The sequence below is a fragment of the Quercus lobata genome, chromosome 4, assembly GCF_001633185.2.
Source record: "Quercus lobata isolate SW786 chromosome 4, ValleyOak3.0 Primary Assembly, whole genome shotgun sequence".
Lineage (NCBI taxonomy): Eukaryota > Viridiplantae > Streptophyta > Magnoliopsida > Fagales > Fagaceae > Quercus > Quercus lobata.
In genome coordinates this window covers 91,826,287-91,898,375 of record NC_044907.1, presented here as the reverse complement: position 1 = coordinate 91,898,375, position 72,089 = coordinate 91,826,287, and the positions used below count along the sequence as shown (strand labels likewise).

The following is a 72,089-nucleotide window of genomic DNA, read 5'->3' as shown; positions in this document are numbered from 1 at the left end:
TAACCGCTTGTTGTGATAATAGTAGAGTTTCAGGAGTGGTGACCTGAAAATCACCTGATGAGGTTTTTGCCGTAAGGTTTTCCCCATTCGTAAACAAATCACCTTGTCATTTATTTTCTGCTGCATAATTAGTTTATTGGTGATTTGTTTGTGCTACCACGTATTTGCATGTTAATTAATTTAATTAATTCACTTGGTTAAATTAATTGGTTAATTTATCACAAGGGGTTAATACATTTTTGGCCTATCAATTGGTAACAGAGCAGGCACACTCTGATTAAGTTTTAATCTTTGCTGTATCAATCCATTGACCCCTTTTGTCATGGCTGTAACCGGCTTAAAGAGATCTTTGTTTTCAAATACATCTTATTTTTCTAATCTCTATTTGTTTGAGTGTCTCAAAAAATACAAGTCTAAAAGTTATTTGAATTCTTTTATGATGACTATTAAAAAAGATCTCAGTTTGGCTAAGAAGAAACTAGACTGTCTCAGAATAAAAATGTGCAAAGGAGTTCGTCTGAGAAGAGTGAAATTTAAAGGCTTAGCTCGAAAAAGGCAGATGAGAGAAAGCACCATTCCCACTAATTTTTCATCTTAACATGAAGTGTGTTTTATGATGAAGTCCGCATTTAATGTTATGGACACATGTTTGTAGTACCTCAACAACAGTTACTCAAGACACATGACTAGAGACCGATCTCTCTTCAAGGTTTTTGAGTCTAAGAAAGGTGGCAATGTCACTTTTGGTGATGGGAGCAAATCACAGATCAAAGGGAAAAAAATAATCTCTTTACCTGGACTGCCAAACATTGCAAATGTTCTTTATGTAGAAGGTTTAAGGGTGAACCTGTAAAGCATAAGTCAGATATGTGATCAAGACTTCATGGTACTATTCTCAAAGGGAAAGTGTCTTGTAATGGATGAGTCCGGAAAGAAATTCATAAGTGGTGTTCGCACTTTAGACAACTGTTATGGATTGGTTCCTAATGCTGATATTGTGTGCAATAGCATTCGTTTGCCAAATGAAGATCTATGGCATTAACGGATGGGACATGCTAGTTACAAACATCTTTCTATTGTATCTAAGCATGAATTAGTCTTGGGGATACCAAAGCTTAGTAGAATGAGCAATGTGTTGTGTGGACCATGTTAGCTTGGGAAACAGACGAAAGCTAAGCATCCAAGCACTTAGACATCCGCTACATCTAGGCCATTGGAGCTTCTACATCTGGATCTTATGGGTCCAACTAGAACTGAGTCTCTTGGTGGTAAGAGATATATTATGGTTGTGGTAGACGACTTCACTAGGTACACTTGGGTCATTCTCCTACAATCCAAGTCTGATGCTCTTGAGCACATTGAAGCTTTGTGCGCAAGATTGCAGAATGAGAAGAGCCTGAAGATTGATTGAATTTGAAGTGACCATGGTAAAGAATTCGAGAACTCAAATATGGAGTCCTTTTGCACAAGATCAGGTATATCTCAAGAATTCTCCGCTTCTATTACTCCTTAGCAGAATGGTATAGTAGAAAGGAAGAATATGATTATTTAGGAGATGGCCAAAACCATGTTATACAACAACGATGTGGCTAGAAATTTGTGGGGAGAAGCCGTTAACACTGTCTGTCATACAGTTAATAGGGTGTACTTTGAACCCAGTACCAAGAAGACTCTATATGAGTTATGGAAAGGAAGGAAGCTAAATGTAAAGTACTTCAGACTCTTTGGAAGAACTTGTTTCATCCTCAAGGATAGAGAGAATGTGGGAAAATTTGACTCTCGGAGCAATGAAGGTATATTTTTGGGCTACTCCTCCACAAGCAAGGCTTATCGGGTATACAACAAAAGAACTATGAAGGTAATGGAGACAATGAATGTTGTCATTGATGAGTCTTCAGATTCCAGTTTTAAGAAAGGCATTGAGGAGTTACCCAAAGAAATTCTTTCTCTTGAGCCTAAGGAAGTTCAAGAACTTATTGAACAAGAACCTGCATCTCCAAGTACCTCCAAGTACCCTCGGTACTCCCAGTGTTCTAGAAGATTCTACAAATATACCCACTTCACCAGATTCTAAATCTCATGAAGAGAAAGGACCTTCATCCAGGGTTAAATTAAATCATCCTCCAGAAGTTATTGTGGGAAATATGAATGAACTCACATTAACGAAACAGACTGTTGACAAATGTATTGCTAACTTTGTGTCTTATTCTTGTTATCTGTCACAGATTGAACCCACAAAAGTTGAGGAAGCTCTTTAGGATGAAAGTTGGGTCGAAGCAATGCATGATGAACTCCTTCAGTTTCAGAGCAATGATATCTGGACCTTAGCACCTAGACTGGAGGGCGAGCACATCATCGACACAAATTGGATATTCCGCAATAAGACTGATGAGGAGGGCAATGTGATTTGCAACAAAGCTTGGCTTGTAACTCAAGGATACTCACAAATGGAAGGAGTAGACTATAATGAGACATTTTCCCCAGTTGCTTGTATGGAGTCCATCAAAATTCTCCTTGCTTTGGCTTGCTAATTGAAGTTCAAGCTTTATCAGATGGATGTAAAGATTGCCCTTTTAAATGGGCTGCTCAAAGAAGATGTCTATGTGGCTCAACCAAAGGGACTCATTGATCCACACTTTTCGAATCATGTACTGTACCTCAAAAAGGCACTTTATGGGTTAAAGCAAGCCCTCAGAGCTTGGTGTGATCGGCTTACACAATACTTGGTGTCACATAGGTTCATAAGAGGAAAGGCTAATCAGACTCTCTTCATCAAAAGAGAAGATGGCGAACTGATAGTTGCTCAAATCTATGTTGACGACATCATCTTTGGATCGACTAAGGATGAACTTGCTCATGGTTTCTCAAAATTCATGCAAGCCGAGTTCGAGATGAGCATGATTAGAGAGCTGACTAACTTTCTTAGGTTGCAAATTTGTCAAAAGATTCAGGTATATTCCTATCTCAATCAAATATGCTAAGAATCTTGTGAAAAATTTTGGTTTAGAATCTGCTAGTTCTGTCAGAACCCCTATGAGCCCAAATGCTAAACTCACTGTTGACTTGTTAGGTAAAAGTATTGATCCATCTCTATATAGAAGCATGATAGGGAGTTTTCTTTATCTTACTGCTAGTAGACCTGACATTAGTTACAGTGTTGGAGTGTGTGCTAGATATCAAGCTAATCCCAAAGAGTCTCATATGACTACTTTAAAAAGAATCATAAAGTATGTCAAAACCACTGCTGTGTTTGGTGTGTGGTACAGCAAGGACACAAGTGATGTCTTAGTTGGGTACTCTGACGCTGATTGGGCTGGGAATGCTGATGATAGAAATAGCACTTTAGGGGGTTGTTTCTATGTGGGTAATAATCTTGTCTCTTGGATGAGTAAATAGCAGAACTCCATCTCATTATCCACTGTAGAAGCTAAATACATTGCTGCCGATAGCTATTGCACCCAACTCCTATGGATGCAAAAACTCCTCCATGATTATGGTATTTGTCAAGAGCATCTCACTATCTATTATGACAATACTAGTGCCATTAACATCTCTAAGAATTTGGTTCAATATTCTAGAACCGAACACATAGAGATTCGACACCACTTCATTAGGGAACTTGTCGAAGATGGTACTTTTACTCTTGAGTTTATTCACACCGATGATTAGAAGGCTGACCTGTTTACCAAACCTCTTAACAGTAAACGCTTCTAATTCCTTCGTCAAAGCATTGGTGTTATCTCCATAGGATGATCTTCTTCTCTTTTCTTCCTTCCTCATGCATTGCATCTAGTTTTTATGCTTTGCTTTGTTTAACATGTTTTTGTTTGGTTATTTTTCAATTGTGCTTTGTTTTGTTTTTCATATAAAAAAAATTGAAAAATCAGAAAAATACAAAAATAGTGTGTGTTTTGTGTACATTGGTACATATGTACCATGGATGGCCATTGAAACAAAGTTTTCTAAACTTTGTATCTCTTGTAGTTTAGATGAGCATCTCTATGCATAATTAAGTAAGTGAGCTTCGTGGCTCATGTTTGTGATAAGTAAGATTAAGTTATTTCTTGTACTTAACACTCGTATCACTCTTTTTGACAGGAATGACTAAAAAACCCTAAGAGAAAGGTATAAATAACCATCTCACCACCGTTGCCCGCCAATCATAATATGACACTTGTATGCTTCAGCATAGCAAAAGTGCAGTGTCAATGACATTTATGTGTTTCGGCATAGCAAAATTGGAATATCAAATACTTACCATCATTGGGTATTTCTTTTCTATCTCTAATATGCCCATGCATGATTTGCTTAAAAGAAAAATATGCAAAGAAATTAAAAAGCAAAAGGATCAAAAATGTTTTAAATATGATTGCAAGCATGTATTCTAGGAAATGTGGGAGTTATAGGATGTACCTCGAAAGTGATAGTCCCCATCAAGCAGTTATGATTGTGTGTAAGTTAAAGTGATTTTCTCATATTTCAAATCGTCCTAACATGTATACACTTATGCAATCTTGCGATGTTTTTCACACACAACATGCAATATTCTTTGCTACTCTTGATACATGTGCAGGTACAATGTGATTTGGCCATCACAAGGTTTTACATGTGTTAATGTACGCTTACTAAACTGTCTTGACTTGTTTTTGAAAAATAAAATCGGTTAGACTTGTTTAGTGTGTGTGTGTGTGTGTGTGTTTTTGGGATCCATGTACTTAAAATTGCTGTTGAAAGATGATTTTGAGAGGTTTATATGGTGTTTGGATCATTGGTTAAGTTGCATGTTGGATTGCATTCATGACTGTGTTTTTCACTTCTCGAAAAACTACTTTTAAAAGCTAGCTCGACACCTTCTCGATACCTTGCTATCTGTCGAGCTTCTCTAGCTTTTTCTTATCGCAATCTCGACAGCTTCTCGACACCTGGTGGATCAATCGAGAAAGTTCCTACCTCCTCGATAGCTTCTCAACAACTGGTGGATCAATCAAGCTTTTATTCTTGTATCTGATGGCTTGTTCCTTGACACCTCCTCGATACCTGTATCTATCGAAGACCAATTTCTCGACACCTCATCTGTCGAGATTTACTGAGGGTCTTTTTATACTTCCTCGTGCGATCCGACCCTCATTTCGTTCAATCTCTCTCTCAATAGCTCTCTCTTTTCTCTCCCAAACAATCTCATCTCACTCCAATCTTGATCCTCAAGGTTTCTTCAAGCTTTTTTCAAGATTTTCTTCACTTGGTAAGCTTCTTATCTCTCATTCTTCATGCATTTCATGTTTTGAAACCTAGGTTTTGGTGTTTTTGAAAAATTTTGGGGATTTTCAAAATTGATGAGTTATTGTTGAAATTTTGGGATGGGTTTTCACTTAAATGAGTTTAAAATCTCATGCATTGCATCACATCAGCATTATAATAGTATTGTCATGTATTTAGATGTGTGCAAACTGTTTGTGTGCTGATAAGTTTGGATTAGGTTGAGCCCATGATGCAATTTCTTTTGCATGTCACATATTCATGCATTTCTCATGCATACGTACTCTCTTTTCAATATACTTGTTATATTTGAATTGTTTGGGACTTTTCTGATTATCTTTCTTTCTTCCCCCTCTCTATCTGTTTACGTTAGTCATGTCTATGGCACCTAAGCATAAATCTACTCCAACTCAGAACCCTCTTCGTTCTAGAGCTTCTTCATCTTCTAATTCTGCTCCTCTCTTTCTTTGGTTCCATGATGATGATGCCCACAAGGCATTCTCGGAGAACTTTTCTAGACAAGGTGTTCATTCGGAACGCCAAGTCATTCTGGCAGACTTCACCGACATTGATCTTCCTACTGTCATTCACAGTCAAGAATGGGAGTCATTGTGTGACGTCCCAGTCACTTGTCCTCTCGTACTTATCCAGGAGTTTTGCTCTAACATGCACAGGATTGACCATTTACTACCTCTTTTCTTCACTCGCGTTTGAGGTACGCACATTCTTGTCACATCACAACTTGTTGTGGATGTGCTTCGGGTTCCTAGGATAGAGTTTCCTGACTATCCTAGTTGTGAGCGTCTACAGACTGTGTCCAAGGATGAACTCATGGCTGCTTTCTAAGAGCGTCCTTCTCATTAGGGTGATCATCAGTTTACACCATGTAGGCCTTTTGCTAAAGGTCCTAGATTCATAAATATGGTGATGACTTTTGTATTCCATCCACTCTCTCACTACAACTCCATCACAGAGCCTTGTGCTCGGTTTTTGTTTTCTCTTCTTGAGCATCTTACTATAGACTTCCCTTCTCACTTCATTCTTTCTATTATAGATGTTCTTCTAGATTCGGCATCCTATGATAAGCCCATCTTTCCTTCCGCTATCACGAGGATCTTACGCCACTTTTCTGTTCCATTTCCCTATTTCGACCATTTTTCTATCATGTGTGCCATAGATTACGCTACCGTTAAACGTAGCAAGGCGCAGTTTAGGTCGCAACAGTCGGATTCAGTAGCTCCTTCCTCCCGTTCAGCTCCATCCCATTCTGCTCCATCCACATCCGCTCCCTCCTCTTCTTCGGGCAATGTGACTTTAAGAGACATCATGGCACAACTGTAGCGCATAAATGCTCGCCTAGATACACTCTCTACAGAGTTGTATCAGGTGAACGTTCATGTCGATCGTATTGTACGATGGCAGGCGATCATAGGCGGATTTGCTCCCGAGGGTACTCCTTCAGCACCTTCTGTTGATTCTGATTCTGATGATGATGACGATAATGCTTCTGAGGATGATGATGATAGAAATGCTAGCTCCACCAATGAGATGTCTATTCGACACTCTTACCCTTTGTCACTCATGACAAAAAGAGAGAGTAGTTTTGTTATGAGAGTAGTCATTCTTAGAGGGAAAGTTAGTATAGGACCATTTTGTTAGAGGAAGTGTTGATATGTTTTGAGGGATGTAGTGAGGATATTATGTACCTTTTCTTCTCTTTCTTTTATAGATACATTGTTCTTGTACATTAGGTCTTGTGACCATTTATACACATACATTGTACTTATTCTCTTTATATGTAGATGTATGTTTCTTTCACCCTTACATGTGTTGTTTCTTTTCTATCTTTATGCACTTGCTTCTTATCACTTGTATGCAATCTATTATTTCTGTTTCACACAAAGATGCCTTGATGAGTTTTGTTTAAAGTGTTTCAGAAATACAGGTTGTCAAATTCTACTTGCCATAAGCTCTCTTCTTGCAAAGTTTTTCAAGAGTTTGTGTTAGGATAGATTTTATTGTTTTCAACAAGTGAATATGAGTTGACTGATTTACGATTTCTCTCATATGTTCATTTGTTTGTTGCGGTTTTGTCACGGATTGCTAAAAGGGCAGATTGTTAGGACATATGCATTTCACATGTTAAGAACATATATCATGATTTTATGTAATTGGCTAATCCTTTGACAAAACGCACTTTACTAGTATTTGGGTAGATTTAGTATGTGTTTAAATACTTCAAGAAACCATGTTTCAAGATCAAGTATTGAAGCCTTCAAGTCTGTCCAAGAAAACAAGCTGAAAGTGCAGAGTTACTAAAGCTCGACAGCTAACTCGATAGCTAGCATGTGTCGAGGTTTAAGGACGCTATTCAGCCCGTGTGCTCGACACCTACTCGACACCTCCTATCTATCAAGGTTTAAGAATTTATATGATTTTCTTGGAATCCATGAATGTGTTTTTGGGCCTTCTTTTCTCCTAACCCTAGACATATAAAAGGATTGTTTTAAGGGCTGTCAAACAGTTCACAAGTTACACAAGCATTGAGCAAACTCTGTTCAAGCAAATTGTGACCGGAGACGAAGTTATTGCCTTAGTTCATCTCTTTCTGTTGAAAAAGTTGTTGTGTATGTGCACCGTAGGGTTTTGTGACCAAGCATCTTCTTGATCTTCATTGTGTGGATGAACTGAAGAATTTTGCAGCCAACAACCATCTTAGTGGGTGATTGAAGTCTCGTACTGGGATCCACGCAATTGGTTAGTGACGTACTTGGGAGCCGTGCATCAAAAAGGGAAACTGTCACTACAAAATAAGTCCAATTGGGTATTGGGGTAAGGGTTTAACTGTAGGTTGGTGTTGTGAAATTTTAAAATACTCGCAAGTGTACAAACCGTACTGAAGTATTGTTGGACAAGAACGAGGTCGAACCCACAAGGACTTGTATGAACGGAGGAAAATTAATTAAACCTTAACCAAATTAATCCTAATCTAGTTTAATAAAAATTGGTTTTTTTGCAATTAAATATACTAAACAAATAATAAAATTAAGCAAATAGTTAAACTAAGCAAAAGATATAAAGCAATAAAAAGATGTAAACAATCAAGAGAAAGGAATTAAGGTTTTGGAATCCGCCTTGTAAGTCATATTAGCATATATTTATGATCATTAATTTTTCCCAACTACTACATGATAATCTAGAAATCAATCTTGCTATCATGAAAATATCATCATTAAAATCCTTATTTTAAAAATTAAAAGCATGTTCTTCTTCGCTTCTTAAGTATAAAATCAAATCATCAATTGTATCTGTAGCCAAACAAATCACAAGATATATCCAATTCTAAAAATCAAATCATAAATTGTATTCATTGACAAACAAATCACAAGCGATATCCGATTTTATAATCAAGAATTAATAAACCAAGCATTCAATTAATTAACAAAAATCCTAAATCATGAGAAAAACATGATTAAACTCATATCTAGAATCCCATCTTTGTCAATTGATATGAAGCAAGAACAATTTAAATCATTAAAGAACAATTATTGTGGGAAAAATCAAATCACATAAATATTACTAATAATCCTTAACAAGGTTTCATCCTCAACCCTAATTATAAATTTAGCTACTCATAGTAATTGAACTAAGACACAAAAATAAAATACTAAACATTAAACTAGACAAATAAAATAAAACTAACTGTCATGGAAGAAAACCAAAGAAGTAGCCGCACTCTCTATGTACAGCCCCCAGCCCTAGCACTAGCCTCAACCCCCTTGAATTTTGCCCTAAAGAGCCTTTAAATAGGTCAAGGAATCCTATTACAAGTTGAATTCCCTTTTGGAGAAAATCCTAGATTTTTAGGCTTCACCTAACTGACTATTTTGGCCCACTTAACTTCAGAATTATGACTTTTGCTAAACCACAAAGTTGTAGCCCTTTAAGTTAACTTTTCAGCCCAACTTGAATCATCTCGATTGGACAGCTGAGCCAAAAGTTATGTCAAAAATACTAACTGATGTGCAGTCTGGAATCCTAATCCGAATTGGACTTGGATTTGGTGCAAATTTCCTTTGATTCCTTGCTCCAATTGGACTTAAATTTAATTGGGTTGGTCTTTTCTTGAATTCATTCCTGGCTGGATATAAGTTGGCTTAATTCAATTGGCCTAGCCCTACTTTGCATGTAAAGCCCTTGTTACCTACAACACAAAGATATTATATAATCAGTCAAAAAATAATATAAAAGTAAGGCTAAAAATGTAGATATATGAGTACTTTATTGTGTATATTTCATGCACATCAGTTGGTAAGGTACTTGGGATTCCTTTACTTGTAACCGCTTGTTATGATAATAGTGGAGTTTTGAGAGTGATGACCTGAAAATCACCCGGTGAGGTTTTTGCCGTTAGGTTTTCCCCTTTCGTAAATAAATCACCGTGTCATTTATTTTCCGCTGCATAATTAGTTTATTGGTGATTTGTTTGTGCTACCACGTATTTGCATGTTAATTAACTTAATTAATTCACTTTGTTAAATTAAATAGTTAATTTATCACAAGGGGTCAATACGTTTTTGGCCTATCAGCGAAATAACTATCAGGCCAAACTATTCTTTTTGTCATATAGTGCTCCAGCTGTCATGGCCCTTCAGCTTCCTGTATGCTTCACTTGTGTGGCATTTTGGCGAGTCACCAATCGCGAGTCACTCACGAGATCCAATCGCAAGAACCTCTCTAAATGCTCACACATTTGAATTCTTCACACTCTCTCACACACAACTTTTACATGATTCACACCTAAATACAGGGTATCTAATTGCTGAAATACAAGCAAATTTGGTACGGAATAAAGCCTACACATGGTTGAATAAATTCAACCTTACAATGTATAAACACGTTCCTCTTCTGAACCAATGGATCAAATAACAAGTGTGGAATCCTTGCAACTTGATTTCGGCACTATCAGAGCAGTATCAGATAACTTTTCAGATGCAAATAAACTTGGGAAAGGTAGATTTGGGGAAGTTCATAAGGTAGGAAAACATTATGATATGAGATGAATTATTTAATTCCTTGGAGTTTAGTTAAATTATTTTATTTCTACATTATTCTCAACTTCTTGTACATACGTGTATATATGGACATGCATGCATGGTAGGCTATTTAATGGACAAGAAATAGCCGTGAAAAGACTTTCAAAGAATTCTGGACAAGGCAATCTAGAATTTAAGAATGAAGTCCTATTAATCTAGGGGCGGAGCTAGGAATTTATGTTTGGAGGGGGAGGTAAAACTATCATATTAATTTGTAATACAAGAAAAATTCAAACTACAATATACATAAGCATCTTTATGCTTTTTTTTTTTTTTTGTTAGTGTAATTCTTATTAGTAGTTAAAATTTCAAGCTAAACGATAAAGTGGAAGGGTATATGTGGGTTCCAATTATTTCAATTGACAAAGTTTTTTGACGTTAAATAAGAAATCTGGAGTTTGATCGCCTACACCCAAAAAAAAAAAAAAAATCCAATTGGTATTTTGATCTGATAATAAAGAGTTATGATCAGGAGTTGACGCTGTAGATTGAAACTATTTCTCAAAATTGGAAGGTCATGTTGTAGAGCTTTAGGAAAGAGAAAAACTTAAGTATGGTACATTTTTAAGTGTAGTATATTATATTTCCTAATGAAATTCAACCACCTATTTAGCATGACCAATAAAACACAAACATTATTTTCATTTTCAAGAACAATTGTGTTTAATATAGTTGAGTTTAATTGGGGAATTCAATATACTATATGCAAGTTTTATCTTTTTAGAAAAAAAGAATGAAACCTTTTTTTTTTTTTAGAAAAAAATGATTGAATCTTCTAAATGAAACTAAAACTAAAAGTTAGAAGAAGTTAACAAACATATATAAGATATGGCTAAAGTGTTAAGAGAAGGAATGGAAAAGGAAAAATGGTGAAAAATTAGGATTTTGGGGATCCAAATTTGGTTGATGTGTTGGAGAGGGGGGGGGGGGGGGGTGAGGTTTATTACTGTGGGGGGTAGCAATTAAAAAAATGGGGTGAAATATAAATTTACCAGCTATTAGAAGGCTTCTAAAAAAATTTGGGGGGGCCAACCCATAATGTACCTCCACCCCTATATTAGTCGCCAAGCTCTAACACCAAAATTTAGATAGGCTCCTTGGATTTTGCTTAGAAGGAAGTGAAAGACTTCTTATCGATGAGTTTGTACCTAATATTGATGTAGGACATGGTTTCTCTAATTTTTGTAAATATTTAATTTTAGTTTTTTTATATAATTTTTGTTATTTTAGGTTTAGGTTATTTATTTCCTTCTTTTTAGGTGCTTTTAATGTTGTTTAGTCAAATTTGGGTTTAATATGCTTTTGTAGCCACCTTAGGGTTTCTAGTTGCCCTAGGTTTTGTTTTTACTATTTAAACGCATTGTAACCTCTAAAGGCAATTCAATTTTCCGAATAATTAAAATTCAGACTTTGTCTATTGTTTTTCTCTGGTGGATTCCAATTTTTCTCCTTGTGGATTCAAGGAATCCCTCATGGATTCGAGGTTTAATACCTAGAAACTAATAGTTTATTTTCTGTCTATCAAAAAGAGTATCATGTGTGCTTTCTTTAGTCTTCCACGACATCAGTTGATATCAAAGTCTTGACATACCCTAGTTCAGCACAACAACGATCCCTTGTTCACAAGCAATTAAAGCTCTTCAGCACTTGGGGCAAGATGCGAATACATATATTGACCCATGTTATAGTTTGAACAACGCCATTCACACCTACTCACATGCATTTGTGGTGCCAAAGTCCTTACTTTTGTGATAGACGACCAGCAGAGCCAACCCAGAAAGTTGTTAATCCAACTCAGACAAGAGATTGAAATTAATTTCTATATGAAAGCAAAAAAAAATATTCATATACCACCTATATTAAAAATTACATAACAAAACCCAGAAACTCTACTCAATACCACCATCAACAAGTACCAAAATAATTCAGACAATCAATTGAAACTGAGAATTTTGCTCATACCAATTTCTTTCTTCTTAAAAAAGCATACCATTCCAAATTTTCTTCCTATAAAGAAAATGGATATAACAGTATCAATGCTAGTACCTATTTACTGGTAAGCATAACTTGTGCATAGTCATACTCAATTCAAATCACAAAAGTATATAATAATAATATTAATAATAATAAACATTTTATAAAAATAAAAATCCAAAAACCCATTACTCTCAACTCAATTCACATTACACCCAAAAAAAAAAAAAAAACATAAGAAACAGAAAATAAGCAAAACCAACAACAACCCATTTCTCTAGAACACAAAGACAATCCAAACAATCAATCATACAATGATATAAAACCCAAAAACCACATAGAAGAGATCAAATGAGAATGATACCCTACGGTTGTTGGGACGGCGACGGCGACGGAGCAGAGGGGCGATGGCATTGGAGTGGAGGGGCGATGGCGACGGAGCAGAGGGGCATCGGCGACGGAGCTGCAGGAGAGGGAATGAGAGTGAGAGACACGGATGACGACGAAGCGGGAATGAGAGTGAGATACCGGAGTTGAGACTGAGACGGAGCAAGATGGAATGGAGTGAGAGTGAGAGAGAGACTGAGAGTGGGAGGGAATGAGAGAGACTGAGGTTTTTGAGTTCTGACTGTGAGTTTTTTGAGAGACACATTTTGAAAGTTTGTGATTTGCAGGACACGTGGCCAAAAAGAAATCGAGTCCAATGGACTCAATTTCAATCTATAAAAACCGAGTCCATAGGACTCGATTTATATGTAAAAAACCAAGTCCAATAGACTCGGTTTTTGTAAATAGAAACCGAGTTCAATGAACTCGATTTCTGTGCATACGTGGACACTTTGTCCACCTCAGCTACTGGCCAAAAAGAAACTCAAGTACAATATACTCGATTTTATAACCCAAAAATCGAATCCTCTGAACTCGAATGGTTAGAAACCAAATTAGTTTGAAACGTTTCCTAACTAATGATATTGTTTGGATTTTATAGTTATTTTCTAAAAAAAAAAACCAGTTTGAGTTGTCTAACAACGGAAGACTCTGTCTCTCTGCAGCGCATTTCTTTTGAACCAACAATTACATGATAGGAGCTTCACGGACACCACTACATTTCTCCATAATCTGTAAGTTTTCACTTGTCACTTCTCAATCCTTCAAATCTAATTGAATGAAATTTTTGAACAATATCATTAATTTTGTATTGTGTGATTCAACTTTCAAGGTTTACTTGTAAGCTTAGATTGATTGGCATTCATGGATACAAGAAATTAGTGAAAATATCATGTCTTTCTAAGTTTTAGAGGTGAGGATACTCACAAGAGTTTTATAGACCATTTATTCGCTACTTTGAAGCAGAAGGGTGTCTTCACTTTCAGAGATGATAAAAAACTAGAGAAAGGAAAACCTATTTCACCTGAGCTTTCAAAAGCAATACAAGAATCATTGTTTGCTATTCTAAAACTATGCATCCTCGACATGGTGTTTGGATGAACTTGTGAAAATCATGGAATGTAGTAAAAAGATGGGGTTAATAGTTCTACCTATTTTTTACGATGTGGATCCATCTGTGGTACGGAAACAGACTAGAACTTATGCACAAGCATTTGATAAACATGAAATACGTTTTCAAGAAAAATGTAGAGAAAGTTCACACGTGGAGAGTTGCTTTGAAAGACGTTGCCAATCTCTCTGGATGGTCCTTAAAAGATAGGTAATTCCTGTTAACAACATAATTTCGATTGAATATGTTAAATAATCATCTGTATGGACATATATGGGATTTATTTTGTATATAGTAGTTAGGATGTGATGATTCTAATGCATTTAGCATGACAAATGCATCCATTTATGTTTGTGTAGTTGTCCTTTGACAGTGTTATCTCCATAAAACTTAATGGCTGACATGATCATTTTAAAAATTATTCTTTTGTAGAAATTATTGTGTTTACTTACAGGATGAGGATATATTGGATGTTAACACTGCTTAACTGTCTTTCTTATTTGTAGGCCTGACTAAGAATTTATCCAAGATACTGTGAAAATGATATCATATAAATTGAGTTATGCATTTCCAAGAGATACCAAAGGCTTAGTGGGAGTAGATTCTCAAGTGAAGGAATTGATGTTGCTTTTAGCTATAGGATCAAATGATGTTCACATTATTGGGGTTTGGGGGATGGAAGGAATTGGTTAGACAACTCTTGTTAAAGAAGTTTATTGGAAAGTTTTTAGTGAATTTGAAGGTGGTTGTTTTATCACTACTATTAAAGACGTATATGATAAATGTGGTTTACTTCCATTACAACAAAAACTTATTTGTGATATTTTGATGGAGGAAAATGTGAATATAAGAGATGTTGATGATGGAGTTCTTATGATCAAGAATAGTTTATGTCATAAAAGGGTTCTTCTTGTTCTTGATGATGTAAATCAATTCAAACAGTTAGAAAAGTTAGCTGAGGAGCCAAATTGGTTTGGTCGAGGTAGTAGAGTTATCATTACAACAAGAGAGGAGCATTTGTTGATAAGACATAAAGTATATGAAATATGTAAGGCTCGAAAATTGGATGATGATGACGCTCTTCACCTTTTTTGTTTGATGGCTTTTAATAAAGATCATCCTGTCAAAGATTATCTAGAGATGTCCAAGCATTTTGTAAATTATGCTAAAGGTCTTCCTTTAGCTATTGATGTTTTGGGTTCTCTTTTGTACAATAGAAGAAAGGTGGAATGGGAAAGTGTATTAGATAGGCTCAAAACATTTCCTGAAAAAGATATTATGAAAATACTTCAAATAAGTTTTGATGGACTTGGGGAAACTGAGAAAGAAATATTTCTTCATATAGCATGTTTCTTGAATATGAAGGAAAAAGATTATGTAGTAGAAGTACTAGATTGTCTTGGTCTTTGTCCTAAAATTGGATTAAAGGTTCTTATTGAAAAGTCTCTCTTAAAACATTATGAAAACACATTTTGGATGCATGAGTTACTACAAATAATGGGTCAAGACATAGTTCGTCAAGAACCTCAAAAATGGAGAAAATTGTGGCTATATAAAGACATTCACGATATGTTGAAGAAAAATATGGTAAGAGAACATTCAAAGAACTTGAACATATACCTTATCTTGACAAAGTTAATATCTAAACAACTCTAAAAATCATATATATTGTGACTTACTGATTCCTTTTTCTTTATTGTTAGGAATGTGAAGCAATTGAAGGACTTGTCCTTGAATTGGGTAACCAACATATATCCAAAGAGGCACAATGGAATCTTTGAAGCCTTTTCAAGTATGCCCAATCTTAAATTGCTTATAATTCATGATGTTCCCTTTCTGCACGGTCCCAGACACCTTTCTAATGACTTAAGATATCTTGACTGAAGTGAATATCCTTCAAAATCTTTGCCATCAAGTTTCCAACCAGATGAGCTTGTTAAACTTCTTATGTGCAACAGCAAAATTGAATTACTTTGGGAAGCATTAAAGGTAAGACCGTAATATTGTTATTTAAGTACTTCTACACAATTTTTTTTTCTTAAAAAAAATACTAAAAAATTCTTAAAGTTTGTGCATCCTAATCTACTTTCTCTTACTTATTTATTAATTAAATTATTGCATTTTTTTTGGCTTCTACCGGCATTTTGACAACTTGAAGTCCATCAAATTGAACGATTCTATAAATCTCATTGCAACCCCTGATTTTAGTGGAGTCCCAAATCTTGAGAAATTGATGCTTAAAGGTTGTATAAATCTACTTAAGGTTCACCCATCTATTGCAGTTCATAAAAAGCTCACTCTTCTTAATTTAAAAAGTTGCAAAAACCTTAATTGCCTTCCAAGAAAGATTGAAATGGAGTCTCTTGAGATCTTATTCTTTCAGGTTGTTCAAAAATTAAGAGAATTCCAGAATTTATGGGAAATATAGAAAGGTTATAGATTCTTCGCTTAGATGGTACTTCTATTATAGAACTTCCCTCTTCAATTAAACATTTGATAAACTTTTATTCAGTGAATTTAAGTGATTGCAAAAATCTTGTGTATATTCCTGGCAACAATTTTAGCTTCATGTGGCTTGAAGATCTAATGTAGCTAGCAGTTTGAAAATTGACAGACAGTCAAAGAACTTTTTAAGCTTATACCTTTCAAATCCAAATTCAATAGAATCCCTGCTTAGAGATATGCGCTTTTTAAAGATATGGATTCCAACAGGGTATCGGCTTTCCAAAAGCCTAAATTCTATTCTTGTCTGGGCTCCAAATCTAGACCATTTAAAGGTATTGGATCTGAGAGACTGCAATCTTCAATCAATCCCTAGTAGTTTCCGTTGCTTATCCTCTTTATATACTTTAAATCTAAGTGGAAATAAATTTGAGTGCCTTCCTGAGAGCATCATTCAATTATCTAAATTGAAGACTATTGATTTGAACGATTGCATGAGGCTTCGTTCATTGCCACCGCTTCCATCTAGCACTTCGCTTGTTGGTGTAGCAGGTTGTAACTCATTGGAAACATTACCAAATAGATTAATATTAGACAAATTACGCCAGCCACCTCTTTATCTATTCAATTGCTTCAAATTGGCTGGCAATCAAGGCTGGAGTGACATGTTTTTAAGAATGCTATCTGGAGATACTCAGGTCTCTCTCTCTCTCTCTCTCTATACATTTTTATCTTGCTAAACTCTAAACATCATTATTTGTTTATGTGTAGGGAATCTATGAGGAACCCGAAATACATTCTGTGGCGACCCTTAGTATTGTTATTCCTGGAAGTGAAATTCCGAGATGGTTTAAACATCAGAATGTATGGAGGATGGTGATTGCATAGGTTATTCATCCTAAAGAAAATGTGAATATACCAGTGCCTTCTCATATGTGTAACAAGTGGATGGGAATGGCTGTGTGTGCTGTTTTTTCTTGCCACTTTCCTTGTTCAAGAAAAAATTGTTCCATGGAATTATGTTTTCTTCGTTGCCATATTGAAGTCAATAAACATGTAAGTGTACAGAATCGGCAATCTTTAGCTATAAGTTTGCTCGGATTGGATCACATCACCTTTGGCTGCTCTATTTTCACCTTGAATGTTTTGATGAGAATCCTAGAGCAGTATTGAGTCAAATTGAAGAGAATAAGATCATTCAGATGGAAGTTAGATTTGAAGATTGTGACAACCCATGCTTAGAGGTTAAGAAATGTGGATTTCGAATGGTATACGAGCAAGACATTGAAGATATCAGAGAAATGATGGCTCCCCACAGCAAAAGCTGCAGCATCAGTCCTTACGAGGGTTTAGATGCTCAACATGATTTTGACAATTCAATGGTGGTAAAAGAAGGTAGCAAAATTAAGCGAAGCCATGATAACTACAATGGGGCTGGGCCTAGTGGTGAAGGTAGCTCAATGATGTACCACACTCAAAGAGGATTCAAAGATAAAAGGATATTTGGCTCATTGTAGGTCTGGGAGTTTACCAATTATTTTGCTCCAAGGTACATGTAATCATCATCTCTCTTTCTTACAAGTCTTTTGTTTTCAATTTTGCCTTCAAAATTTACTTTAGTGCAGCCCTTTATATATAGGCTGACAGCTTCTACACTCTAAATATATCTTCCTTTTGTTTTCACATATGGGCTTCCAGGATTGGTACAAAGTTGGGAACGAGCTTAGAAATGGTCTCTCACAGTGCTACTAAAAGCTTAGTTGATGGGTGTTAACTTCCTATTGGGCTTGTGGTAACCTTAATTTCTTTGGTCACAGAAAGTAGGCCCTGATGCAAATGAATCTTCCATTCTTCCTTGTCCACAAGATTGATTATAGGACACCAATGATATGGTGAGTTTTTTTGACTCAATACTGCTCTAGTTAAACATATTCTAACAATACAGGATTGGAATTGATAGGCTTAAATCACGCAATTTTGTTTTTGACAGATTGCCTACAACGTGCTTATGAAGATGTTTCAGTATAAATTGTTTTAATGAAGTTTGGCTTTTTACTTGAGCTTTCTCTGTTCAGTCTACTTTCTACTTTTTTTGAAATGGTATGTTCTTTTTTGATTTTTTTTTTTTTTTTTTTGCTTTACTTGGGAGTGAGTCAATTTGGAAAGAGACCCATTTTCTTCAGCTTTTGTTTTTGCTATGAATATTTATTGTGTTTCTTCAGCTTTTATGTTTATTTTTGGATTTTTATCCATGATATATCATCTTTGGTTTTGTTGGATTTCAATTTTTTTTTTTACTTTTTTAATTGTTGAAGTACTTTGCTTAGTTTGGGTTAGTTTGAAAACTTGGCTTTCAAAAACAAAGGTCCTGCTGCAATTTGAATCCTAAAGTGTAATTGCCCTGCTAAATTTTATGTCTATTTATCATAACAATCATTAAACAGATAAATAAATTAGAAACTCAGACTCCTATTCAGATTATGGCCGGTTCATGCATGTTGAAGGCATGCTAGAGGCTTTCACATTATTTGTTTTTTTTATGTTATAGTAGTTTCTAAGTTCTAAATGTCAAAAAATATGATGCAATTTGATACTTGCAGCTTTTGTTGGACAGCTTTCGAGGATTGAAAGATAGAGAATGTATAGCTCATGGTAAGTTGGTAACTCTTATTGCAAGGATTCTAATGATGGTGGCCTGGGATTGGTAAGTCATCGTCATTCTTTCTATTACAGGTCATGTTTGTTGTTATATATATATTCATTACTTTGGCATACGTATACTTCTTTTTTTCAATTTAAACTTTATAGTTTACATTAAGTGCAACCCATAATACATAGACTCTGTAGTTTCCTATTAGGCCTGTGGTAACCTTGATTTATTTATTTTTGGTCTGAGAAGTTAGCCCATAATACAAATGAATCTTCCCTGTCCACAAGATTGTTTACAGGACAGCCACAGTTTTTTTTTTTTTGGTCAAAATGTCATTGTTGTTACTAGATTCTTAAACGTGCAAGTGTGGAAGCTTACTATGCCATTTTCATTTTGCCACCTTGTACAAATTTTAGTTAAGCACTTTTGATAAACTTATATTGGGAACAAGGTCAAAGGAAATTTAATGCAAATCAACCATATATACATCATTTGCTTGTTTGATTGTAATTTTTTTTTGTTATTTGTGCCAAATTCTTGTTAACTTTCTATTTGTTTTGGCAGAAAGTTAATGCAAATCAACCATTGTATTTTTTTTGTTGAGTATATCGGCCTCATTCCCTTCATACATGCACTCACCAGTCGCCAACGGTTTCTCACTCTTCAATCTCTCATTCATGGTCAGTGGCTCCTCACATGGTCGCTAGCAGTGTTGTCTCTACCTAAATCAAAACATAAGAGCAGTGGCAGAACCACTGTCCTTTAAAGGTGTTTTTTTTTTTTTTTTTTTTGGTCTCATAGCCCAATGCATCATCGTTATCCCTTTTGTTTTTCTTGGGATTTCTTTTCATTGAATGATATTTCTGTGTTTGATGTAATGAGGTGAAGACATATATGTTAGAATACAATTTGGCAATATCATAAATAGAGTAGATCATAATTCTGTAGATTACTGTAATTTTGCAATACCACTAGCTACCATGATTTTAAGGTGTTCAAAATGGACGTAATGTATTCCTATTTATACCGTTTGTTGGATTCTTTGTAAACTACAAGTTAACACAATAAAGATGTAGGTAGTGAAAGGTTTTCCATTATAGGTGTAGCTGTCCTGAACCATGAAAATATTTGCTTATGCTCTCTCTTTCTGTGTCTCAATTCTGAAAAACCTCTATTCTAACATACTCTAACAATATATGTAAATGGGAGTTGAAATTGATAGGCTTAACTCATGCAATTAAGTTCTTAATTTTTCCCCCTTTTTTAAAATGCTGAGCTTGGGTGTGAATCAACTTGGAAAAAGACCCATTTTCTCCAGCTTTTGTTTTTGGTATGAATACTTGTTGGGTTTCTTCGGCATTTATTTTATTTGGACTTTTCTCCATGGTTTTCATCTTCTAATCCCTTCTGGTTTTATTGGATTTCAATTCTTATTATTTGTTCCTAATTTCTTAAGTACTTGCTTAGTTTGGGTTAGTTTGGAATTTTGGACTAATGGGGTAGATAATTGCAAAGACAATGGTTGTATTGCCTAAAAGGAAAAAAAGGTCTTGCTGCAATTTAAATCAGAACAACTTCCCTGCCGCATTTTATGTCTACTTACTATAAGAAATTATTAAACAGATAAATACATAAATAAATTAATTAGAAGCTCTAATTCAAATTATGGCAGTTTCATGCATTTCAAAAGTATGCTAGAGGCTTTCACATTATTTTCTTTGGATGTTATAGTAGCTTCTAATTGCCACAAAATTTGATGCAATGAGATGGTATTTGCAGCTTTTATTGGACAAATTTCGTATTGCTGGAAGAACTTTCCTAGTTATATGTCCCAGGATTGCTTGTTTAACATCCGGATTAAGCTTATTTTGGTTGAGGTTGGAATTGAAGATAGGCTAATTGGATTACTGAGAAAACATCGACGTATTCTTGTGCAGGTGCATGAAACTGTATAAGGAAGAAATGCCCCAAGGTTAAATGGTGAAGATCATCATCTGACAGGAAAAATATTGTCAAAGAAACATATCCCGCCTGTTGTACCACCCTGCAACCCAATGAGCTTATATAGCCAAGAAGATACCACTGGAATTGGGTTTAAAATGTGTCTGTGCTTAAGTTTATTTGTTTTAGGTTTTTATGTGAGTGGGCTTATTTGATGTATTTTCGGATTGAGCCTAGTGTGATGTGGGTTTATTTTGCATGAGTCTAAATGAACACTTGGGTTTGAGATTTAAATGGGCTAAATGGGGCTGGTGCATTGGTGGGTTAGTGTGTGTGTGTGTGGTGTTTTGGGCCTAAGTGCATGGGTTAATGGGTTATTTATGTGGGCTTAAGAGAGTTGGGTTTGAATGTCTTAATTGGAGGGGGTCTAATGATTGGTGGGCCTAACACTAATATGGGCTTGGGGGCTTAGAAGAGAAGGGGCGCTTGACTAATCAAGCTAAAAAGTAAAATAAATTAACTTTTTCTCAAATCCCAAACACAACGTTAGTGGGTTTGTAAAATCTTTATCATTGCTCAGTTGCATGACTCATTTGTGTTTTGCTCAATTGGCACGCCACAAGTCTTTGGTCCCAATGTGTGAGAAATAGATTCTATGAATTTGAAAATGGACTCATTTTAAACTATCCATTGACTAGTCGTCTAATGAGTAATGATAAATTGATAGAACATGTGCAATGCATAGAAACTTTTTTACTTTTGAAACTTGCAAATTCTTAACAGGAAAGAGAGATACCAGAACAGTTCAAACTCTAAAAAATAAAAATGAAAACAGCATAAAGAGCAAAGAAAAACCACACATGCATGCATTTATGCTAATAATAAATAGTAAGTTAGAGATAGTATGAAAGGTTAGTAAGGGAGTAATCAAGGACTTGATCAAGTGTTACAGCCTAATATGTTTGCCTAAGATGGAGAATTAAGGTTGCAATAATATGTGTAGGTGAGTTTTGCCTTCTGCTCATTTCCTTCTCTACGGATCTTTTACTTCCTCCTCTACAGATCTTTTGCATTGGTTAAAGGAATCTTCACAAACAAAAAATATGCTTCCGTTAATAAGTAACGCTATAATCATAAATTATTTTACAACATATTTATCAATAACCACTCATCAATATGTAAAAAATTTTGCAAAAAAGTTTGTATCTCTAATATTTGCCTTCTATAAATAGGGTTTTCTATTGCCCTTTTGCCTAGAATGGTGGACTTTTATAAGTTTTTGGGCTAGTTGAAGTTACACGTCCATTGGAGTGTGGTTAGTTCAGGTTTTGTTTTCTTTAGTTTAAATATTAGTTTATTTCTACTAAGTACTAACTATATAAAAACAGTAAATAGCTCTATCTACATTACACATTTCGTTTGGTCAATTTGGTGAGGCAAAACTCACCAATTTTGCTTGAGCTAGCCTCTTTTTAAAAATATATTTCTATGCGCTAAGACTATGTTATACTTAGTTACTTACATTATAAATTGTCCTGATATTTTCACAATTATTAAGATGTCACTTCTTTATAGTTCAAAATAAAATTTTAAAAAATAAAAAAAAAGATTGGGACCAACCACAACTAAAAGTAAAATGTGTTTTCAAAACATTGTGACATCTTGTTAATGTCACAAAGTTTTCATAACTTCTAAGGTGTTAGTTTCTTATAGATCAAAATATAACAAATAAAAAAATAAAAAGAACGGGATCAACTACAACTAAAAATAAAAGGTATTGTCAAAATGTTGTGACATCTTGTTAATGTCACAATATTTTCATAATTGGTGAGGTGTTAATTCCTTATAAATCAAAATAAAATAATAAATATCAAATCAAGACCCACTACAACAAAAAACAATGGTATTGCGACATGGCATATATTCCAATATTGGTTATGCGCACTAGTTAATCAAACCTGCATCCAAGATCATAATTGATTAATAAATTAAATTGGGTTGATTTGATTAAAATCAACCAACCGGGTCTAAAAATCTAACACATGTTAAGATACTCTGATATTAATTTCTTTTGAAGTTCTACAAACGGATTCACAAGTATTCATGTGGAATGCCCAGATTATAACTGCACCTGAAGTACCTAATTTTGGAGCACTTCATCTTAATGAACAAACTAATAGATGAAGCATTAGGAACAGATATGTCTTCAAGGCAGGTATTAGTCAGTGGGGGGATGGGAATCGTTTTATAAGGGTTGGTGCAGTGTACAAAAGATATCAATATTAAGGGAAACATAAACTGATCCAAAGTTAAAATACTATATATTTTGACAAGTTAGATATGAAAAAACAATAATTTAAACCCAATTAACTCATACAAACTTCTTAACAGAGACATCCATTCTTGTGGAGTGACCTTATCTTCAATTATACAATCAGTTAAGCATGGAATTTCACGTTGGGTTTAAAAGAACAATTTAAATATATACATATAGAACCCCAAATCCTGCATTGCTATTTTCTAGCCTGTGATTAACTATAACATCACTAGTCAAAGCCTACTTAAATAATTTTAACCATATTCTATACTATTAGTTTCATTTGTAACTAACTTTCTCTACTAATGGTTATGTTCTTATGTCAACTCTTACTTTTGATTAGAAGATTTTAGAAGATTATTGCATTAATTAAGCCTGTGTTGTGTGGACTCTGAATGAGCTATAAAATGTGTATTATTCCCTACTTAGCAATCAGATTGAAAATATTTAGGATCTTAAGGTTTCTAGAGCATGGAAGCAATAGGTTGTAGAAATCTAAAAGAGACCATTAACACACGTTCAGGGTGTGCTTACATATACAGCTGTAGATCAATGTCACAGCTTGTCTTGCATTAAGTTTTGTAGAAATACAATGGATCTTAGGAATGAAAATGATGCAAATGAGTACTATGATAAAGGCATAAAAAATGTAAATAAAATGTACAATCCCTAATTGGATTTTCCTTTATATATTTTGATTGTGTTTACCACTTCAGTACTTCGCTTTGTACAATGCAGTTGTGCAATACTAATGTTTAGGTACCCAGGACTTTTTTTTTTTTTTTTTTGATAATCTTCTCTTAACATTAAACAAGGGAAACAAGAGGATAGTCTACCTTACAAGCAGAAACAAGTTCTACAGGCAGATTATCGTTATTGAAATAAAAAGACATGTTGGAGCATATAGCAAGCTTTGCTGCTGTATGAGCCACAAAGTTGCATACCTGCATAACCCAACGAAAACTAAAACAAAGACAAGACTCGGAGATACTAATAATATTACAAATGATGTTACTTATGGATCAATCAGATGGGAGGTCTCTGGAAATTAAGGGCTCAAAACAAACTTTAGAGTCACCCTAAAAAATGACAGCTCTGTAGCTTGCTAGTAGCAATCTGAACAGCGCTTCAGCTTGGAGAGGGGAGCACTTCCATGCAATTTAGTTCAAACCTTCATAACCTTACCATCAGAGTCTCGAGCCAAGACAGCCAAGGTGGTGACTGAGTCTGAGACTGCTGCATCAATATCGATCTTGATCACTCAAGGAGATTCCCAGGACAAGTGGGCTAAGCTTGTTACTTTACTGTTCTCAACAGACATTAAGGACTGAAACTCCATAGATTAGGCTTGAATATGCTTGCCTGCCATCAGAATACCGACAGAACCTCTATTATGCACTTTATGATTTCTTAGTTTCCAAATCTCTTGCTTAGGTACCCAAGTGATGAGCATAAAAGAAGTGGCTGCACAATCTGCAAGCTGGCTAGCTTCAAAAGCCGACAATGGGAGGTGTAAACTGCCAAGATCCTTTGTCACAGTGCGCATCCATACAAGAGTAGTTTTGTTATACTTGCAAAGCTTGAAGAATAGGCAAATAGACTGACATAATCATTCAACTGATTGATGCTCTAGAAAGGCAGAATATACAGCAATATGGCTTCTGACCATTAAATAGCTCAATACATCCATATGCATATCTGCCAATTTCTTCTGGGTAGATAAAACAAAAGAAAAGAATAAGCTTAGTCAAGGTTGGATCACATTTCCATGGTAGATACTTAAACTAGAAGTTGAGAATGCAGAGAAAGTTCAAGTTAATTACCCAAGAATTTAGAGGAGTAAAGCAGTAATGCTATAAAAGGTATTGATAGCACTTGTGCTTGGATTTCTGCTTCATTTCATATCTTGGAGGAATTTATTTGTGGCTTACATATCCAAGCCAAGGGGAAATCCTGACTGGAATCCTTCAATTTGAGCTGAATTGTCCACATGAGGTAGAAATCCGAGGGGCAAATTTATGGCTATAATGAGCATGAGCGTTACAAGTGCTGCACACTACATATAGGAGTCAAGACCTATTCTCACAAATTAAGAGTATATAAGTTTAGGTTAATCTGATAAGACCTTAGCTTTGAGTCTCGGACTGTCACTGTTACTAGCCAAAGACATAAAGAGCAAAAAGAAATGTTACCTTATTTGCATAGATTGTCCGATTAGTGAAAAGCTTAGAAACCATGGCTCCCAATAGTACAAAAGGTGCACCAGATGCAGCAATACACATTTTAATTTGACATGTCATCATATAGCCAAAAGCCTCCAGAGCTGTTAGGAGAATCACCGAGGGATGATGAATAAAAGCTTTCATAGACCACCGGCTGATTGAGCATTATTAACACTCTAGCACTTCTTTCACCTGCAATATTAACTTAGGTGATTAATGATCAGAAAATTGAAATTTAACAAAAGCAAGCACTTGTAAAAACAAATGTTTCTATCGCATTTGAAACCATAACCTGTCCCTATAATGATAAACCTTATAACCAGTCATTGATGATCAAATATGAAAAGATTAGAAAGGTTATGCATAATGCCAACTGCAAAGTTTGGCCTTAAAGTTGAATTAGTTACCACACAAATACTCCTCTTCAAGTTCTCTACTAACTTTCAAAGGTGATCTACTCACAATTGCTAGGCTTGACAAACAACACATTTAACACTGAAGCAAGAGAATACGCCCTAGAATCCATATCTTGATTTTTGAGATATAGACTCACATCCTCAAGTAGCTTATTTCCAAATTCTAGACCATCTCTTTCAAGGTAAAAGGATGACACGGGAATCAAGCACAAGTCCTTATCACAATTAGCATACAATGCTATCAATCTTGATTTAGGTGAAGATAATTTAACTTCTCTTTATAAATTGGCTGATTTGATTAAGACTTATTAATGGAAGAGAAATGTGTCGGAAAGATATAAGACCATTAATGAGAATATTAATTGACTAGGTTCTGAACTGCCAGATGGTTGTGCCCCATGTAGCACCCTGGATTGACCAATGGTGGTCATTTACGGAGTCCTGACATTTGTTCAGATATAACATATAAGTATACAAGGCCATAGAGAGCAATGAAAGATGTTACAATTGAAAGATTTAATATTAAAGAACTAACTTTATAGTACCATTAATAGCCAATTGGGTTTCTTACTTTCTGCTTCATCCTTGGCCAACACATCTCTTTTCAACCTTTTTGGACAAGGTTCAAACAGTCTGCTTGCTGCTCAATGGGTAGGCTGGCTTGTAATGGGCAAATCACCAACCCAGAAAAATCACACTTGCATACTCCATCAAAACCTTCCCTACAAGTGCAACATCTTCTCTGGTAAAATATTTATCATCCCCTTGTAGTGCTAAAGATATTATAAACTAGCAGGGCATTAAGTGTTATAGAATTTGAGTTCTAACAAGGTGTTATAAAAAATCTCAAAATTTCATTGCAGTTAGGCACAAAGAAACAGTGATAGGATTATTTTGCTGAAAAAATTTGGGTTGTTCACTCTATTCACTCATATGTGAAAATAAGCACTTTGTTTTACCAACCAAACCGAGAAATTTCATCAAAACTAGTCAAACGTTATCACAAGAATATGAGATTAATTAAAAAAGAATCAACATTCACCTCACTTGTATGTCCTAGTTTTCATTAAAAAAATTGAATTGACAACTACTAAGATTCAAAAATTCACCACGTTTGAATGGGTTTAAGATTCAATCATTTACATATTTTTCAACTGCAACAGAAACAGTATTGGAGGGATTGGATGTTGTCATTAATATATGAAGATATCTTTATGCCAAGCTCTTCCACCATTTAATTTCACTTCACTGCCATGATCAAGTAATATGCTGGGTGTGATGAAAACATGGACTTGAAATTAGGATCAGATCAATTACAACAAGAGGATCTGGAATAAGTAAAAAACACAAACCCGAAGAGTGTGGAAATGGAGATGGTGGGAGTGAGGGTTTATTTGTTTTGATTCAGAGGCAAGAGTGAAGAAATGAAACAAAAGAGTGAGCCAAAGCCACCCTCAAACATCCACAAAAGAGGCTTTTAAATTCCTCCTCTCTCTCATAGTGATTATTCAAAAAACCAAGTCCTCAATTTCTGTCATCCTCCAGCTACATGACCAAAAGAACATAATATAATGAGTTATGTCAAATTAAGTCTAACAACCAAAATCAATAAAACTCACCGGACCCATATTGATATAATATTAAAACATAAATGAATAAGAAGAATCAAATATAGTCATAACACTTACTGGTTACTAGTTAATGTGGAATTACATGCCTGAAAATCAAAGGACTTATTCAAAACAAATAACATATTAGACCAGAAAGGGTCACAACCAAATAAAATTCAGTTTGTGGAGATTACCTTGAAAGAAGAAAATGTATTTTAGATTTGCAAATAATGGGCATAGGAGATAGAATGTTGGGTGGGAGTGTGTATGTGATTTATAACAGAGGCTTGATATCCTTCTTCTCTCTCACCATCATCATTCAAACAAATTTTATGAGTGGGTAAAGCACGATCACACACGCGCACACAAAAATTCAATAAAACCAATCAATAAATGTTACTATAGTTTTAACAACTACATCATTAGTATTTTTCTTTTTTCTTTTTTGCTGAATGACTCTATAATTATTACTTACCTCCTCCTTTGCGGTCTTAAAAAATTTTGTCCACTTCAACACCTTGCTATTATTATCCAATCTCATAATATGTACTGTCTACTTCACAGATCTCCATCATCATTGCCTACTTCCACTTGTTCATCCACACAAACTCAGCTGAGTCAGCCCCAACTTCCTCATTAACTTCTTCTACATCATCTTTGTCATTGATTTCTAGTCCAAATTCATTGTGTTGACTATCATCAGTCTACATGCATGTCCAAAAGAAAAGTATATGAGTAACGAGTTATGTTAGATTTAATTTAAAATACCGAAAATCAACAAAACCCACAACAACCCACATAATATTAAACCAAAAAATGAACAAGAAATATAAAATTTAATCAAAACCCATATATTTATATATTAAATTGATATATTTAATAAATAAAAAAATGCATGCGTAGAAGTTGGCATCGAGTGAAGGAGAGTTGGAGTAAACTAATCTTCAAGACTTTTTTCACAATCCAATCCATATATTTATATTTAATTGATATATTTGTAATGCAAAAATAAAATAAAAGAAGAAGGAAGAAAGGTAGGAGAGTTACCTCTGAATGACTGTCTGAATCAATTCTGGGGTTCACCGTCTATTTGCACATACACCCAACCCAATATGATGTTTGGGATGTGAGAAATCCTGGGCCAGTTCTCTCCCGTCCCTGTTTTGTAACTTTCTTCAAGAAGTAGGGATCCAAAAATCTCCAATTCCTTCAATAATGGAGCAGTACACAAGTAGTCTGGCAGAAGCTTTAGATTGTAGCAGTAAAAAATTTTCAAGGACTGAAGACGTGGCATTATTTTTATTATTATCGGAATTGTAACAATACCATTATCATTTTCTTCTTCTTCTTCTCCTATTCCTCCCATCCCAATCCATTCTTCCCAGTTTCTCAAATACACAAATTGGAGAGATTTCAGGTTTGGGAATACGATGTCATGGTCCTTGTTTTTGGAATCTTCTATTCCCAGAAATTCATCTCCCACCCTATTCAAATTAAAGAGCGATATGCTCAATACTTCAAGGAATGGCAACTGCCCCAAAGAAGGCAAATGCTCTAAATTTTTGCACATAATAAGTTGAAGCGTTTTCAATGTGGTACACGGCATCATCCAATTAGCATAAATTGTTTTGCCCATGAAGGTTAATCTGATAAAACCTTAGCTTTGAGTATCGGACTGTCATTGTTACTAGGCAATAAAGAGCAAAACAAAAATGCTACCTTCTTTGCATAGATTGTCCAATTAGTGAAAAGCTTACAAACCATGGCTCCCAATAGTACAAAAAGTGCACCAGATGCACCAATTGATATTGTCATTTCACATGCCACAATATAGCTAAAAGCCTCCAGAGCTGTTAGGAGAATCACCAAGGGATGATGAACAAAAGCATTCATATACCGCTGGCTGATCGAACATTATTAACACTCCAGCACTTCCTTCACCTGCAATATTAACTTAGGTGATTAATGATCAGAAAATTGAAATTTAACAAAAGCACGCACTTGTAAAAACAAAATTTTCTGTTACATTTGAAACCACAACCTGTCCCTATAATGATAAACCCGATAACCAGTCACTGATGACCAAACATGAAAAGATTAGAAATTAGTACTTACAGGCATTGCATAATGCCAACTGCAAAGCCAAGCCTTAAAGTTGAATTAGTTACTACACAAATATTGCTCTTCAAGTTCTTCCTCTACTAACTTTTGAAGGTGATCACTCACAATTGCCAGGCATGACAAACAACTCATTTAGCACCGAAGTGAGAGAATACACCCTAACATCCATACCTTGATTTTTGAGATATACAGACTCACATCCTACAGTAGCTTATTTCCAAATCCTCCACTCTCCTTCAGGCACAAGTCCTAATCAAAATTAGCATAAAATGCTATAAATCCAGCATGAATTTAATTTAGCCACAAGATTTAGGTGAAGCTAATTTAAGTTCGCACATATTAATGGAAGAAAAATGTGCTGGAAAGATATAAGACAATTAATGAGAAATCTAATTGACTAGATTCTTAGCTGCCAGATGGTTGTGCCCCATGTAACACCCTAGACTGACGAATGATGGTCAATTAAGGATTCTTGACATTTGTTCAATATAACTTATAAGTATATGAGGCCAAATAAAACTGTGGAATAACTTATAAGTATACAATGCCAAAGAGAACGGTGGAAGAAGTTACAACTGAAAGATTTAAATACTTAAGAACAAACTTTATAGTACCATTAATAGCCAAAGAGGTTTCTGACTTTCTGCTTCATCCTTGGCCAACACATCTTTTCTTAACCTTTTTAGACTAGTTCAAACAGTCTGCTTGCTGCTCAATACAGGGCAGGCTTGTAATGGGCAAGTCCCACTCCCATACTCCATCAAAACCTTCCCTACATCATCAGCAACTCCCAGTCCTTTGAGATCTACATGCATGTCGAAAAGAAAAACATATGAGTAACGAGTTCTGTTAGATTTAGTTTAAAATACCGAAAATCGACAAAACCCACAACGAACCCATATAATATTAAACTAAAAAATTAACAAGAAATATAAAATTTAATCAAAACCCATATATTTATATATTAAATTGATATATTTAATAAATAAATAAAAAATGCATGCGTAGAAGTTGGCATTGAGTGGAGGAGGGTTGGAGTAAACTAAACTTCCGGACTGTTTTCACAATCCGATCCATATATTTATATTTAATTGATATATTTGGAATTAAAAAATAAAATAAAGGAAGAAGAAGAAAGGAAGCAGGGTTACCTTTGAATCAGATTGGGGTTCACCGTCTCTTTGCACCCACATCCCATCCAACTTGATGTTAGAGATATGAGAAATCTTGCGCCAGTTCTCTCCGGTCTCTCTTAGGTAACGTTCTTCAAGAAGCCGTGAACCAGAAATATTCAAATTCTTCAATAATGGAGCAGTAAGCAAGTAGTTTGGCAGAGACTTTAGCTTGTTGCAGAAAATAATTTCCAAGGATTGAAGACGTGGCATTATATTTATTATAATCGGATTTGTAACAATACCATTATCATTTTCTTCTTCTTCTTCTCACATCCCAATCCATTCTTCCCAGTTCCCCATCACCGAAAATTGGAGAGATTTCAGGTTTGGGAATATGATGCGGTAGTCTTTCTTGTTTTTGGAATCTTCTATTCCCAGAAATTCATCTCCCACCTTCTTCACATTATCAAGCCCTCCTATATTTAATACTTCAAGGAATGGCAACTGCCCCAAAGTAGGCAAATTAGGATAAATTGTGTTGCCCTCGTGGCCCGTAATTTTTAAACGTTGCAAGTTTGGTGGTAGCTCTAAGGCAGTCAATACTCTTACGTCATTCTCCATTCTTTCTTCACGTTCGTGGAAAGCTAGTCTTTTAAACATTAGCACCAATCCACGGAGATGTATTTTATCTTTCAATTGTGCGTTATGAGCCTCATCCACATTTACCACATTTTCCATCCCACATATTTTAAGAGTCCCTCGAAGTTGATTCAAATTTTTTAACTCTCCAAGTTTACATCCTTCTCTATCATTCTTATCACCTATGTTGAAATCACTTAATGTTCTAAGACCAATTAATTTCCCAATCCCTTTTGGAAATACCACATCGATCCAATAAAAAGGATCATTAAGAAAAAAACGATTAAATAGAATAAGATGTCTTAAATGAATTTGTTTACTCATCCCTTGTGGTAATTTCTTGAAATAACGATGATTCTCGATTTTCAAAGTTTTTAAATTACATAGATTGCAAAAGGTTTCAGGCATTTCTTCTATTTTAACATGCTCAGATATAAATAGACACCTTAAATGTATCAAATTTTCCACGGCATCTGGAAGTTTCTTAATTGGACAATCCAAAAATTAATGTCCGTAAACATTTAAAATGATGGAATGAGTGTGATAGGAGCATCTCAAACTCATAATCCTTTTCCCGTGAAAGAAGATAGAGAGTGCGTAGATTTTTTGCACGATAGATGGATTCAAGACATTGCATTTCTTTTGAAATTTTTAAATGTAAATGATGTGCACTTTGACAATCTATCTCCTTATCACCATTAGTTTCGAAGGTTTCAGTTTTTGTCATTAATTGAGCAAAGTCATGCACTATATCATGCATTTTGCAACCTATTATCTTGCCATCACCATCTTCATCTCTCTCGAAATCTTGGAAGAAAGAGAGCATGGCCAATTTTTCAAAGTATGCTTCTGCTATGTCTTCCATCTCCATATTTGTCTTTGACTCAACATATCCTTGTGCCATCCAGTGGAGGACCAATTCATCTTTATGAAAGAAATAATCTTTCGCAAAGACTGAACAAAATGAGAAACAACGTCTCATTGTTGGGGTTAGTTCATAATAACTCAAAAGCAATGGTGCCAAAATGCTTTTTTCAATATTTTCAATATCTTCCACTTCCCACAAATTGCTATCCAAAATCTTATTCCATTGTTCTCTACTTTTGTTTATCTGCATGAGGCTACCTAGAAGCTTTGCAGCTAGCGGTAAGCCTTTACACTTAATTGCTAGTTTTCTACCAAGATCTTCTAGATACTTAGGTTGCTCCTTATTAGAAAATGCTTCTTTACTGAAAATTGACCAGCAGTCTTCATTAGACAATAGCTCCAAATTTATCGTGAGGACACTCCCCATCACCTCTGCAGCTCTTTGTTTACGTGTGGTTACTAGAATTCTACTACCATGAACATTTTTTAGAGCAACTTTAAAAGGCTCCCATTTTTTAGAGTCTTCAGTCCACACATCATCTAAGACAAGAAAATATTTCTTGTCCTTAATCAAATCTTGAATTTTACACAAGAGAGTTTGCAAATTAGTATCATTGAGGGGTCCATGATCAGGGTCAACCTCCTTAATGATTGCTTTGGCAACATTGCACTGATCGAATGGATCAGAAACACAAATCCACATTCTTTTTTGAAAATGGGCTTGCACATCAGGATGATTGTAGGCTAATTGGGCAAGAGTTGTTTTTCCAATACCGCCCAAACCCACTAAGGAAATGACACGATAAGAATTTGTTTCTTCTTGACTACCCACACATAACAGGTTTTTTAGTAGATCATCCCTATAAATATCACGGCCAATTATTTGGGACACATCCACAAAGGACGTAGTTGTTGGTCTCTCAACTACATCAGGTTGCCTATTAAAGTCTATCCCATAGGTTGCTTTGTCTTTGAAAACCATATCTAACTTTTCATTCAATTTTCTTATCATGTGACCAACATCATGACGCAGAGGAAGGTTAAAACAACATGATGGAGATGGGACGAAGGAGCATACCTTCTTCTTGACAACAGCAGGAGCGTTAGTATCAGCTGGTTTTCCTTCTTCTTTCTCAATCTCTGCTCTGATCCTTGCAGTGTTCCAGGTGTCCAAGATGTCATCCATCACGTAGTACTGGTTTTGGAGCTGCTCTAACCAAAGCTTCTCCGTTCGCCGCTTCACTGCATGTCTTTCCTCAGCATCGTCCAGCATTGCCTTGATCATTCCGAGCTTGCCTTGAAGCTTTTGGACTTCTTCATCAACGGCAACTAGCAAGTTGATCTCTTGCTTAGCAAGCTGAACAGCGATTGAACCCAATTGCTTGAAGAGATCAATGAGTAGTGTATCAGCCATAGCTAATGGAGAATGAAAGTAAAGTTGGATTGACCAACACAAGAAAGAAACAGGTGCGCTTGTGAATGTTCCCGGTTTCTTTTGTAGTAGTTTTGGACAGGAGTGGCAAAGCTATTATTTTGTCCTTGTCCTCTCATTGGTGGAAAATCCCACACCTTATCTTCAATTTTTTTTTTTTATTCCCCTCGTTATTTTTTAGGCAACCAGGACTTTTTAATTGAGACTGTCAGACTCAATACGAAGTCAAACTCTTTATCATCGCTCAGCTGTATACGTTCATTTGCGACAACTCAATTGGCACGTACCAAGTATTTGGTACATCGATCTCACTCCAAATATAATGGACTCCTATACATTTAAATTAACTTCCTTGAATTTTTAACGTGTGAGAAATGGATTCTATGAATTTGAAAAGAGACTCATTTTTTATGATGTTTTTTTTATGAAAATTTCTTATGATTTATTGATAGAACATGTGCAATGCACATAAATTTTTTTACTATGAGACTTATCAAGAAATAAACAAATACTGAAACAGTTGAAACTTGAAACTAAAAAAAAGAAAAAAAAACTGCATAAAGGGCAAAGAAAAACCAATTGCACAGGTATGCATTTAAGTTAATAAACAGTGCAATAGATATAGGTGCGGTTTGGATTGCACTTATTTACGTCTGCGTTTTTCTCCTTCACGATTTCTCTTTTTTTTTTTCTTTTTTTTTTTTTTACTTGAAGTTGGTTTCACATGGGGGACAAACCTGCCAGTGGGTCCCGTGCACTGTGCACGGGACCCACTAGCACTTGGACATCCACATATTGGCCTAAAATGGCACTGTTTGTGGGTCCCGTGTACTGTTTACGGGACCCACAAACATCTTTTTTTACTCTAACTTTAATTAAAAATGGGTCCCACAGTACTATTCACACATTTAAAAATTATTTTGTTACAGTGTTTTCAGTTTTCAATTTTTAGTTTTCAGTTTCAGTAAAAATAAGTTGTATCCAAACAGACCTATAGTATGAAAGGTTAGGAAGGGAGTAATTAAGGACTTGATCAAGTAGTACTTCCTGATATGTTTGTTTATTACCTTTTCCATGAATGAATGAATTAAGGAAATTACATCTTTTACATTGTTTCAAGGAGAGATCTTTAAAAATGAAAAGAGATGTAGGCAAAAAAGAAAAAAAGAAAAAAAAAGGTAATGTCTATGTGAGACACTCACTTAATCATCAATTACATACATTCCCCAGACAACACTTTAGTTCAAAAACCTAACCGTGTATATTTAGTTTGTCTATTTGTTTTAGTTTATTTTCTACTTACCTATCCAAAAAAATATTAGTTTAGTTTCTCTTTATTTATAGTTTTTTTAAGCCCAAATTTTTAACAGTGATGGCTCCCCAATGAGTTGAGGGTAGTCATAAATTTTAGACAAAGTTTGGTAACAATTTTTTATTTTATTTTATTTTATTTTGATAATCTTGCAGACTAATGCTAAAATTCCACTCAATATTTTTTTTATTAAATGTGAATTTCGACAAATCCACTATTCGGTTATGTTTTCTTCTTATATCCTTCATACTTGCAAAATTTCAAGAAGATAAAAAATCAATAGCTATATTATCAATCAAATGTTTAAAATGTTGATTTTTTGTAGTTTAAAATTATACATAAAAAATAAGCTTATGAATCAAATAGCAAATAACCTCCGATTGGCATAAAATTTGACATATATTTTAAGAATATAATGAATATGCAATTCAACAGTTAGATTTTCAAAATATATAGCTACGTTAATTTTTTTAGTGATAACCTTAGGTTACAACTAAGTTTGTAGTCAAACTTTGTTCTTATATTTTTGTTCCCTTATTAATATATTATGTCCTTACAAACCAAAAAAAATGGCCCAAGAAAAATTCTATTTGACTAAAATTTTGAAAGAGATGTAGCTTGGAGCATTGATTGCAACAATTTCAAAATAAGAACATTTGTAGAAAGAAATTGTAAGACTTTATGTATTTGATGTGTGTTTTATTTTTCAATATATGAAATTCTCTTTTTATTAGATTTTGTATAATTTAAGTTTCTTAATGATCACCTTGAAAAAATTTCTTGGAGCTGCCACTAATTTTTAAAGTATAATAGTTCTTTTATATTGATTGTTTTTTAAATATTATAAGCTAATGAAAATAAACCCCTCCAAATGCATTCCAGGAGCTTCGTTTGGTTTGCACCCAAAAAGGGAGAAATGTTTGTCCATCTGTTGAATTATGAGTCTCAAGGCTTGTTATCTTAAATACATATTATGCAAAGTGGTAATAATGCAGATTTGTTAGGATAAATTTTCCCTGATTCCAACCGGAGAGGGAATGGGTGATCAATCAAATTGCTTCCTTGTAACATGGGGTATCCGGATATGGGACTCACATGTGTTTGTAAATGTTGCCAAGCTCACACATGCAACGCCTCATGAACATCATTCACGGATCCATGTTTTAATCTTAGCCATACGCCTCAGCCCCAAAGCTCGCTTAATTATAGCATCTTTTCAAGAGTTCTCTAGACGCATGTAGTCATTGTTAAGACAACGCTCATGCAGTCAAAAAGCTCTCAAGCCTTCTCTCTTTCCAATGAAGAAGAAGACGCCCTCCACCGAAGCACTAAGAAGATTAAGGAAGGACATGATCCTTCACCTCCAAACCAAAACCTCAGCTATAAGGAGAAACTTGTAGGCCAGCTCCCTGGTGCCTATAAAAGTGCCTTCAGTCTTGTAGACTCAATGCAGGAAGATGCCGATTCTGACGTCGAAGAGAGTGATCTCGAAGAAGGAACGGTGGCCCTTGCCCTCTCAAAGGAAGAAAAACTCGGTATCCAATCCCAATGGTCCAAAGCTCTCATTGTTAAGACATTTGGAAGAACAGTGGGCTACCAATTCCTATCCCAACGAGTCCGTGAGCTATGGAAACCATCAAACGGGCTGGACCTTTTTGACCTTGGCCATGATTATTTCCTTGCTCATTTTGAGTCCAATGACGACTTGGATCACGTTCTGAAAAATGGTCCCTGGTTTATAGGGCAGCACTTCCTAGCCATAAAATCCTGGGAACCTGAGTTTCAAGCTACTGAAGCTAACTTTTCTCAGGTTGCCATTTGGATACGTCTTCCCCAACTGCCTATTGAATTCTATTAACCTGAAATACTCAAAAAAATCGGCTCAAAAATGGGACCAGTTCTTAGAATTGATGGGCACACTGCCACGAACTCTAGAAGCCGCTTTGCTCAGTTGTGTGTCTAGGTTTGTCTCGACAGGCCCCTAATCAAGAATATCCTCATCGGAAAGTTCAAGCAACAAGTAACTTATGAAGGTATTCACTCACTCTGTTTTTCATGTGGTCGTTTAGGCCATAAGAAAGAGCACTGCCAGTATACTATAAGAGAAACCCAACAAGCTGTCAGCCAAGAGCAACAAAGGTCAGACAACTCAAGCCCATGCAATGCCTCACCGACCCCAGCCACGCATAGCTCTGAACCATCCCCCATTGGGTCTTCGCCACCTGCTGATAAGCCTGACTCCTTTGGACCGTGGCTTCTGGTGGCTTGGAAAAAGCCTACTGGAAAACCTAGGCCTAATGCTTCCTTCACACGACAAGGTCCCATCCATCATTCCATCAAGGTTTTTAGACTCGAACCGTTCATTGAACCGTAAAAAGGAGAGGTTCAAGGTTTTTGAGGTCAAACTGAGGTCGAACCGTGATGACATCATAATTAATTTAATAATTATTTTAAATATATATAAAACATTAAATTAATAAAAAAATAGAAAAATTAACTAAAATAGTCCAAAACAAATATAGATAGTATTTTTTATAACATAACTTTCATAATACAAATAAAAATTATTAAATTCTAAAAAAACATAAATAGCTATTGAGTTTCTAAATTATTTTTAAGTCATGACAAAGCATACTTTAGTACCCAATAATTTTTATTTTATGAAACCCAATAAAATAGTTAAGAGGCAAATTAGTTTATTTACTCATGACCAAGCTCATTTGACTGTGGATCTTTTTTTTTTTTTCCAAGCCCATTTGAATAGTCACTGTTCACCATTTATCATGAATTAAGGAAAAAAAAAAATCAAAAGCTAGATCTGACTCCATGCATTTATTGTTAAAGTTAAATAAATAATAAAACCCAAGAAGAAGTACCTGACAGCAGGCAAGTATTATATTGTGACAGCAAATAACTGAAGTAAGCACGCAGCAACAAAGAAGTCTCCGAAAGTAGTGAAGAAGTCTACAACATTTTTAGCAATACTTTCATAATAAAATTTATGTAAAAATTTGTTACTGGTTCTAATTTAAATCCATCATTAAAATTATTTTTTTACTCATCAATATTAACTAATAACAATATATTACTTAAGATTTATTGTGAAATATTGTGAAAATATTATAGTACCATTTAATTGTGATTTTTTATTCTTTTTACTTTCTTTCCGTCCATATGTTTCTTTTCCTTTTCTTTTCTTTTTTTTCTCTTGTTTTTTTTCATCCACACATGTATTCCCATCCCCACTGACCCACTCCTCTCAAGTCTCATCATGGTTTTATTTTTCTAGACTCTTCCTCCACTGTCCATAGCGTCCTTTCTACTTTTATTTTTCTTTCTTCATCTCTAGCCCTCTCTGTCTCATTCTCTTTCTCTTATACTCTCACCTTGTCACACACACATTACAGAACAAAGCCGGAATTTAAAGCTTGATTCGCCCAAGAGAAGAATTTTTGAAGAGAGGGAGCTGCGTGATGTACTTTGAAGAGAGAAGAAAAAGAAACATAAAGACATGTTGTGTTTCTCTGGAGATGGCAGTGGCAGTGTTTATGAAGACATGATGTAGTTCCAGCAGTTGTGTTTCTTTTTCTTCTGTTTTTCTGTTTTTTTTTTTTTTAAGCTGCAGATTCAAAGGAAAGCAGGGAACCGTGAGAAGCGGTTTGATCACAGTTCTCAGAACCGTGAGGTCTGACCGCGGTTCACACGGGTACCTGCTTTTGTCCTGTAGAACGGTTCTTGAGGCTAAAAAAACCGCAAAAATGAGATGTTTGAGGTTTTCCCGGTCGGACCGTACGGTTCGATCCGGGTTTCATAACCATGCATTCCATCCCACAACCCCATAAAGTAAACGGATAGGAACCAAGTGATACTAAAGGTAAAAGGAAGCTAGTTACTTCAACTAGCCACATTCAAAAGCTGACCATTAAGCCTAATTCAAAGCCCACTAGCTCTTCTAATGCCCCCACGGCCCAACCCAAACGCTACAATGAAAAGCAAACAAGGTCACGTGTTGCAAGCTCTCCCCAATGGCCCATGCAAATTCTGCCTTATTCTCCTAATAACCTTGATTCAGCTGGGTGCTCTAATACACCTTTCTCCTTTCAAGCTCAAACAGAAACACACACACCGCACCCTCTTTCTACCTCTACCACAAACCAACTCTCTACTTCCTACCCATCTGAACCTTACCCTCAGAATGCCGTGGGCCATATGGCACAAGAACAAAGTTGTAGAGCTGGGGGACTCCATGATCAACAATATAAGATGGGACCCACTGATGATCTACGGATGTACAAGCAAAGAGCTACTGGAAGCTTAGAGCTTCATCTTTCCACTAATAGAGAAGAGCATGCAAGATGGGTGCCTTCCTCTGACCGATCCGACATGGCATTACACGCCCAATCCATGGTGGAGATTCACACTGGACAAGCCGCCACTCCTGCCCTTAGGTCTGAGGACCTCCAACAACTCAAAATGTCTCTTGGAGAACAACCTCTCCGAAGCATCGCTAGATCTAATGGAGAGAGAGATAGTGCCACTAGAGATATGTCAAAGGAAATTCTTGACGGGGGAGTCAACGGGAGTACTAATTCAGGGAATTCTACCTCAACTGAAACTAATGCAAACATTGATTGCAACAGCGAGCTTCACCATAGGCACCCTGACCAAGCAAATTCAACTGAACCTTCTAGAGCATGCTATCACTCTGATGCTGGAAACCCATGTGGACGGGGAGAACTTACGACAGGTGGATGGAATTGGATGACCTCCAGGAGGGCTTTTGCCATAGAATGTGAGTCTTTTGAACCCCACCTATCTCCCAAAATGAATATTTTAGTCTGGAATTGTAGGGGGGCCATGAAACCCTCCTTTAGAAGCTCTATTTGTGATCTAACCAAGTTTCATGCTCCTGGTATTGTGGTTGTTACTGAAACCTGTATTAGTGGATCCAGAGCTAGAGAGATCCTTCGAACCCTTCCTTATGATGGTATCCATACTACTGATTCTATTGGATATGCTGGGGGTACTTGGCTCCTATGGTGTAAAGACATGGTTGATCTTGAAGTCCTTGCGGCCACTAAATAGGAGATTCATGCCATAGTTAAGGTAAACAATTCTGACCCTCCTTGGCTCCTCTCTTCTGTTTATGGCAGCCCTACGGTTGCTGAGAGTAAAATTCTTTGGGAAAATTTATGCTCTATTTCTGTTCTCCATAATCTTCCTTGGGCCATAATGGGAGACTTTAATGATTTCCTTAATGATTCTGAAAAATTGGGAGGCAATAGAGTTAACATGGCCAGAGCCATAACCTACAGTGATTGCATAAGTTTTTGCAACATGATTGACCTCGGGTTTTCTAGGCCCATCTTCACTTGGACCAACTGTAGGGATGTCAATGGGCTTATCCAAACTAGAATTGATTGATGCTGGGCTAACCCTTCTTGGACTATTGCTTACCCTGAAGCAAATGTAACCCACCTCCCCAGGCTTAGCTCTGATCATTGCCCACTTCTTCTAAGCTTATCTAGAATGGATCACAACAAGCTACAACGACCCTTCAGATTAGAAAAAAATGTGGCTCTCCCATCCAGGCTTTCCTACCATTGTTGAAAAGGCTTGGGATCAAGCTTCTTCCCTCGACCAAGCCGTCTCCTCTTTCACCACCCTTGCCATTACATGGAATAAAGAGGTCTTTGGCAACCTCTTTGTTAGAAAGAAGAAAATATTGGCTCGGCTTAATGGGGTACAAAAAGCTATTGCAACTAGACCATCTACTTTTCTTCTTTCTCTTGACCGAGAACTATCACAGGAATATACAGAAATCTTAGACCATGAAGAGGATTTTTAGGCATTTAAATCCCACCTAGATTGGCAAACTCATGGGGATCGGAACACAGCCTTCTTTCACATAAAAACCATCACTCGCAGGAGGTACAATAGAATTGATCTCATGAAAAACCCCCTTAGTGATTGGCTGACCAATGAGCAATAAGTGATTAAGCACATTCTTAAAGGATTCCAAGAGCTTTATAAATCCCAACACACTGCCTCTGTTACTCATTCTGACTTTGAAATAGACTGGGCTATTGCGCTTTCTAAAGAGGAATCCTCCCTTCTCTCCTCTGATGTCTCCTCCTTAGAAATTAAGAGTGCCATCTTCTCCCTAAAGCCCTTTAAAGCCCCAGGAATTGATGGCCTACATGCGGGGTTTTTTCAGCACTTCTAGCCAACTCTTGAGCATTCTATCACTAAGGAAGTTAAGAACATCTTCTCTACTGGCAAGATGCCACACTACCTTAATCAGACCCTTGTTGCCCTCATCCCTAAGAGGACTAGTCTTGAGCTCCTTGGGCAATTTAGACCAATCAACTTGTGCACAACTGTTTACAAAGCTGTCACAAAAATTATTGTCAACAAAATCAGGCCTTTCATGCATTAGCTGATTTCCCCCTTCCAGACAACCTTCATCCCTAGTAGGAAAGGCCTTGACAACATGATAATAACCTAAGAAATCCTTCACTCCATGGGAAAGAAAAAAGGTCGCACTGGTGTTATGGCACTTAAGATTGATCTTGAAAAGGCTTTTGACAGATTGGAATGGAGTTTTATCCGAGAAGTTCTAATCCATTTCAACTTTCCCCCAAATCTTATAACTATAATCATGGAGTGCATCTCATCCACTTCTACTACAATTCTCTTCAATGGAGGCAAGCTAGAACCTTTCCTTCCATCGCAAGGGATTCGCCAAGGCGACCCCATTTCACCATACATATTCATCCTATGCCTTGAATACCTTGGACTTCTCATCCATGAAAAGACTACTAGCAAGACTTGGAAAGTTGTCAAGGCTTCTAGAACTGGCCCGGTCTTTACCCATTTATTCTTCGCAGATGACCTTATTCTTTTTGGACAGGCTTCTCTCACCACTGCAAGGGCAATTGAGGATGTGCTCACTCACTTTTGCCAACTCTCTGGCCAAAAGGTCAGCAATGACAAGTCTCAGATTCTTTTTTCAAAAAACACTCCCCCTACTGTCCGAGATGATATTTGCAACTTGGTTTTTTGGAAACATCCAAATTTGACAAATACTTGGGATTTCCTCTTAAATTTTCTGACAGAGGCAGTAAAGATTTTGACTTCATCATTCAGAAAACCCAAGAAAAATTGGCGACGTGGCAAGCTAACTTACTTTCCCTAGCAGGTAGACACATCCTAATTTAATCTTCCTCCTTTGTAATAGCGGATTATGTGATGCAAGCGGCTTTGCTGCCAAATAGAGTATGCCAGGAGATTGATCGGGCAAACCGTAATTTCCTATGGGGATCTACACCTGAAAATAGGAGAATGCATATGGTTAATTGGGATTCTGTCACCCTCCCTACTGATCATAGGGGTCTTAGTATACATGTTGCCTGTCCAAAAAATCTTTCTCTCCTAGCCAAGTTGGATTGGAAAATTTCAATGGGAGATAACTCTCCTTGGGTTAAGTTCTGAAGGCTAAATACCTCTCCAACCATGCAATACCTACCCCGTGGACATCTAAGGGTTCTTGCTCAAGTACTTGGGCTGCTTGCAAGGCAGCAAAACCACTTCTTGACATGGGTCTAAGAAAGGTCATCAACACGGGTAATGATACTTCGTTTTGGTATGACAAATGGTGCACTATAGGCTCAGTCAAGTCCATGCTTGTGGGTCCCCTCAATGCTCAGGAAGAAAACAATTTGGTCAATGACTATGTTGCTTCTAATGGTTGCTGGAATTTGGATAACCTCTCATTCTCCCCTCCCCAATCTTTCCTGGAACTTATTCAAGCAATTCCCACTAATCCCACCTCTCTAAGCAGTGACATTATTGCATGGTCTCCTTCAAGTGATGGAAATTTCACTTTGGGTTCAGCCTACTTGCTAGCTAAAGGTTTAAATGTCTTGAACCCTACTACTAATAATCTTAACTGGATTTGGAAAATGAACACCCCTCAAAAAATCATCATTTTTGTTTGACTCTATTCTCGCAATAGTATTCCGGTTAGAAAAGTTTTGGGTTCAAGGGGTTTAACCATAGATCAAGCTTGCCCCCTTTGTCACAGCCATGAGGAAACAATTAACCATCTACTTAGAGAGTTTCACTTCTCGGCAAGTTTCTGGAATTAGCTTGGCCTTCCTTCAAAAGTCATCCGATCCTTTGGGCTTCCCCTCCTTGATTGGCTGCACTTTAATGGTACTTCCAAGCTCACCTCTTAATGCCATAGTGTACCATGGGGAATCATTTTTTGCTTTGGGCTTTGGTCTCTTTGGCTAAACAAAAACTCAGTTGTTCATCAAAGGAACCAGGCAGCCCCTCTTAGCATTAAAGAGTGCATTCCAAGAGCTACATAATTTTTCTACCTCACTTAAGGAGCCAACCAGCCAATCCTTAGAAGAAGTTTGCATATCTCTTGGATCAAGCCAAGCCCCAGATGGCATAAACTTAACACCGATGCCTCTGTTTTGGTAGCCTTGGATCATGCTTGTGGTGGGGGTCTTATTAGAGATTCAAGTGGTGACTGGGTGAAAGGTTTCTCTAGGAAAATTGGCACATCTAGCTACCTATTAGCTGAGCTTTGGGCATTAAGAGACGGACTAATTATGGCTAGAGATCTTCATATTGAAAAACTCATTATAAATGTGGATGCAATTGAAGTTATTAACCTCCTCTCTCACTCAAAAGCCACTAATCGGCTAACCCAACAACCCATTGTGGATTATTGCAGGAACACTTTCCAAGCTTTCCAGGAGGTCCAGCTGCAACACTGCTTTAGGGAGACTAACCGAGCTACTGACTTCCTTGCTAAACTAGGACATAGCCAGCTTGATCCTTTTGTTTATTATGTATCCCCTCCTTTTGGTGTTTTGGAGGTCTTAACTAATGATGCTACTAGTGTTTTGTATACCCGAACCACTTAGGGTGTAATTGTTTCTTTTTAATCTAATCTAATTATCTCCTCTTTACCAAAAAAAATGAGAACAATTATCTAAGATACCCTAAAATGTTGGGGCATTTGGTATTTTCTATTGTTTTGTAAGGCCACCAGCTACATTAAATTCGTCAACGCAACAAGGTACAAACTCAATATTGATAAGATTTTTAACAACATGTCCTCCTCTCACTGGTGGGAAATCCCACACCTTATCTTCAATTTTTTTTCCCCCTCGTTAATTTCTAGGCAACTAAGAGACTGTCAGACATAATACAAAGGCAAACTCTTTATCATTGCTCAGTTGTCATACATTAATTTGTGACAATTCAATTGACACCTACAAAGTATTTGGTATATCTAACTCCTAATGTAATGGACCCCTATTCATTAATTAGCTTCCTTGAATTTTTAATGTCCATTCTATGGATAGGAATAATGACAAATATAGTTGCAGACTTAATAAGCTCTAAGGTCTCATTGTAATTGAGTCTAGTTGCGGTCTAGTTTGGTGCTGATCCTTTTGTTTTGCCTTAGTTCCTTTTTCAACGTGTTGGCTGGTATTGTACTATTTCTTCGCTGTTGAATGAATTTCGGTCATTTCTCAATAATAAAAAAAATTAAAAAGATTCTATGAATTTTAAAAGAGACTTTTTCTTAGGATCTTTTTTATTTTTATTTTTATTTTTTTTATATGGAAATTTCCTATGATGTATTGATAGAACATGTGCAATGCACAGAAATTTTTGACCATGAGACTTAGAAATTGTTATTAGGAAATAGCCAGATACTGAAACGGTTGATACTAGAAAATCTAAAATATAAAAAAACAGTAAAAAAGTCAAAGAAAAATCACACATGCATGCATTTAAGTGAATAAACAGTAAGATAGAAATAGTATGAAAGGTTAGGAAAGGAGTAATTAAGGACTTGAATACTAGTATGAAAGTTTAGGGAATGAGTAATTAAACACTGCGTATTTCCATTATACTTTTTCATCCACACGTATTTTCAAAACACTTAAACAATATTACTAGAATAACATTACCAAACGAGCCATAGATCTTTTACATTAGTTCAAGGAGAAATCTTAAAAAATTAAAAGAGATGTAGGCAAAAGAATAAGAGCAATGTCTATGTCAGACACTCACTTACTCACAAAATACACACGCTCACCGGTCACTACTTTAATTCAAAAACTTGTGTATGTTATATTTGTAAGTGAGTACATGCAATAGACATTTTCCAAATAATAAATTGTAAAGAGATGTTTTTATGTCAATAGGGTATTATATTGCCCTTTTGCATATAACAGTGAACTTCTACATGGTTTATGTGTTTGTTTTAGTTTATTTTCTCTTTATTTAGAGTTTTTTTAAGTCGAATTTTTAAGAGGGGCAGCTGCTTAATGAGTCCCGAGTGGTCAAAATTTTGGATAAAGTTTGACCACAAAATTGGTTATAGTCTTAGAGACTAAGGTTATAACTCCATTCAATATTTTTTTTATTAAATGTGAATTTTGATAAATCCACTATTGGATTACATTTTCTTCCTATATCCTCCATACTTGCAAAATTTTAAGAAGATCAAAGATCAATAGCTATGTAATCAATCAAATGTTTAAATTTCAAATTTTTGTAATATAAAATTATACATAAAAAATAAGTCCATAAATTGAATAGGAAATAACATCTGATTGGCATAAAACTTGACATGTATTTTAAGAATATAAAGAATATGCAATTTAATAGTTAGATTTTCAAAATATGTAGCTAAGTTAATTTGAAAATATGTATGGATATATATATATATATATATATATATATATATATGTTTGTTCGTTTAGACCCCTCAAACCAAATTGTTTAACCTAATTTATTAACTAAGTGATTACTTAGATTAATTTTCAAATCTAGGTTAAACACAAATAAATCATATCATGCAAAGCAACGGAAAATAAATAACACCACGACATGATGACCCAGGAAAACTAATGAAACGAACCGTTTCAAGGTAAAAACTTGAAAAGGATTTGACTTAGCTATCCTCAAAGTAAACCACATCCACTATAAGAGAATTGAGATTTTTACAAAAGATTTAACCATAAATCTAATGCTACCTCCAGTATTAACTTACTGACACGACTATGTGCAAGCTCTAAATCCACGGGCTCCTTCTCTTCTTGGATTTAAAGCAACACAAGCACCCTTACTTGTGACTTTGAGATCCCATTCAAAGGTTTCAGATCACCCTTAGTAATGATCTTGATGCAGCAAATGTTCTACCAATGCTTTATTGTAGTCTTAGCTCCAGTAGGTTCTTGCGTAGTTAGAAGGTACAAAACCTCTCAAATCTCACAAAGAGTAACACACAAGGCTTCTTCAGCTCTATCAAAACATGGCTAGGGTATCCCTTTTATATGTGGAGAAGTTTAGATGAAACTCTAAAAGTTTTCGTGGGCTTGGGCCTATTTAAAAATTTGTAGAAAAAAACTATGCCTGCGATTTCGATCAGTCAGGCTTAATTCTCGATTGGTCCAGCAAGACAGAATCACACTCCCTTTTTCTGAGCTCAGCTGGACTTGAACCTCGAAACACGCACATTTAAGCATTGCCTTAATACTTAGACTAGCTATGTTTTGTTCTCAGTTTGGCAACACAATACAACAATGATTCTAAATATTTAAATCTAAATCTTTAGAACCTAACAATATACATACATACATACATACATACATATATATATATATATATATATATATTAATAGGCAAAGCTCAGAAAAAGTTCAATTAGAATTTAAAATTAGAATCTAATTTTGTGTCATGTATCTAAATTTATGTGGGGATCACACCATAATTATCCACTTAAGTTTGTGCCATATGTCTACTTAAGTTTTTAAATCTTTGTACCAAGTGAGTTAATGAGTGCAAAATACTAAAAATCTAATATTAATGAAATATAAAATGAAAAAAAAAATCACATATACTCAAAAAAAAATCACCACACAATAAAGATCACCACACGTTCTGTCTTATTAAAAATTAAAAGAAAAAAAATGATCATAAGTAGTATTAAATTTAGGTAAGAATTTTAATGTGACTAATTACGTTTATTTTTTAAGAAATAATAATTTGATTAATTATTTATATTTTTATGATAAAAATTGTGTTTAATTTTGAATGTATCTATACGTATGCATATGTTACATGCTTTTCTTTTCTTTAATAATTTCACTAATTATTTATATTTTATAAAAAAAAATTGAGTTTAATTTTAAATGCAATCATATGTTTGCATGGGTTACATGGTAGTATATATTAAAAGCCAAAACTCAAAGAAAATCCTTTTAGATTCTAAGTTGGATTTCAATTGGAGTCCAATTTTTGCACAACATGTCCATCTATATATATATATATTTTTTAATTTTGTAGCAAATGAATTATTGGGTGCAAAAACCGAAGAGTTTAAATCCAACTAAATTCTAAATCATATAATGAGAAGCCATTACATATTTTAAAAAATTATGGTTTAAAAAAGGTGTAAGCTAATACCATGTATCATTTGAACCTCTTCCAAAAAATTGTATAATTTGAACCATGTAATTGTGATTGTTTTTAATTGTACACGTGCATATGCATAGGGTTATACATTAGTATATTAGGTCATTCCAAACAAAAAGAAAAGGCCGAAGAAAATTTTATTTAACTAAAATCTTGAAAGAGATGTAACTTGCAGCATAGATAATAAGACTGTTATATAATGATTTTAAGATAAAAAAAATTTTGTAGAAGGAAATTAAAAGATTTTATGTATTTGACGCTTTTTTTTCTTTGTCCATATTTGAAGTTCTATTTTTATTATATTTCTGTATAATTTAAGTTTCTTGAAAACCACCTTGGAAAAAATTCTTGGAGCTACCACTAATTTTTAAAGTATAATTGTTCTTTTATTTGGATTTTTTTTTTAAATTTAGAAGTTAATTAAAATAAAGCCCTCCAAATGCATTCCAGGAGCTTCATTTGGTTTCACCCAAAAAGAGAGGAACATTTGTCCATCTGTTAAATTATGAGTCTCAAGGCTTGTTATCTTAAATACATATTATGTAAAGTGCTAATAATGCAGATTTGTGAGGCTAACTTTTCCTTGATTCCACCTCAGCCCAAAGCTTGCTTGACCCATCTACGGGCCATATGCATGCTTACAATATTAACATATTATTATGATTGCAGTTAAAAAATAAATAAATAATTGGCATATGCCATGTATAAAGTTTTGCAATCATGACTCATGATACTTAAGGGTAAAGATTAAGAGATTAAAAAAGTAATTACAACAAGTTAAAACCCAAATCCTTGTTTTAAATAATGGTTACATAGTAGGGAAATACTGACCATTTGCATTGTGCAATGATTATATGTGTTATAGTTTATGTAATTGTGAGTAATTATTGAATGATGAGAGGAAGCAAGAAAGAGAGACTAGAAAGAGAGACTATAAAGGTTTATGTGGGTACCTAAGTCCATAATGGAAAGCTCTTGACAGGTGTGGGCGCAAGTGCCTATGACCGCTCTTGGGAAGTACGCCTTGGCTTAGGGTGGACTATGGCGGAGGGTGTAAATTGAGTCGCCACCTAGTTTAGGTCTAGGAACAATATATATAATGCCCTTCATGAAATGACTGATCTTTACCAAAGCACTTGTCCGGAGTTTAGGTATGGGGATGACAAGGGGTTAGGCACCCAACCCCACGTAACTTGTGGGTCGTCTTCCTCTCATTGTGTTCCAAGTCTTAATCTCATTAAAGGAAAATTTAACATTTTATTCTAACTCACACACACTCTAACATGCATTTAAAAGCAAACAACATGGCAATATCATCCTTAAGCCTAACATTCATCTATCATGGCATTAAACATGCATTTCCAAGGGCAGAAACATCACAAGGCAGATTCAAACAAGCATGTCAAGATATCTAAGCATTAAAATTATGGGATTCAACCATGCATATTTGTGTTCGTCTATTATGTCATGTTCATCATCCAAACCAAATGCATGCTCATGTGATTATGTATAACTTACTTCACTTACCTCACTGCATCATAGCACCTATGCATTAATGCATATTCATGTTCATTTGTATGTTCATGGTATTCAAACAATCTAAAACCCTAAATAGCATCAAAGAGATCAAAACAAAACAGAGAGGCAGAAACTTAAAGATATGTAAACTAAGTTGAACAGAGACTAAACATTTTAGGAAAAACAAGAAAAGATCAAACAAGAACGAATTATGGTTTTTGGGCATGAGTGTGCATGCACATCCCAATTGTATGCGTATGCACACTTCAAGCATGCATATGCATCCACACGTATACACACCCCAAATCCTAACCTAGAAACACAGAACAGAAAAACACCGAAAACAAGGAATCTAACAACCTAGCATGCTTCAGGCATAAACTCTATGTAAACTTAAACTAAACAGACATATTAAGAAATTAAAACATATATACAAACAACAAAGAAACAAAGAAAAAGCAAAGAAAAGTGAAGAGCCAAAGTTATAACCTTTACCTCAACACTTAAACTTTTTAGAGCTTTGATTTTGACCATTCCCCTCAGTCAATCTATTCACAACCAAATCAAAATGGATTAGTAAACTTTAGAACTTGAAGATCAAGATCAGAAAAGGTCTTGATCAAGAAAAATTTGACTCGAGGATATTTTGTGAGAAACACCCTCTTTGATTCACTATTTTCTAGTGAATCTTGTGTGTGTTTTCCACTATTTTCATCCTCCTTTTGAAAAAAGTGCTTTTTATGGCTTTATATTGTCAAAAAATAAGGGTTTGGGGCAGCTTCCAGATGATGTTAGATTCATCTCAAACCAGAATTAAGTGCAAAAAGCTTTCCTTACATAGCTTTTGGAACCCTAGCTGCATACGCATGCCCATGCATGTGTGCACATGCCATAAGCATGCGTACACATGGCTTGAGTGTGTGTACGCATACCCATGTATGCATCCGCACACTCTAGGGTTTTCTGCGGCATTTCTTTTTGAAAAATAGTTTCATTTTTCCAAATATAAGTTATACTTTTACAAATACTTTCTTCAAGTTAATTTTCATCTGATTGGGCCTTAAACCAACCATGGGCTTTAGAGTACTACCATTATTGGGGAAGGGGGGCCCGAATCATAAAGGGTACAAAATGTGGTGTCCACAATAGGTAAATATTTCTATTAAGCTCTTGCGTTACAATGAGCCCAATGTATGATTTATCTACTAGAGAACCATAGACTAACCCTAGGCCAACCACATCTAACATAAGGTTAATTTGCTTGCATGGGCCTACAATTGGTTTAGGCTACTTGGGCCATAACATGTCTAAAAATATGTGTTCAAGTTGCTGAGTAACTGAGAGATTAAAAAAGAGAAAAGAGAAAAACAAAAGCAAGAATTTAATATGACTTGTCTTAATTGCCTACGTACGCACAAAAAAGCCCTTTGATAAACACATATTTTCTATTTAACTAATTCATATTACATGGAGAACTCTAAGCTAATTCATAACGTGTCTAAAAATATGTGTTATTGTGCTTGTCAGAATTGGATAATTCCATTTGTAAACCTTCAATGTAATTAGTGGATTCCTCCGTTAAGGGTAAGCGATAAACCCCCAAAGGGTTTTTGCTGTCAAGATTTTTCTTTCGTAACCATCATAATGTTGCTTCCTTCGTGTTTCCGCAGCTTATATTTCCAATATTGGTTAAGCGCACCTGTCAGTCAAATCTGATCATAATTGATCAGTTAATTAAGTTGGGTTAATTTGATTAAAATCGATCAACCAAGCTGTAAAAATCTTACACATATTAAGGCACTCTGACATTAATTTCTCAGGAGTGCCACAGACGTAGCCACAGGTGTTCTTGTGGATTGCCTAGAATACAACTGCACACGAAGAACCTAGTTTTGCAGCACTTAAAATCCATTCTTCTTACTCAAAATCTGTTTTAAATGTATTTACTTAAAATTTACTGATTAAGTTTTTGTATATAAGTTTTACTAACATCTACTTTTCAATTGGTAATATGACTAGTCTATTTAAAGCATAGAACAATATATTCTAGTTTATCAAAGTCACTATTATGATTTCAATTAATTATAGAAATTGCCTTACACCCTCAACCTATCCAAATAAAGAGTTTAACGCAGAACTTGTTGAATTAATATTAACCAAATCTAGATGAATTTTATATAGAAAATCTATTATCATGGTTTAAACATTAAATTTAAAAAAAGATTAAATGGTTTTAGTTTTAACAATAAAAGAGTTTTAAGTTACCTTAAGAAAGGAGAGGAGAGCTAAAATCTAATTTTCGATTGTGAAGAGAGAGATAGAAAGAGGGAGATTGTTTGGTGCATTGTTGCATAAGTGATTGGATGACTAAAGTTGACAATTTATCGTGTTGAAGGCTTATTTACAAAAATTGATGCTTTAAATTGTTATGGAAAATTAGTTATTAATGGTGATTTGGCACACTTAGAATAATCTTCTTATAACATTTTTAGAATTTCAATCAGGTTGGATTTCTATTCAACCACAATTTAGGGCCTTATAAGGGTGAAAAACACTCTATGATAAATATATATATATATATATATATATATATAATTATTTTTTCAGTAAAACAATATAAGTATCAAACAATTTGAGGCCTTTCTCTTATAGGGCCTTTAGGGGGCCTAATTGGCCTAGCCTCCAATGGGAGCAACTCATCTATATATCTATATATAAAATAATAGGTGAAGCAGAGAGAAACTCAAATTGCAATTCCAAATTAAAACTCTAATTTTGTGCCACGTGTCTACAAATTATGTCATCATAATTATCTTTCTAATTGTTCAATTAAAATCTGAAATTGAAGTTTAATTTTGTTTAATTTGGTTGAATGTATATGGGTCATTCTCATTAAAACCACTTCTATGTATCAGGTCAAGCTTTTTTTTTCTTGATTTTGCTGTCAAACGTGAAAACCAAAGAGCCTATTTTTATACTCGATGAAATCACTAATTTCACAAGAGACAGGGGGAGGGAGGGAGTCATAAGACACTATGAAGGAAAGATTGAGGACCACCACCATGTCAGACCATCTCACACCTTCAACCTAGCCTCTTGCCACCGATATATATTGCCTAAACCACTACTAATACAGGTATCTTTAAACAATAAAAATTGGTATCAAATATGATTTAGGTTTTGTTATTTTGGGTTGATTTTTATTAATTCAGGTATTTGAATGTCAATAGAGCTCAAACTTTCCCGTGCAAGTCGTATCTATCACCCTTCGGTAACTCATCTCTCTCTCTCATTCTCCATATACACAGATACCTACTATTTCTCTCTCTCTCTCTCTCTCTCTCTCTCTCTCTCTCTAAAAAGATGAGTATTGGAATTTCAGGAACCTCTGGAGGGAAAAATCATAGTGAAATCTTCTTCTTCCATTTCTCACTATGGTGTTTGTCTCACTGTCAATGGATCCGTCAATTTGCAGGTGGGTTTGAATCAGTCCTCTGTTTGGTTTCCCAGAAAAAATGATGAAAAATATTGTTTTTAAACGAGATTTGTATTTTTTTTTCCTTATTTCTCAGCAACCAAACAAAGCTATTTCTCTTTTCGTTTCTCTATCATAGTAAAATCTCAACTGGAATGCTTTTGTTTGTTTGAAGATTCGTGGAGGATCGGCTGGAATTATTGAGTCCTTATATGGTGTTGTCAAGCCTATCTCCATTTTGTAAGTTCAATCTTTGAGAAGCCCTAATTTTGCAAAGTTCATATTTTGAAAGCATAACTCAATTATACCTTTCAGTTTATGTGACTTCTGGTTCCTATATAATGTGTAATTGCGGTTTCTGTGTTTGTTCTTGGTCTAAGTTAATTGTGTTTGTGATGTAATAAATTATTAATATTAATAGCTATTCCATTGAGCTACTTAGTTGATTGTTTCTTTCATGATAGTTAACTTTTATGTTTGCCTCATATGGATATTTGTACATATAATTTGTTTTCTCTTACTTCGAAACAGAAACAAGAGCACAGAGGTTAGACCTTCCGGGAAGATTGGTTCGGGTACAACAGAGGTACTACATCTCCGGAGAACTATTTTTTTTTTTTTTTTTACAATTCTTTACTTTGAAATTGATAAATTACCAATTGTCACAAAAGTTTAAACGGTTAGGAAATGGAAAATTTAATTACTTGACCATTATTTTCACACTCTCTCTCACATATGAACCATATTCTCTCTTGATAATTGGGGTCCAACATGAGATTTTTTAAAATTTTTAAATGAGTAGTAGAGTGGAGACAGGGTTCGAACTTAAGACCATGATGAATTATTGATTATCTCAAAAACTTAAGTTATTAGGACATTGTGAATTTAGTTGTCTGATTAATATTCTACCAGACACAATATTATGATTTCAAAAATGGTGCAGGAGCAGCACTACTGATGAAACAGTTTAACTTTAAGGTCTTCTTTAATTGGCCTTTTCTATAGTTTATCTCTAGAAATGTGCAATGTTGTATCCTTGGGTATTGGGACTCAAGTATTAGTTATAAGTCTCCTAGGTTCTACTATGGAAGCTCTCTCCTCCTCATGTGTGGTGCGAACTTCCCTTTTAACTCCCATCATGAATTTTGAATGCTTCTGTATAATTCTAAAATTTACTTAGGTAACATATTTTCTAACTTAAATGTTCTGTCAGCCTCTCATAAAAAAAATAATAATTAAAGGGTTGAGTTACTTTTCTTCCCCTGTCTGATTTACGTCTTTAGTAGCCTTATCTTTTCCACTCTCTTTCAAAGTCATGCTAAATGCATTTTGGTTTTGGTCTTTGGTTAACTTTGTTATTTGTTACAGATTTGTGAAATGCAAATTCCTGTTGTATCCTCTATAATTTATAATTGTTCATGTATTGTGGCAGATACCATTTTCCATGTTTTTGAGACAGCCAGGAAAAGACAACCTAGAAAGATTTATGAGACCTTCCATGGAGCCAATATCAGTGCTCAGGTGAGTGTTTTTGTCTTGATAGAATCTCTGCAGGTTCACCTTTGTGTTGAAAGTACCATTTGTGTTTCTCTCTTTTTTCTCCCTTATTTAGGCATTGTTTTTCTTATACATTTAAGTGACAATGGATGATTAACAACACTTTTGATAGTATCTGGTAACTGTAGATATAATAAGAGGATACCTATATAAAACATTATCTGCAACAGTGGTGTTCATAGTCGAAAGTGATAAAGGTATGATTCAGTCTTAGTCTTTCTTTTATGTTATCTAGATAATAAAATTAAATGTTTGTCTTTTTGTTTTTTCATGCATTTAAAAGGCCACATACTTGATCTACTTCGGCATGATATTATATATATATATATATATATGTATGTATGTATGTATTGTATATATATATATATATATATATATATGTATATGTATATGTATATGTATGTATGTATGTATGTATGTATGTACTTTTTTTTTCCTTACAAATAGCTCTGTTAAGTGCCTAATCTTAAATAAAAATAATGTGAATAACTAAACTCATGTTCAATCACTTCAGGTGTTGGATGACAGTGTGATTTGCACACAAGCGTGAAAACAACATGGATCTTGGGTACAATCATTTTCTCTTTGCATCCACTTAATTAACTAATTAGATAGAATAGTAATGAAAATCACAATTTCCTCTTATTCCATTGTCTAATTTTTGTTGTTTGAGCATTTAATTCCTGATTTTTTTTTTTTGAATAATCCTTAATAGGTTGTTGTTGTTGTTGCACTAAAGTGTGAAACAACCTAGGCACAATTTGACAACATGGCCATCAGGTAATGCCTTAGGCCGTGTAATATCTAATATTATCATTTTCATCATTTGCCATTTCCTCTATTATAGCGAATTGAAAAATTACATGAGTTTGCCTTTGTCTTCCTTGGTTCCCTCATCTTCTCAATTGGCAAAAGATAATGATTTTGCATTTATTAGAATATTAAATCTACACTTTCAAATTTAGCTTTCTATTAAGCACTATTCACCCCAGTTTGGATGTTATACTTATTTCTCATTTTCTTCAATGTCCTTGCAATGAATTAATTATTGCTCCTTTTTTTTTCCCTCTAATCTAGGTGCTCCTAGAACTCTTTTTGGTCTAAATTTCTACACAGATCTGCCAATTTGGTATGTCAAGACTTCATTTACACATTCTTCCTTTTTTATCTAAATTTTAATAACTATTACATGAACCATGTATGAGATAGAAAATTCTTTGCTCGATTGTGGAGCTTGGATGATTTAGATATTGTCAAAAAGGCAATTGAAAGGCTTGAGTTTTTTGTTATGAAAACTAACGAACAACCCAAATACCATCTAGAGTCACAAAACTAACAAACCAGATAACACTGACCATAAAACATCTTTATGTTCTTTAACTATCAACTTAAGAATAAAAATTCTGATGATAAGCCTAGGAAATTAAATTATGAAAATAAGTTAAAAAAAAATTCACAATGGACTATTTAGGTAGCACACTAGGAAGGTCTAATTGCACTAGAAGGAGGCCAGTAATAAAATTTTCAATTGTACTCCACCTTAGTTTTGACAATTTAACCTTCCATTATTGTATTGATAATTGCAATTTGGATAGCCAATTTTTCATCAGTAATATAATTTAACGTGAATTGGCGCATTGTAGATCCAGAAGGTATCCCAAATGCCTAAAAGTCGCTAAGGATGGGATAAAGAGAAAGTTCATGGCATCCAGGAAAAAAGAAAACATTATTGGAAATTTTTAGTTTAAATTATTTGGTTTATGACATTGTCTATAACTATTTTATGTGGTTTATTACATTGTCAAGAACTATTTTATGATTTCTGAATATTGAAAAGGTAATCTGAAAAATCAATATATTCATATTAGTTTAATGGATCACATGACCTATAAGCAACGTTTTAGTAAGTTCACTAACAAGCTTGTGTAATATTTGATAGCATGTGCATCCTTTATTACTGGTTTTGGTATACTAAACTTTGGCTAAAACAAAAAGACTTAGGTTATGCAGCATAACAAAGGTTCACCATTATATGCTTGAAAAAAATTGATGATTATTGAATTTTTTTTTTTTTTTTTATGGGTGATTATTAAAGCTTAATTTTGCTCACCAGAGGGCTTAGATATAGTCAACTAATTTTGATAATTTTATTTTCCTAACCTTTTGTATATTTTTTTACTTGCTTAAATTGCATGACATGTGTTCAAAATATTTTTCATTGCATACAAAAAATGATTGAAATTTAGTTGGATCTCAATTAGTTGAACCAACTAATAACCACTTATTTTTTTAAGAGGTATTTTTTTTTTACCCTATCCCTTCAACATTTACGTAATTTAGTTGTCTACATATTATTGGATGAAAATGGTCTTAGTCAATGGATTATGAAATTTTAGAGAATGTTTAGGATGTCAACCAATTAATAGCTAAAAAAAGGTAAAATAACAATAATTAAATTTTATGTACGGATTTAATCTTTTGAAGGATTGAGAAGAATTATCAAAGAAACAAGATAATGAAATTACTTTCGTTGTGTACATATGTAATGTGAAAATATTTTTTAATCTTTTTAAGGACATTCTCATTTTTTATTGTAAAATATAATTATCCATTTGCCTATCAAAATTCATGTATATTCAATTAAAAAGTCTAAAAACACATTATTATCATTTATTGTAATTTAATATGATCCTATGAATCTTTAAAAATCATTTTATTATAAATAGGGAATGAAATATTAGAACACTATTTCAAACCAAAAAGAAAAATATGAATACTTTACAAAATCTTCCAAATGACATGTTGGTGGAAATATTTTCAGAGGTGGGAAATGATTCAGCAACACTATAATTGGGAAATATCAAGTTAAGGTATAACACAACAAATTTTTTAGTGTATATATACTAATTATTTCCCTGTATATAAGTTATGAAATCTATTAATTCAATTCTTTCCTTTTTCTTAATCAGATGCAAAAGCTTCAACAAATTAACAAAAAATAGATTAGTGCTCCAAAGAATTGGACTCACTCCATATTTCAGTCACCCAACCCTACTAGATAACAAAGCAAAAAAATTGATATTTTTCATGTTATGAAGCAAAGAATCCCCATGCACTACTCATAATGGGTACAAAAAAATACTTCCTGAATGAAGAAGTCGTTGAAGGAAAAATATTGATTGAAGAAGCTGTTGCATGTGGTGATTTTATTGCAACATATATTCATGGAGTCATGCTGCTTTGTGAATCGAATCCTAAAGGCATAAGTAACCTTTTGAAAGTTTTGAATGATGAACATGGAAATCATAGGCTTCTAAAATGCCAAAGAATACTTCGACTACTTGCTGCAAGAACCGCCATGTATCAAAGTCCAAACTTTCAAGCTTGCCAAAAATCTAAAATGGAACATTGGAACCGTGATGAACCGTATCCTTATGGTTATGAAGAATTTGTGGTTACGTGCAAGAGATGCTTGATCGACCTTGAAATGTTTAAGTTGGTGAATAGGTTTATTTAAGTGAATAGGTTTATTTAATGTCCCTTTATATATTTTTAATAATAAAATGCAATATTCTCTTCTTTTTTTCACTGTAGCATCACTTAAATAATAAAATGCAACATATTTTTTTTTCATTGTTTTATCTAATTCCATCCTCCATGTGATAAACCCAAAAAAAAAAAAAAAATGGCCAACATTATAACTACAATTTACCGCACGGGTTACATACTAGTTTAACCTTAATATGTAGGACCGTAACTAAAAACACAGTTGTTTATGTTTATTTATTTAGTTTGGGATTAATTGGAGAAAAATTTATTTATGTTTATTTATTTATCAATCAAGCTAAGTTTAAGCTTAAGTTTATACCAAAGAATAGATTTGGATAAAATTTTTGAGCTTGAATACTATTTCGGTGTAAATAGACAATAGAATAAGTGTATTCATATTCTTTTGAGAATAGCTTGTTCCACCCTCACTTAAAAGTTATCATGGCTTTTGAGTGGAGTAGTGGCGTACTTTTATGTTAGAACCTTTTTCTCTCTCTTTTGTGTGTATGTTTGTTTCTAGGAAAAAAAAAGTGTATTCATACAAATAATATACTAGAATATTCACACAAAGCTATGATACTAATTGTAACTCAAAAATCTCTACGTATACATATCCTTGGTAACACTAACAAAAATCCATTATTAATAATACATATTAGTATATTACAATCGCATAATTTGCTCTTATAATGAAACTCACAAACTCAAAATAGTGCTGTTAGCCTATTATACTCAAACAAGAAACAAGATTATAATTCACGCAATGCCTTCTTTTAATCCTAAAAAGTAAAAACTACCATGGACCTTTTCGCTTCCAAAAACAATCACACTAGTTGAACGTATATTTAAGCATGAAAGTCTTTCAACTAATTATTTTCCGTTTGAAAGGACCACCTCAATACAAAGTCCTTGTCTGAACCAAGCTATTAACTATCAAGCCCTTAGTAGCATTGTTTATAATTTTATATTCACAACTCTAACAGTAACTCGTTTATCTGTTCTCAGTGAGAGCATCAGTATTGGTGGTGTCAAAAATTTAGCAATTGGTGGTGCTAAAAACACCATATTGTTGTTTTTAGCACCACCAATACTAATGCTCTTATATTGAATTAAAAATTATTCTAGTGTAGAAATTATTGCATTTACTTATAGGATGAGGATATATTGGATGGTCACACTACTTAACTGTCTTTCTTATTTGTAGGCATGAGTCAGAATTTATCCAAGATATTGTGAAAATGATATCGCATAAATTGAGTTATGCATTTCAAAGAGATACCAAAGGCTTAGTGGGAGGAGATTCTCAAGTGAAGGAATTGATGTCGCTTTTAGCTGTAGGATTAAATGACATTCGCATTATTGGAGTTTGGGGGATGGGAGGAATTGGTAAGACAACTCTTGCTAAAGTAGTTTATTGGACAGTTTTTAGTGAATTTGAAGGAGGTTGTTTTATCACTAATATTAGAGAAGTATATGATAAATGTGGTTTACTTCCATTTCAACAAAAACTTATTTGTGATTTTTTGGAGGAAAATGTGAATATAAGAGATGTTGATGATGGAGTGCTTATGATCAAGAATAGGTTATGTCATAAAACGATTCTTCTTGTTCTTGATGATGTAAATCAATTCAAACAATTAGAAAAGTTAGCTGGGGAGCCAAATTGGTTTGGTCAAGGTAGTAGAGCTATCATAACAACAAGAGAAGAGCATTTGTTGATGTTTGTTTTTAGACCCCTTAAAACACAACTAAATTAACTTAGTAAATTAGCCAAGTGATTAACTTAGTCAAATTAACAAATCTAGATTAACACAAATATATCATATCATGTAAAGCAGCGGAAATATAAATAACACAATGATATGATGACCTAGGAAATCAGACAGTAAAAACCTGAGGAGGATTTAACCTAGCTATCCTTAAGGTAAACCTAAATCCACTATGAAAGAATCAAAGTTTTACAATAGTGACTTACACCACTAACATCCTATTGCTACCCACCAGTAGAAACTTACTGACATGACCACGTGCAAGCTCCGAGACCACAGACTCTTTCTTTCTTGGATTCTCCAGCAAATACAACCACATCCGCTTGTGTTTCTTTAAGTTCTTATGACAGCAACTGAATGATCATCAAGTTCTTGAACGAATCTCCTCTTAATAATCCTAAGCTTGTGTAAAGGAAAGCTCCTCACAAATCTCACAAGAGATTTACACAAACCGCAATATGAGCAACCTCTAAAACGTGGCTAGGGTTTGCCTTATATACCTAGGGTAAAAACATAAAACCCTAAACGTTTTAATAAACTAGGGCTAAGTTGGAATTTTGCAGAAAAATGTATTCTGCCCGAATTTTGATTGATCGAGCCTAAGCTTCAATCGATCAAACCAGGCCAAAATGCACTATCAATTCTGCATCAGCACGAATCCAACTTTACATAAAAGACACAACTTTGAGCAAGTCTAAACAAGACTAAACAACCTATTTTGATCATGGTTTGCCAACAATACACATTAGAGTTTTAAATACATTAGTTCCTAAGTCTTTAGAACCTAACAGTTGATAAGATATAAAGTATATGAAATATATGAGGCTCGAGAATTGGATGATGATGTCGCTCTTCGCCATTTTAGTTTGAAGGCTTTTAATAAAGATCATCTTGCCAAAGATTATCTAGAGATGTCCAAACATTTTGTAAAATATGCTAAAGGCCTTCCTTTAGCTATTGATGTTTTGGGTTCTTTTTTGTACAATAGAAGAAAGCTGGAATGGGAAAGTGTATTAGATAGGCTCAAAGAATTTCCCAAAAACGATACTATGAAAATACTTCAAACATGTTTTGATGGACTTGGGGAAACTGAAAAAGAAATATTTCTTCATATAGCATGTTTTTTTAATATGAAGGACAAAGATTATGTAGTAGAAGTACTAGATTTTCTTGGCCTTTGTCCTAAAATTGGATTAAGAGTTCTTATTGAAAAGTCTCTCTTAAACATTGTGAAAATACATTTTAGATGCATGAGTTACTACAAATAATGGGTCATGACATAGTTCGTCAAGAACCTCGAAAGTGGAGCAAATTGGCTATATAAAGACATTCACAATGTGTTGAAGAAAAATATGGTAAGAGAACATTCAAAGAACTTTAGCATATACCTTATCTTGACAAAGTTAATATCTAAACAACTCTAAAAATCATATATCTTGTGAATTAATCATCCCTTTTTCTTTATTATTAGGAATGTGAAGCAATTGAAGGACTTGTCCTTGAATTGGGTAATCAACATATATCCAAAGAGGCACAATGGAACCTTGAAGCCTTTTCAAAGATGCCCAACCTTAAATTGCTTATAATTCATGGTGCTCCCTTTCTACATGGTCTCAAACACCTTTCTAATGACTTAAGATACCTTGATTGGAGTGAATATCCTTCAAAATCTTTGCCATCAAGTTTCCAACCAGATTAGCTTGTTAAACTTCATGTGTCACAGCAAAAAAGGTAAGACCGTAAGATTGTTATTTAAGTACTCCTATACAATTTCTTTTTTCATAAAAAATACTAAAAGATTCTTAAAGTTTGTGGAACCTAATCTACCTTTCTCTTATTAATTAATTAATTAAATTATTAATATTTTTCTTTTTGGCTTCTACCAGCATTTTGACAACTTGAAGTCCATCAAATTGAACAATTCCTTAAACCTCATTGCGACCCCTAATTTCAGTGGAGTCCCAAATCTTGAGAAATTGATGCTTGAAGGTTGTATAAACCTATTTGAGGTTCACCCATCTATTGTAGTTCGTAAAAAGCTCACTCTTCTTAATTTAAAAGGTTGCAAAAACCTTAATTGCCTTCCAAGCAAGATTGAAATGGAGTCTCTTGAAATTCTTATTCTTCCAGATTGTTCAAAAATTAAGAGAATTCCAGAATTTATGAGAAATATGCAAAGCTTATGGATTCTTCACTTAGATAGTACTTCTATTACAGAACTTCCCTCTTCAATTAAACATTTGATAAACCTTGCTTCATTGAATTTAAGTGATTGCAAAAATCTTGTGTCTATTCCTACCATCATTTTTAGCTTCATGTGGCTTGAAGATGTCAATGTAGCTAGATGTTTGAAACTTGATATACAGCTGGAGAACTTTTTAAGGTCTTTCTCAAAAAAAGAGAAAAATGAAAAGAACTTTTTAAGGAATCCCGCAATTGAGTGGCCTTAAACCTATCACCTGAAAAAGAACTTTTTAAGGAATCCCGCAATTGAGTGGCCTTAAACCTATCACCTGAAAAATGGAATCAGCTTGAAAGTCTTGGGCTTTTAAGCCCAAATTCTAAAACTTCCACATTTGAAAGTCTTTGGTCTTCAGATATATTGGATCTGAGAGACTGCAATCATCAATTAATCTCTGGGAATCAGCTTTCCACAAGCCCAAATTCTAGTGGTGAAGGCAACTCTAATGAAGGATGTTTGGCTCATTGTAGCTCTGCGAGTTTACCAATTAATTTGCTCCTAGGTACATGTGATCATCATCTCTCTTTCTTACAAGTCTTTTTTGTTTTCAATTTTGCCTTCAAAATTTACTTTAGTGTAGCCTTTGATATATAGGCTGACAACTTCTACACTCTAAATGTATCTTCCTTTTGTTTCACATATGGGCTTCCAGGATTGGTACAAAGTAGAGAACGAGCTTAGAAATGGTCTCCCGCAGTGCTGCTAAAAGCTTAGTTGATGGGTGTTAACTTCCTATTGGGCCTGTGGTAACCTTGATTTCATTTGTCAAAGAAAGTAGGTCCTGATGCAAATGAATCTTCCATTCTTCCTTGTCCACAAGATTGTTTACAGGACACCCATGATATGTGAGTTTTTTTGTCAAAATTTCATTGCCATTACCAGTTTCATAATAAATGCGCCATTACTAATTTCATTCTAGTTAAACATATTCTAACAATAAGGATTGGAACTAATAGGCTTAAATCATGCAATTTTGTTTTTGACAGATTGCCTACAAGGTGCTTGTGAAGATGTTTCAGTATTAATTGTTTTAATGAAGTTTGGCTTTTTTGCTTAAGCTTTCTCTGTTCAGTCTACTTTCTTCTTTTTCTGAAATGGTGTGTTCTTTTTTTGAATTTTTTTTTTTTCCCTTTTTGCTTTACTTGGGAGTGAGTCAATTTGGAAAGAGACCCATTTTCTTCAGCTTTTATGTTTATTTTTGGATTTTTATCCATGATATATCATCTTTGGTTTTGTTGGATTTCAATTTTTTTTTTTTTCTTTAATTGTTGAAGTTCTTTGCTTAGTTCGGGCTAGTTTGAAAACTTGGCTTTAAAAAACAAAGGTCCTCCTGCAATTTGAATCCTAAAGCGTAACTGCCTTACTAAATTTTATGTCTATTTACCATAATAATCACTAAACAGATAAATAAATTAGAAACTCAGCCTCCTATTCAGATTATGGCCAGTTCATGCATCTTGAAGGCATGCTAGAGGCTTTCACATTATTTGTTTTGTAGGTTATAGTAGTTTCTAAGTTCTAAATGTCACAAAATATGATGCAATTTGATACTTGCAGCTTTTGTTGGACAACTTTCGAGGATTGAAAGATAGAGAATGAATAGCTCATGGTAAGTTGGTAACTCTAATTGCAAAAATTCTAATGATGGTGGCCTAGGATTGGTAAGTCATCATCATTCTTTCTATTAAAGGTAATGTTTGTTGCTATATATATATTCATTTCTTTGGCACACATATACTTTCTTTCTTTTTTTAATTTAAACTTTAAACTTTATAGTTTACGTTAAGTGCTGCCCTTAATACATAGACTCTGTAGTTTCCTATTAAGCCTGTGGTAACCTTGATTTTTTTTTGGGTCTGAAAAGTTAGCCCATGATACAAATGAATCTTCCCTGTCCGCAAGATTGTTTACAGGACAACCATAGTTTTTTTTTTTTTTGGTCAAAATGTCATTTCTGTTACTAGATTCTTAAACGTGCAAGTGTGGAAGCTTGCTATGCCATTTTCATTTTGTCACCTTGTACAAATTTTACTTAAGCACTTTTGATAAACTTATATTGGGAACAAGGTAAAAGGAAATTTAATGCAAATCCACCATATATACATCATTCGCTTGTTTGATTGTAATTTTTTTTAGTTATTTGTGCCAAATTCTTGTTAACTTTCTATTTGTTTTGGCAGAAAGTTAATGCAAATCAACCATTGTATTTTTTTTTTTTTTTTTTTTTTGTTTAGTATATCAACCTCATTCCCTCCATACGTGCACTCACCAGTGGTTTCTCACTCATCAATCTCTCATTCATGGTCAGTGGCTCCTCACATGGTTGCTAGCAGTGTTGTCTCTGCCTAAATCAAAACATAGAGCAGTGGCAGAACAACAATCCGTTAAAGGTGTTTTTTTTTTTTTTTTTTTTTTTGGGGGTCTCATAGCTGAATGCATCATTGTTATCCCTTTTGTTTTTCTTGGGATTTCTTTTCATTGAATGATATTTCCGTGTTTGATGTAATGAGTTGAAGTCATATATGTTAGAATACAATTTGGCTATATCATAAATAGATTAGATCATAATTCTGTAGATTACTGTTATTTTGCAATACCACTAGCTACCATGATTTTAAGGTGTTCATAATGGACGTAATGTACTCCTATTTATACCTTTTGTTGGATTCTTTGTAAACTACAAGTTAACACAATAAAGATGTAGGAAGTCAAAGGTTTTCCATTATAGGTGTAGGCTGTCAAGCTGAACCATGAAAATATTTGCTTATGCTCTCTCTTTCTTTGTCTCAATTCTGGAAAAAAAAAACCTCTATTCTAACATACTCTTAACAATATATGTAAATGGGAGTTGGAATTGATAGGCTTAACTCATGCAATTAAGTTCTTAATTTTTCCCCCTTCTTTAAAATGTTGAGCTTGGGTGTGAATCAACTTGGAAAAAGATCCATTTTCTTCAGCTTTTGTTTTTGGTATGAATATTTGTTGGGTTTCTTCGGCATTTACTTTATTTGGACTTTTCTCCATGGTTTTCATTTCTCCAAGTGTTCATTTAGACACATTCAAAATATACCCACATCACACTAGGCTCAATCCGAAAATACATCAAACAAGCCCACTCACATAAAAACCTAAAGCAAATCAACTTAAGCCCACACACATATTAAACCCGATTCCAGCTAGTTTAGGCAGTGGTATCTTCTTCGCTATACATAAGTTCTCGTACGTATTGGGCTGTAAGGTGGTACAACAAGCGGGTTATGTTTCTTTTGGACACTATTTTTCCTGTGAAAGTAAAAAAAAAAATATGAATTGGATATAACAAGAAAATAAAGGTGGGTGCAAGAGATTTCCAACTGTGGAAACACAACAAAAAGTAACCATGTAAATATATTTTCATTCTATTAATTTACCATGCTCCTATTGGTTTATTCAATTTGGCCAATCCCTTGTTATGGAGTGTGTTTTGATAATGGTTAAACAAGTTAAGATTTAAATTTAGGCAAGACTTTGGATTTACAAGAGGTCTCTCTCAAAAGATTTGAATTCATATGTTTTAGGGTTTGTTTAAAATGTTTTACCAAAAATTCGAAGTCTTACATAGTTTTTTGGGTGAGAAAGATGCTTTTTCTTTAGCCTCTTTTTATGAAATCTTCAACCATGTACCCCTCCTTATTATCTAAAATTATTTAGATGTAAGCAATTCATGCAAGAACATACCCTTACAGGCCAGGTTAGAGACCCTAATGACTATTGTTGGTTCTAATTCCATAAGTGACCATGGTCACTAATTTTTGGTTGTTTCTTTTGATGTATGATATAGGATATAAGAAAATTTTGGTCAAGGCTGACTGAACAATAGATGCAATTGATGCAATCGCCTAAGGCTCCAAATAAAAGAACACCACCACTTGTAAAAAAAAAAATAATTAAATACACATGCACTCATAAATCATAACCTATCTACTTTTGATCGGCTCCTATTGATACTAGATTTTTTTTTGGTTAATGTTTTGAACTATTTTTAATTTTTAATTTTTTTTAGGCTATTTAGGACCATGATTATCTTGAGTTTGCATTGTCTTTTCCCTTATTTCTCCAATCAAAAAAATTGCTTACGTCAAATATGTTTATTCATGTACCTGTTGATAGCTTCGATTGATTAATTTGTTAATCACGTAAAATTTGTAATAATTAATTGAGTTTAGCTTAAAATTTATCAAACTATAATTAAAATTTGAGGCCTAAATAAGTTCTGGTAATTAGATAAGTGAGCTTTCAGTATTAAATGTAAATGTCATCTCTAGATGACACCATGAACGGTAGACACGTCCACCATTAATATTCCAATAGAGATTACACGATGGCAATGAAACATGTTAAGAGGAAAATGCTGAGTTTTTTTATTGAGTTGTGAAGTCAAGTCTGTAAATGTATCCGATAGTACATGAAGGAAACCACTTGCTAGAAGCCTAGAATCATACTAGCTGCAAAGGCCTTTCGGGAAAAAGATTTAATTTTCTGGTTAGAGCACGAAATATATGCCTAGCAATAGGATGCATACCCACAGACAGACCTAAAAACATGAATTAAAGCTACTGTATGTAACCAATTGAACTTGACGAATATATACTAACCGAACCAGCGGTAAAATAACATTAAATTAATACTCTTTATTTGTTGGATATATAGATAGCGGGGGGAAGGGAAAGTGGGATTACATACTAGTCTTATAATAATTACTTTGAACAAAACTACATGTTGATGGAAATGCCTATCATTGCAAAAGAAACGATCAATAATATGCTGCTGTGTTGCCAAGGGCCTCACATAGCTAAATTGGTACCCCTCCGCGTACAAAATGTTTGGGGTCCAAGGAAAAAAAAATGTTTAAGTTGCAAAGTTAACAATATATTGTAATTATCTCTAAAAAAACAAATATGCCACTATATTCTCTGTACTATTGGAGTCCTAGTACTTCTAATACTCAGGCGCCATGTGGGATGTCATCATGCTATGTTATCTGCATGTCACTTGCCATGCCAGCAGCCTCCGCCACATCAGTAGCGTCTTCTTTGGGTCCAAATTCGGCTTGACCATTAGTGTAGCCATTCTTAGGCCCTTGTCGTAGTGCTGAGAATTAGATTCATGGAGGCGAACATTTTTTTTACATGAATTGTGTTCTTAAGTCACAACATAAGTAACTTCAACAATTTTTATAAATAGCCACTTTAAATCCCTTTTTTTTTCCCAAATGTTTTTAATGGTAAAATGATAAGATGGATAACAGTTGCATAACAGAGCTAACTTCAAATAATGTTACACTTTTCAAAACCACAAGTAGGCAATATAAAATTGGGCCAAACAATAGGCAGAGAATCTATATATAATCATCCCTAATTTTTTCACATCAGCATTGTACAATATAAACATATGTTTAGAGGTCCCAATTAACCTTGAATTGAAAATTTGTGTTAAGAAGTGACTTCTACTCAAACATGTGTGTGTTGAGAAGGGGGGAAGGCTTCCAAGAAAGGTTGAATCGAAAATTTCTGTCAAGAAATGACTTTCATTAGAATACACGAAAATTACTATATTAGCGATTGGTACACAATTTTCTTGTCATTTGTTTATGAAAAACATGTCTACTCCTTGAAAAATGATAAATAGCAATAGGGTCATTAACTCCATCTCTTCAAAGGATCCAACAAACGACATCTTCTTTATTCTGAAAGGAAAAGTAATAGTCACAAGGATGCTATATAACCAACAACAGTAATAAGCATAATATTGTAATCATGAACAATGTCAAAAATAATAATTATTACAATCTTAGCATGTCCTGATTATATGGTACTTCAACTGCCCTTTTCGAAATTTTCTTTGCTTGTACAATTAGTTTAGAATTGCAATGAAGTAATATGTTATACTAGAGCATAAAGCAGGGAAATTAAATGAAGTCTTAGCCTAAATACTGAATAAAAAGCAGCTGTTCTGATAGTAATGGTTCCAATGAACATAGTTATTGCCATGTACATCAAAGATTACGCACCCTTTAGCAAAGGCTATTAACCTCGATGTTAATAAAGGTATAAGCATTCCTAACCGTGGCATCCTCTAAAAGACAATATAAAGGACATTTATAAGAAACCAAAATCACCAAGTAGAGTATTTTCTAATATATTAATATAGAAGAATATACCTGCAATCACGTGGCATCCTTTCTAAATTATTCTTTGACCGGCTCTTCCACAAGCATTTTCTTGGATCATCTCACTTTGTTATGTTGTCTCCTCCAACCATATTCACTAGCCATCTTGGTTTTTTGATTGTGAACACAAGATACCCCATACCCAATCCGAACAATAATCCACATCCGTACCCCAATAAGAAGATTTTCCAATGAACCCAAAACTTCAAATCATCTTCAGGTATTGTTAATGATGGTAATTATTGTTGTCCCTTTTCATGCCCACAAGATCTTATCGATGGAAATCCACATTAGCCCAAATTATTAATGTATGAATCATATGAAAACATATTGAACTGGTTACCTCGAGGTATTAGTCCAACTAGACAATTTCTTGATAAATTTAAAACTTCGAGTGATGTAAGATTTACCAATTGTCCTGAAATCTCTCCTGTAAGCTTGTTTGAGGAGAGATCCAACCATTCAAGATTGGTTAAGTTTCCCAATGACAAAGGAATATGACCAGTAAATTTATTGTGCAACATGTTGAGCCCCTTGAGTGATTTTAGTAATCCAATGAACTCTGTAATCTCTCATGTGAAACCATTGTATTAGAAATCAATGGTGGTAAAGAGATTTTGAATTTTAACCAATTCCATAGACAACCCTTTCAAAACCACCATCACAGAATCATAATAATAATTCTCACCTATATATTTCAATTCACCATATTCTGTACTGGCATTCATCATGGCTTTTAAATACTTGAAATATGTTTTTGGCAAACCACCATGAAACTCATTGTGAGCAAGGTCCATCATTCGTAAATTAGTGAAGGCAAAGTTGGTCTTTGGATTGCCAATAGAACCTTGAAATCCATTTGATTGCAAGACAAGAACCCGCAATTTTGGAAGATTTCCCAACCAATGAGGAAAGGTGTCGCTAATCTTATTGTTACCTAGGTCAAGAACTTCCAAGTGTCTGCAATTGACCAATGATCGTGGCAACTTCCCTTCCATTTGATTGCCATTAAGGTTAAGACTCCTTAAGTAGTTCCCCTTCACAAATGTTTCTGGGATGGTGCCATAAAATTTATTATTTCGCAAATCCAACACCGAGAGACTATCACTTAAGTTTCCCAAACATAAAGGAATCAAGTCACTCAAGTTATTATGAGACAAATCAAGGACTTTGAGTGAACTGACATTACAAATCCAAGAAGGAATCATTCCACTAAAATTATTCTTTGCTATTGAAAAGGAGGAGATTCCAAATGGAGGTATTGGAAGGGGCCCTTGAAGCAAGTTGGAATGAAGATCAACAACTTCAATTTAAGGTTTTTAAGCTTAGAGAACATTGTTGACTCCATAATGCCACATAAACTATTGAGAGAGACATTTATATGATAAAGGTTCACAAGTTTAGAGATTGAGATTGGAAGAGGGCCATGTAGGTTGTTTCTACTCAAGTCAAGATACCTCAATGAATTGTATTTAAACTCATCAATATGCACAGTGAGCTGGTTATTGTCTAGATGTAAAGAATGCAAATGGGGTATGGAGTACAACCAAGATGGCATTTTGCCATTTAATAAGTTATGAGATAAAACAAGAGATACTAGCTTTGAAGGAATGTGACTAGCTAGTTGACTATTGGAGGAATTATCGGGAGATGAATGTTCTATTAAGTTCGTCGAAACATCTGAAAGTTGACCTATGAAATTGTTGTAGGAAAGATCTAAGGAAGTAAGTTGTTCAAATTTTAGGAGAAACCATGGTATTTGGCCACTAAAGTTATTATGGGAAAGGTCCAAGGAAGTGATTTGTGTGAGGTTAGGAAGAATTGGAAATGACCTTGTGAAATTGCACCCACTGAGGTATAATTTTCTCAAGGACTTCAAATTGCTAATTAGATTTGGAAAATCAATTGGGAATCCAATTTCAGAAAGACCCAAGATCTTGAGGGGACCACTCCAATTATAATTTGGAAGTGAACCAGTGAGATTCGGGTTGTAACCTACATCAAGCAAATGTAGGTTTGGGAGGTGAAATATATTTTCTGGGAATTTTCCTTTTAATTGACAATCATTAAGTTGAAGAGATCTCAAAGAAGATGAAAAATTCTTAAAAGAACATGGTGAAACTAATGACATGTCAACTTCAATCAAGAAAATTTCACTTAGCTTGGTTTGGTTCTGAATAAGCCTTTGCATACTTCGGTCGTCAAGTCTCATCATGCCATTCCTGGAGAGATCAAGTGAAACTAGTTTGGATAGATAAGATATTTCATATGGAACTTGGCCAATGAAATTTGATTTTGTGAGGTTAAGATGTGTCATGTTTGCAAACCAACCAAACTTAGATGATATTGTGGAGCCACTAAAATCGTTGCAAGAGAGGTTCAGTCTTTGGAGATGGTGAAGAGAGAAAAGACTGCTATTCGAATTGAGGTTGCCTTGAAGATGACTACAAGTAAGGTCAATGCCAGTCACTTGACCTGTGATCTTACCACAAGTGATTCCATCCCAAGAGCAACAATTTGTACCATTTATCCAGGAATTCGTCTTAGGATAAGAATGAATTCCATGATATTTATCACAATGCAGTGAAAAAGAATTTTCATTGGGAACTGAAAACGAGTTCTTGAATTGGATTAAAGCAAAGCTCTGGTCTGTAGGGCATAATGGCATTGATGAAGGAGAGGAAAAAGAAGATAAAGATGAGGAGCAATTAACTCTAGAAAGCAAGAGCAAGAAAAGAAGAAAGAGTACCTGGGATGACCATAACAACTGTCCCATATTTCTTTCAATGGTAGGAAATGAGGAGATATTGTCGGTCTTAGAAAGAGGTAAGGAATGAGATATTTTCGGTCTTAGAAATGAGGAGATATTATGTCTTTTTTTTTTTTGGGTAAAGCATTGATATTATGTGATTGTGTTACAAAACTGCTTTAATCATTCTTTTCTTGTATATTTTAAGTGACGTGCGTGAGGGGCGATTTGAAGTCAAAAGTATTTCAGTTGAAAATGTTTTAAAATATCATTTGACCTAAAAGTAATTGCCGCTCTAATCACGCATAATTTATTGCATGATTGGAACTTCAAAAGTCCTGCAAATTTATTATGCAAGGCTCTAGCGTGAACTTTGGAGGATAGAGAATAGATTGGTTTGTGGCGGAGTCAAGGCTGAAAGTAGGTCATTAGTGTTTTCCGGATTACTTTTTTTAAGAAGGGATTTGAAACTTAAACATTTCAGCGGAAGACATCAAAAAGTATTAATTTAATTATAAGGCTCTTAGCTAGCCGATGATCTTTGAGACTCATATTGATACTCATACACTCATAACCTACGGACTTTGGATCCGCTCATATTGAAAGATGCTACTCATGGTAAAGAGAGTTACTTAGGGCCATCGTTTTATGGAAAATATTTTTGTCTTGACATCATCTTGTATTCTTCTCTTCAAAATAAATAAATAAATAAAAAATCTTGTATTTTGTTGGCATAGTTTCCTCATAAATCACTGTAATAGAATGATGCAGTCATGCTAAAAGCACATATGTAAAAGATGCAAAGTCAAGGTCTTAAGAGTTAAAAGAGTGTTTGGAATTATTTATCATTGGCTATAGATGTCATTTACGATTAAGAAGAGCTGTCCATGTTTCTGCACCAAGTGTTTGGAATTTTTAGTTCAAGTCGTCCCAACGTGTGAAGACTAAAGAGTAAAGAACGGATTCATCCGACTGCCCCAGTGACCACAGGAATATGACGCCCTAGATGGGAAGTTGCCCCAGTCACCATAAGTTTTTTTTTTTTTGGTTATAGCATTTTACTTACACTTTAAAAAAGAATTTTTTTTAAATGAAAAAATCGTACTTTTGCACATAAATTCCCTTTTTGTATGGTCCAAGAGAGGTAATTGATAGACACCATTGTCTCTAATATCATGTGCGTAGGTTGATTCCCATGTTTAAACTCATGACCAATTGATTTTGGTGGAAGACACTTTTCATTACTCCAAGATCCGACCACTTGCATTTACATATTTATGTAGCTTATTATTTTAAAAAGAATAAGTATTAAATGAAAATAAGTCCATCCAAGCATTTTTAAATTTTAAGCCTAGCATTTCTAAGTACAACTACAATTCTATATAGTTTATCATTTAAACGAAATAATTTAATGAACATAAGTTCAACACAATCAAGCAATTTAAATCCCAATTTTTCTAAGTACAAACTACATTTTTTATAGAGATTTTCAATCAAAATTAGCTGATGTACCATGCAATGCATGTCTGTGCTACAAGTTTATTTTGAAATATTTAATAAGAAATTATTTTTATGACCAATTTATAATACTCATTAAATAT

The 72,089-nt window shown here is 34.5% G+C and overlaps 2 protein-coding genes and 3 long non-coding RNA genes across 11 annotated transcripts; 3 read left to right on the top strand and 2 right to left on the bottom strand.

Annotated features, from left to right (window-relative positions):
* The first annotated feature begins 17,347 nt into the window (after window positions 1–17,347).
* Window positions 17,348–19,706, top strand: LOC115987924. The gene is made up of 4 exons (XR_004091250.1): window positions 17,348–17,815; window positions 17,965–18,158; window positions 18,867–18,970; window positions 19,481–19,706. It is a non-coding gene; the product is annotated as an uncharacterized LOC115987924 (long non-coding RNA).
* A 4,238-nt stretch (window positions 19,707–23,944) lies between these two features.
* Window positions 23,945–31,563, bottom strand: LOC115986407 (putative disease resistance protein RGA4). 7 transcript variants are annotated; one of them, XR_004090716.1, is made up of 6 exons: window positions 27,898–28,055; window positions 26,956–27,357; window positions 26,384–26,534; window positions 25,367–25,588; window positions 24,998–25,250; window positions 23,945–24,882 (listed from the first exon to the last, which is right to left on the bottom strand). XR_004090716.1 is itself a non-coding variant. In XM_031109398.1 (3 exons), the coding sequence occupies exons 1-2, from the start codon at window positions 31,394–31,396 to the stop codon at window positions 28,489–28,491; spliced, it is 705 nt and encodes a 234-aa protein (XP_030965258.1). In that variant the 5' UTR covers window positions 31,397–31,563; the 3' UTR covers window positions 28,045–28,126; window positions 28,470–28,488. The 7 variants fall into 7 exon arrangements, 1 of the variants encoding a protein (XP_030965258.1); XR_004090721.1 differs by having other exon boundaries at window positions 23,945–24,885; window positions 24,998–25,230; XR_004090717.1 differs by having other exon boundaries at window positions 23,945–24,885; window positions 27,165–27,357.
* A 218-nt stretch (window positions 31,564–31,781) lies between these two features.
* LOC115986156 (putative disease resistance protein RGA1) lies at window positions 31,782–33,578 on the bottom strand. The gene has a single exon (XM_031109010.1). It carries the CDS (start codon window positions 33,576–33,578, stop codon window positions 31,782–31,784), a length of 1,797 nt encoding a protein of 598 aa, XP_030964870.1.
* Window positions 33,579–52,327: 18,749 nt separating this feature from the next.
* Window positions 52,328–52,654, top strand: LOC115984151. Its single transcript, XR_004090412.1, has 2 exons — window positions 52,328–52,414; window positions 52,590–52,654. It is a non-coding gene; the product is annotated as an uncharacterized LOC115984151 (long non-coding RNA).
* A 2,035-nt stretch (window positions 52,655–54,689) lies between these two features.
* On the top strand, window positions 54,690–55,647 carry LOC115984119. Its single transcript, XR_004090380.1, has 3 exons — window positions 54,690–54,751; window positions 55,049–55,100; window positions 55,615–55,647. It is a non-coding gene; the product is annotated as an uncharacterized LOC115984119 (long non-coding RNA).
* The last annotated feature ends 16,442 nt before the right edge of the window (window positions 55,648–72,089 follow it).

What these genes read in the sequence shown, in the direction of transcription:
- LOC115986407 (XM_031109398.1), bottom strand. Translation starts at nt 31,396, where the DNA reads ATGGAAAATGTGGTAAATGTGGATGAGGCTCATAACGCACAATTGAAA. An exon ending in CATATTCCCAAACCTGAAAT is followed by an intron (nt 28,833 to 31,035) that starts CTCTCCAATTTT and finishes CAAACCTGAAAT; the next exon opens with CTCTCCAATTTGTGTATTTG.
- LOC115986156 (XM_031109010.1), bottom strand. Translation starts at nt 33,578, where the DNA reads ATGGCTGATACACTACTCATTGATCTCTTCAAGCAATTGGGTTCAATC.